A 71100-nucleotide genomic window follows, 5' to 3' on the forward strand; every position below is an offset into this window, starting at 1 on the left:
CTTGTTAGCGCCCGCCTCTGTCGGTGTGTCGCCTTCTGGAATTTGATTTTTACTTGCGTCTGCAAGCTGAATGAATAAGTGGCAGAGGTTGTGGCTGGTGCACAGGAGAGGGGTTTGAATCAGCAGCTTCCCATTGCTGCACAATGTCGTACCCCTGCTGGGGCGTACGTCCTGACCTTAGGTAGAGAGGCAGGGGCAGGTCGTGTGTTCCAATGTCGTGGTTTGTTCGCCGAGTTTGGTCATTTGGGCAAAGAATGTCGGAAGACAGTGCTGGAGTAGCTGAGCGGGGCAGGCAACATCTCTGGAGAGAAGGAATGGGTGACGTTTCTTCAGTCTGAAGATGGATCTCGACCCGAAAGGTCATGAAAACAGAAACAGAAAATTGATGCAGGAGGAGGCCATTCGAGCCAGCACCGACCGCCATTCAATATGATCTTCTCTGGTCATCCACAATCATTACCCCGTTCCTGCTTTCTACCCATAATCCCTTGTTTCCGTTAGCCCTAAGAGCTAAATCCAACTCTCTGTTGAAAACATCCAGTGAATTGGCCTCCACTGCCTTCGGTGACAGAGAATTCCACAGATTCCCCACAACTCTCTGGGTGAAAAAGTTACCCATTCCTTCTCTCCAGAGATACCGCCTGAGTTACTCCAGCATTTTGTGTCTGCCTTCGGTGTAAACCAGCATCTACAGTTCCGTCTCACACTAATGTTGGAAGAATCTGGGTGGTGGAAGAAGGTGCAAATAAACTCCAGCGAGATCCCTTGGTTAAGGAGAGGAGTGATTTTTAACGTCCAAACCACTGCGGTTTTCCATCTCAAACAGATGCAGAGTCAAGACTGCGCGTCTTGATTTGGCTTGCACGTATTTCTATTAAAAAAGCGACTTCTTATGATTTACATGATCTGTTTCTCCTCTACCCAACTAAGTCTCAGTAGTTCAGGAGGAATATTTGTAGAGCATCCCTGCTCAAGTTTGGTTTCCTCACCTTGGCTACCACACTACAGGTTCAGCCACACAGTATCCAGGCGTTTAATTGTAATTCCGGTCCAGTTAACTGGAATGGTTGAATGTCTTCATACCAACCCACTGTGGAGAGTCATCATTTACTTGGAGCCTGTGCTAGGAATGTCTCCGTGTGATGCATGTCCTCCGAGGATGCACTAGCATTGAAAGCCCGCACATCTGTCGCACGAGTGGCGGGGAGGTAGAGTTGCTGCCTTACAGCGCTTGTAGCGCCAGAGGCCCGGGTTCGATCCCGTCTACGGGTGCTGTCTGTACGGAGTTTGTACGTTCTCCCCGTAACCTGCGTGGGTTTTCTCCGAGATCTTTGGGTTCCTCCCACACTCCAAAGACGTACAGGCTTGTAGGTTAATTGGCTTGGTATTAATTTTTTTTTTAATTGTCCTAGTGTGTGTGTGTGTAGGATAGTGTTGGTGTGCGGGGATTGCTGGCCGGTGTGGACTCAATGGGCCGAAGGGCCTGCTTCCACGCTGTACTTCTAAACGAGCATTGCCTGTTGTGTGTTAGATACAAGGAACTGTTTCACCACACTTGAGAAGGCAAACATTTGGGGATGATTTGGCTGCTTTCCTTCTTAAACAACTTTTGACATTTTCAGCTGAAAATACTGACATTATGCATCCTCTAAGTGCGTACCTGTGGTGAGAAACGTAACCCCTTTGCTCTTCCCTTCCAGTGTAAAGAATAGCTCAGCAAATAATGTTATCTTGACTTGATCAAGAATCTCCTGATGAACTACAGTAACCTGAGATGAGGATACTAAGTGCTTCCATGTCACAGGTTGCTGAAGTGAATTCATGGAGCACTGGTAGAATATGCGTTATGAAGAGAGGTTAGAATGGTTTAAGGCTGTGGTACTAATAATCCCTGCTTTGATCCAAGTGCAGCTGATTCTCAGCGGCTGTGTATGTGCCTGTCTTTGTACAGTGTGCTATATTCAGCAGTGTACAATGAATCTAAAAATGACTGTTACTTTGTCCCTTTTAATAACCTAACGATTCTTGAAACCCAAAAGCTGGAATCCATTTTCGTATCAAAATACAAACCGCTAGAGTTAACAATGAAAACTCCCAAGCTGAAACGTCACCTATCCATTCTCTCTAGAGATGCTGTCTGACCCGCTGAGTTACTACAGTACTTTGTCTTCTTTTTTAAATGAAAAGTGAAATAATGATTTGATCCTTCATATTAGTAAAGTGGTGATAAATAGAGTAGGAATGGGTTGAATCTTTAAAACCTGGTGGAATGTTGACTGAGTGGTGATATGCTTTGCCTTTTTAATGTTCCTTAAATTTTACTGAGTGCCAGTGATCACTGTGATTAGTGAGAAGATAGACACAAAATGCTGGAGTAACTCAGCGGAACAGGCAGCATCTCTGGAGAGAAGGAATGGGTGACGTTTCGGGTCGAGACCCTTCGAAGGGTATTCCTATTAAATCTCTGCACCCCCCCCACCTTAAACCTACATCCTCTGGGCAAGAGACACTGTGTGTTTACCCGATCTATTCCTCTATGAGATCATCCTCATCCTCCTGCGCCCCAGCCTGCTCAACCTCTCCCTGTAGCTCAGGCCCACAATGAGGAGTAACGGTGGACATGAGTGGAAGGGTATGTGGTGGGTTTGAGCAGTGGACTATTTCAGTAGGAATGACTCATCTCACTTGAGTACTGGACAGATAATGTACAACTACCGAGGAAATCCTCGCCTACAAATATAGAGGCGTGAGAATAAGAATGTAGGTGAAGCCTTACACTGAGAATTTGCACACGTGGCCTGCAGAATGCATGAGCAATAGATGCCTTGTTAGTCCGTGAGCTGGAATGTGAACGTTAACAAGGGTCCTGGACAACTGGATCGTTTAATTCCGATCGACAGGAATCATTACACATCTGAAAGTCCTGCAAGGTCATGACGACAATGTGCCAGTGTTTTGATGTGTAGTGGCATTTGGACAAGATCAGATTATATATTTTTAAAGTTTAGTTTAGAGATACAGCGTGGAAACGGGCCGTTCGGCCCACCGAGTCCACGTCGACCAATGATCAACCATTCACCAGTTCTATCCCCCACGCTACACAGGGGACAATTTTACCGAAGCCAGTTGACCTACAAACCTGCACGCCTTTGGGATGTGGGAGAAAAACAGGAGCATCCCGTGGAAACTCACAGGGAGAACGTACAAACTCCACACAGACAGCACCAGTTGTCAGGATCGAACCCGGTTCTCTGACGCTGTAAAGCACACTGAGGTCCAAGCACATATTTGAGGCTTGTTCTTATTTTTTTAAATGGAGTAAGCCAAAATAAAACTAGGAAAACAATGCTGGAAAAGTACCCGAGAGTGAACTTTTTTTTTGTGCTTAAAATAATTCACTAATGGAATTCACGAATGAAACTAGTGGAGGTAGACCAGGGTTCGATCCTGACCTCGGGAACTGTCTGTGTGGAGTTTGCACGTTCTCCCCGTGACCGCGTGGGTTTCCTCCGGGTGCTCCGGTTTCCTCCCATGTCCCAAAGACATACTGTAGGTTTGTAGATTAATTGGCTTCTGTAAATTGCCCTCAGGTGTGTAGGGAGTGGATGTGAGAAAGTTGGAGAACGTAGAACGAGTGTGAACGGATAATCGCTGGTCGGTGTGGACTCGGTGGGCCAAAGAGCCTGTTTCCTTGCTGTACCTAAACTAAACTAAAATAATTGAATATAGCCGTTGTGTTGGATCATTTGCAGACCACTAGTTATTTGTGAATTGGCAGACTTCATTTCTCGTGAAACAGTGAGAATGGTGTTGAAACAATGAGGTGGCATCTGGACTGTACTAATCCTTTACCCCAGTCCGTTCCCAAGAACCTGATGACCACCGCCTTTTCCGTTCAAAATACGATGCGCGTTAAATTGTTTATCGCCGGGTGTTACCAGGTGTGGCGTGCTCTAATAATATGCAAGGAAATGTTACCCAAATGAACACTAGACGCAAGAGGAAAGCTTCCGTTCATCGACTTGCAACAAAAGCTCCACCAACAACACTCCACTGCCGGGATAAATTAGCTCGGTCATGTTGGCTGCCTCCAAGACACATTGAAATGCCTTGCATAGTGGTGTTAACCTGAAACCCTATGAACACTCTGCACCATTATTCAATCCTCCCATTGTGTTCGTGGACCTGTTCAGGGTTTGACTTGGAGGTAACTTTTGTCCACCAGTTACAGTTCAGGATTTTGGCCATTCAGGACCCATAAAGGAGGTAGAATGTATTGCAGACTTGAATTTAATTTTATTAATGTCAGGAGCAAGAGAATCACTTGCCTTGTGTGCAACCAAGGGACTCCTTTCTTTCGAGAACCGAGATAGAGACAGACAGTGGTGCAGCGGTAGAGTTGCTGCCCCACAGCGGCCAGAGATCCCCGTTCGATCCTGACCACGGGTGCTGCCTGTATAGAGTTTGCACGTTCTCCCTGTGACCGCGTGGGTTTTCTCCGGGTGCTCCGGTTTCTCCCAAAGACGTGCAGGTTTGTCGGTGAATCGGCCCCTCTGTAAATTCCCCCCCCAGTGTGTACGGAGTGGATGTGAGAGTGGGGTAACACAGAACTACTACAAACGGGTGATCGATGGTCGGTGTGGGCCGATGTACCTGTTTCTACGCGTATCTCCAAACTAAACTAAACATAACCAATGCCTTTGAAGTGCAGGACTTGCCCAGGTTGTGTAGAGTCTGCCTCAGAAAGTGGAAATGTACTTAGTGTGAGCAGAGGGATGCTGATACTGTAGTCCGAACATTGCACATCTACTTGTTTAATTAAATCCCCAGCTTGGGGTCTGTAGAACTAACTTGTGTATATATTTATATGGTCTTTAAGAATTATGTACATTAGAGCAAAGATGTATTTATGGGAATTAATGGGGGGGTTTTTTCCTAGGATTGAGTCACAGCGATGTGCTCTTGGACTGTCTTTCTTTGTGTATATTTTTGAATAAATTCCTCAAAGTCACTTTGTATTTTCATTTGTGTATCATATTTACAGGGTCTGGCTTTAATAATCGGTTTCGGGTTTTTTTAAAAGGCAACCTTGCCTTGTATGCAAACTTAAACTCGGATGTGAAAAGCATGTGTGTTATCCACACCACCAGTCTGAAGAAGGTTTACGACCCAAAACGTCTGAAGAAGGGTCTCGACCCGAAACGTCACCCACGCCTTCTCTCCCAAGATGCTGCCTGACCCGCTGAGTTACTCCAGCATTTTGTGTCTACCTATTCCTTTTATCCAGTGATGCTGCCTGACCCGCTGAGTTACTCCAGCACTTTGTGTCCATCACCAGCATTGAGGCAAGATTGAAGGGGTTTTGCATCTGGTGTTGCAGATGAAGGTTCTCCTATTGGGTCCAGGGATGCATTGACATCATTGCCATCTTTTCTTTCTCACTCTGAGGAAGAATAACATATTTTATCCTGACCAGAAATGTCATAGTGTCATAACAGCACAGAAATAGGCCCTTCTCACCCATGCCAACCAACATGCCCCATCTGCACTAGTTCCACCTGCCTGCATTTGGCCCATATTCCTCTAAACCGTTCCTATCCATGTACCTGTCCAAATGGTGTTTAAATGCTGATTGTACCTGCTTCAACGACCTCCTCTGGAACCTCATTCCATATACCCACCACCGCAGCGCACAGTGGAGGACCATTATATCTCAGCCAACTCCTTTCATTAAGATTTAACTAATTCCATCATTTATCGAGTCTCATGTAGACAAGGAACTGCGGCTGCTGTAATCAAGTGAGCAAAATGCAAAACGCTGGAGTAACTCAGCACTTTTACTGAATAACTGAGTTGCTCCAGCACTTTGTGTCTTCTTTGGTCAACAAGCATCTGAAGTTTCATGTGTCTGCAGCACTGGAGTAACTCAGCAGGTCAGGAAGCATCTCTGGAGGAGTTGGATAGGTGATACTTTAGGTCAGGACCCTTCTTCAGACTGAGGTCCGAGTCTGGAGAAATGTCCCAACATGCAACATCGCCTATCCATGTCCTCCAGAGATGTTGCCTGACCCACTGAGTTCCTGCAGCACTTTGTGTTTTTCGCCCCCAAGCTGTAGAGTTGCTGCCTCACAGCGCTGGAGACCTGTGTTCGATCCTGACTGGGTGCTGTCTGTGTGGAGTTTGCACGTTCTCACTGTGACCGTGTGGGGTTTCTCCAGGTGCTCCAGTTTCCTTCCACATCACCAAAGACGTGCAGATTTGTAGGTAAATTGCCCCTAGTGTGTAGGATGCGAAAATAAGATTATAGAATTGTTGGTCGGCGTGGTCGTGCAAGGTGCAAGTTACGTTTTGGAAAATATAACTTTATTAATTTATTTACAGCAATAAAACATTTCTGCAAAACTAGTTTCAACCACAATGGTTATTCAAAATACATAATTACTTCATAGAGGATTTAAACATTATCATTTTTTTTAACGTAGCAACCGAAGAAAGGCACAGCTACTTTCGCTGTTTGAAATGTGCTGGAAGGATCTGCAGATGCTGGTTTGCACCTGAAGATAGACACAAAATGCTGGAGTAACTCAACGGGTCAGGCAGCATCGACGGAGGAAAGGTGACGTTTCGCGTTTGAAGAAAGGTCTCGACCAGAAACGTCACTTTTCCTTTTCTCCAGAGATGTCTGTTGAGTTAATCCAGCACTCTGTGTCTCTCTGCTCTCTCAATGTTGAGCCTGTTACCCTTCATGTTGCTAAAGACCATCATATTTTTTGTTAAAATGCAGCAATTTCTATAGCTGACTGGGCTAAGAATACAAGATATTGAGGCAGGATTGTATGGTGGGTCTGTGAGAGTCTCTTTGGAACTGGATGGTCAACACTGACCTCCATTTTGATTATTGCCCCCACATCTTCCCATTCCTATTGTGTGCACGTGTAGATCAGTTTCAGCCAAGAGTTAATGAAGAAACATCCCTCTAACTTCAAAGATGTCGAGCTCTCTTGAGTAAATAAGTTACTTCTGAGCTCATCCCTCTGAGCTAGATCTCATCTTTAACCCTGCAACATATTTCAACATTAGGCTCAGGCCAGTTCTACCACTGAAATATCCCTTCCATCATAACTAGTCGTTTACAAAGCCTTTTCCCTGATCGGGCATCCCAAAGAACATTAAAGCAACTTAAGTACTTGATCATAGAAACATAGAAAATTGGTGCAGGAGGAGGCCATTTGGCCCTTCAAGCCAGCACCGCCATTCATTGTGATCATGGCTGATCATCCACAATCAGTAACCCGTGCCTGCCTTCTCCCCAAATCCCTTGATTCCCTGGAGCTCTATCTAACTCTCTTTTAAATTCATCCAGTGAATCGGCCTCCATTGCCCTCTGTGGCAGAGAATTCCACAAATTCACAACTCTCTGGGTGAAAAAGTTCCTTCTCACCTCAGTTTTAAATGGCCTCCCCTTTATTCTTAGACTGTGTGGCCCCTGGCTCTGGACTCCCCCAACATTGGGAACATTTTTCCAGCTTATCCAGTCCTTTTATAATTTTATACGTCTCTACAAGATCCCCTCTCATCCTTCTAAACTCCAGTGAATGTATACATCACTGATGTATTATTGTCCTGAACTGCTGCTTACAGAAACCACAAATGTTGACTAGACTAGAACTAACGTCGTTGCTTGATGCATAGAACATTGGGTGGCACGGTGGCGCAGCGGTAGAGTTGCTGCCTCACAGTGCCAGAGACCCGGGTTTGATCCTGATACTACGGGTGCACTCTGTATGGAGTTGTCCATTCTCCCTGTGACCACGTGGGTTTTCCCCAGGTGCTCCGGTTTCCTCCCACACTCCAAAGACGTGCAGGCTTGTAGATTAATTGGTTTCAGTAAAATTATAATTTGTCCCTAGTGTGTAGGGTCGTGCTGATCGGCACGGATTCTGTGGGCCTGTTTCCGCGCTGTATCTCTAAGTCTAAAGTACAACACAGGCCCTTTGGCCCACATTGTGTTGGATATGATGCCAACGTAAACCAATCTCATCTGCCTGCATGCCCATAAGTTCTAGGTGCAGAATTAGGCCATTTGGCCCATCAAGTCTACGCTGCCATTCAATCTTGGTTGATCTATCTTTCCCTCTCAACGCCATTCTCCTGCTTTCTTCCCATAACCCCAGCCACCCGTGCTAATCCTAGAATCTGTCAAACTCCTGCCTTAATAATATCCATTGACTCGGCCTCCACGGCCGCCAGTGGCGATGAATTCGACAGATTCACCGCCGATGTTGCGTTCCCAATATTTGGACGGACAACTTGATCCTAATAACTGGTGTGGTTGGTGAAAGGAAATTGAATTCTCTGCCGATGGCAATCTGACTCTACCAAATGGGACCGGCTTCGATGAACACGTTGGGGTTGAATTTTCCCAATTCCTGGAATTCCCACTTCAGGAACATGTGTAGACAGGAACCTGAATGGAGACACGCAAAGTCCAACTGCTGGAAGTACTGTGTGCAATGTACGTCGGAGTGAAAACTACTTCACTGTCTTATTTAGCAGTTCGGAGGTAAGACAGAGAAGATCCTTCTAGTTCAATTTGTTGCTTGTTAACTTCCTTTTCCTTGCTTCCACCATGTCATAAAAAGGATCCCTTGTAATACTGGCTCTGAAATATAACAACAGTGCAATTATTTTAATTTGCATTACAGTAATGTAAGGTAGTGTATTGTGTGCAGTTGTGTGCAGGTTAGTTCCTGGGATGGCGGGACTGACATATGATGAAAGACTGGTAGACACAAAATGCTGGAGTAACTCAGCGGGTCAGGCAGCATCTCTGGATGAGGAGGAATAGGTGACGTTTCGGGTCGAGAACCTTCTTCAGACTGATGTCAGGGGAGGGGGTGGGACAAAGAGGATGTAGTAGGAGACAGGAAGACTAGTGGGGAACTGGGAAGGGGGAGGGGTAAGAGTGGGACAGAGGAACTATCTGAAGTTAGAGAAGTCAATGTTCATACCGCTGGAGTGTATGATGAAAGAATGGGTCGACTGGGTTAGTATTCACTGGAATTTAGAAGGATGAGAGGGGATCTTATAGACAATAGGTGCAGGAGGAGGCCATTCGGCCCTTCGAGCCAGCGCCGCCATTCAATGTGATCATGGCTGATCATTCTCAATCAGTACCCCGTTCCTGCCTTCTCCCCATACCCCCTGACTCCGCTATCCTTAAGAGCTCTATCTAGCTCTCTCTTGAATGTATTCAGAGAATTGGCCTCCACTGCCCTCTGAGGCAGAGAATTCCACAGATTCACAACTCTCTGACTGAAAAGGTTTTTCCTCATCTCTGTTCTAAATGGCCTACCCCTTATTCTCAAACTGTGGCCCCTGGTTCTGGATTCCCCCAATCTTATAGAAACATATACAATTCTTAAAGGATTGGACAGGCTAGATGCAGGAAAAATGTTCCCGATGTTGGGGGGAGTCCAGAACCAGGGGGTCACACAGTTTAAGAATAAGGGGTAGGCCATTTGGGACTGAGATGAGAAGAAACTTTTTCATCCAGAGATTTGTGAATTTGTGGAATTCTCTGCCACAGAAGGCAGTGGGGGCCAATTCACTGGATGTTTTCAAGAGAGAGTTAGATTTAGCTCTTCGGGCTAACGGAATCAAGGGATATGGGGAGAACGCAGGAACGGGGTACTGATTTTAGATGATCATATTGAATGGTGGTGCTGGCTCGATGGGCCGAATGGCCTACTCCTGCACCTATTTTTCTGTTTCTATACATTTACAGTATTTTTAACTGGAGAAATAGGAACTGCCATCATTGTTAGTTTAGAGATACAGCGTGGACAGGTTGATTAGCTTCTTTAAATTGTCCCTAATGTGTAGGCTAGAACTAGAGGTACTGGGCTATAGAGAAAGGTTGAGCAGGCTGGGACTCCTTGGAGCTCAGGAGAATGAGGGGTGGTCTTGTCGAGGCGTATAAAATCATGAGACGAATAGATCAGGTAGATGCATAGAGTCTCTTGCCCAGAGTAGGGAATCGAGGACCAGAGGACATACGGTTTAAGGTGAAGGGGAAAAGATTGAGTAGGAATATGAGGGGTAACTTTTTCACACAAAGGGTGGTGGGTGTATGGAACAAGCTGCCAGAGGAGGTAGTTGAGGCAGGGACTATCCCAACGTTTAAGAAACAGACAGGAATATGGATAGGACAGGTTTGGAGGGATATGGACCAAAAGCAGGCAGGTGGGACTGGTGCAGCTGGGACAGGTTGGCAGGTAGGCAGTGGAGACCAAGTCTCTGAATGCATTCAAGAGAGAGCTAGATAGAGCTCTTAAGGATAGCGGAGTCAGGGGTATGGGGAGAAGGCAGGAACGGGGTACTGATTGAGAATGATCAGCCATGATCACATTGAATGGTGGTGCTGGCTCGAAGGGCCGAATGGCCTACTCCTGCACCTATTGTCTATTGGCAAGTTGGGCCGAAGGGCCTGTTTCCACACTGCATCTCTAAACTAAACTAAATCTGGCTCAGTTTTACTCAGAAGAAGGGTCTCGACCCGAAACGTCGCCCATTCCTTCTCTCCAGAGATGCTGCCCGTCCCGCTGAGTTACTCCAAGCTTCTTGTGTCTTATCTTCAGTTTTACCTGATTGATGTGATCCATGCATCTCTTTCTTCTTTGGAAGGTGCAGATATTCTGTAGAATTGGTGGTTCCCCTCGACCACCCGTCCATCCGTGTCCGTTTTGCAGGCTTTGATGGTGTGGCCTTTGCTGTTGGGTGAATACAAATCAAAGCAATTCTGCAGAATAAAAAAAAACAAGTGGATCAACCATCCATTCTCTGCAAAACACAAGTAATTTTTCCAGTGTCCGCATCCATTTGACCATTTGTACATTTTGGGTGGCACGGTGGCACAGCGGTAGAGTTGCTGCCTCACAGCGCCAGAGACCCGGGTTCGATCCTGACTACGGGTGCTGTCTGTACGGAGTTTGTACGTCACCAACTCTATGCCATTGTTTAGTTTAGTTTAGAGTCACAGCGCAGAAACAGGCCCTTTCGGCCCACCGGGTCCGCGCCGACCAGCGATCCCCGCACATTAACACCCATCCTACACAGACTAGGGACAATTTTTACATTTACCAAGCCAAATAACCTACAAACCAGTACGTCTTTGGAGTGTGGGAGGAAACCGAAGATCTCGGAGAAAACCCACGCAGGTCACGGGGAGAACGTGCAAACTCCGTACAGACAGCACCCGTAGCTGGGATCGAACCCGGGTCTCCGGCGCTGCATTTGCTGTAAAGCAGCAACTTTACCGCTGCGCCACTGTGCCGCCCGAAAGCTGGGCTAGGCTGTAATGGGAGAGTCACAAACTCATGTTGGGAAGTACCCTGTGGGTTGAAGCAAAGGGGTAAAACGGACCAAACTAGAGAGAGTGGATGTGGAGAGGATGTTTCCACTAGTGGGAGAGTCTAGGACCAGAGGGCACGGCCTCAGATTCAAAAGGACGTGCAGTACCTTTAGAATGGAGATGAGGAGGAAATTCTGTAGTCAGAGGATGGTGAATCTGTGGCATTCACTGCAGGCCAAGTTATTGAGTTTGATGGGTTCTCGATTAGTACGGGAGTCAAAGGCTACGGTGCGAAGGCAGGAGAATGGAGTTAAACCACATACCAATTTTCGGGACTCTTCCGTCACTTTGACACTCAGGTTTTCCAACGGAATAATTCCTCTGGGTTCCTTGTCCTGTGAAACAAAAGAGCTTCTTTGTTATATAGGCCTCTTTTTAAAAAATATTGTTTGCTTTAGAGTAGCATTTAATTTAGTTTATTGTAACAGGTACCGAGGAACAATGCTTTAGAGTAGCATTTATTGTAACAGGTACTGAGGTACAGTGAAAAGCTTCCTTGTTGCGTGCCATCCAGTCAGCGGAAAGGCTACGCATGATTACAATCAAGCCGTCCACAGTGTACAGATACAGGACAATAGACAATAGGTGCAGGAGGAGGCCATTCGGCCCTTCGAGCCAGCACCGCCATTCAATGAGATCATGGCTGATCATTCTCAATCAGTACTGACTCCGCTATCCTTAAGAGCTCTATCCAGCTCTCTCTTGAATGCATTCAGAGAATTGGCCTCCACTGCCTTCTGAGGCAGAGAATTCCACAGATTCACAACTCTCTGACTGAAAAAGTTTTTCCTTGTCTCAGTTCTAAATGGCCGACCCCATATTCTTAAACTGTGGCCCCTTGTTCTGGACTCCCCCAACGTTGGGAACATGTTTCCTGCCTCTAACGTGTCCAACCCCTTAATAATCGTATAAGTTTCAACATGATCTCTGGAGGGAAGGAATGGGCGACGTTTCGGGTCGAGACCCTCCTTGCCACTGAAGAAGTGCCTCGACCCGAAACATCACCGAAACATCACGGCTGATCATTCTCAATCAGTACCCCGTTCCTGCCTTCTCCCCACACCCCCTGACTCCGCTATCCTTAAGAGCTCCATCCAACTCTCTCTTGAATGCATTCAGAGAATTGGCCTCCACTGCCTTCTGAGGCAGAGAATTCCACAGATTCACAAAAGTTTTTCCTCATCTCAGTTTCAAATGGCCTACCCCTTATTCTTAAAATGTGGCCCCTTGTTCTGGACCTCCCCCAATATTGGGAACATGTTTCCTGCCTCTAACGTGTCCAATCCCTTAATAATCTTATACGTTTCTGTAAGATCTCCTGGGATAAAGGGAATAATGTTTAGTGCAAGGGGAACGTCCGATTAAAGACAGTCCGAGGGTCTCCAATGAGGCAGATGGTGGTCTTAGTTTTTAGATTTGGAGATACAGCGTGGAAACGGGCCCTTCGGCCCACCGAGTCCACACCGACCAATGAGTACCCGTTCACCAGTCTATCCTACACACCAGGGACAATTTACCGAAGCCAATTGACCTACAAATCCACACGCCTTTGGAGTGAGGGAGGAGACCGGGGCACCTGGAGAAAACCCACGCTCTCACCGGGAGAACGTGCAAACTCCACACTGATGGCAGATGGTGCCTGGGTCTCTGGCGCTGTGAGGTAGCAGCTCTACCCGCTGTGAGCGTTACCGTGCCGACCCTCGCCCTCGAAGCTCTTTTGCTCTGTCAGGCCCGTTGATGTCGTGCCTAGGGTCGCCAACTTCCTCGCTCCCAAACACGGGGCCAAGGGGTGACGTCACCGCCCCGCGCCCCCACGTGACCTCACCCAGCCAGCGGCCCACGTGCTCCCGCTCCGCCATTGGTGGAGCAGGAGCACGTGGGCCGCTGGCTGGATGAGGTCACGTGGGGCGGTGACGTCGCCCTTTGTCCCTTATTTGGGAGTGAGGAAGTTGGCAACCCTACTAATACGGGGACAAGGGCGGTCCCGGACGGGACAAACCGATATAGCCCAAGATACGGGACGTCCCGGCTAATACGGGACAGTTGGCAACCCTGGTCCTGCCCACCAGGGGGCGGGTACAGCCACCATGAACTTACACACTGTGCCGCCCAAAATGCTTCTAATTCGAGCTGCGGATTTGGGGGGTAAGGGGGAGGGGAGGGGAGGGGGAGGGGGAGGGGGGAGGGGGAGGGGGAGGGGGAAGGGGAGGGGAGGGGAGGGGAGGAGAGGGGAGGAGGAGGAGAGGAGGAGGAGGAGGAGGAGGGGGGGGGGAAGTTTCAAAACATTCAGAAGTTCACCTTTCATTATCTTGTATAATAGGACAAAAGCAACTTACTGTCGTATGCTCGAAATAATACAAGCAATTGTCGGTCAAAATGAACCACCGCCGTTTCCATGTTTTCACCCGCCCGCCTGAAAAGAGAGCAGGGAATGGGAGGTCACACAGAGGAAAGGCCGATACATCCTGAGGAGTAACTCAGAGGGACTGGCAGCATCTCTGCAGATGGGTGACGTTTCGAGCAGAGAGCCTTCGGCCTCTCTGTCCTCATTGTTCAGAGCAACAGGCCCTTCCGGCCCACCGGGTCCGCGCCGACCGGCGATCCCCGCACACTAACACTATCCTACACACACTAGGGACATTTTTTTTTAATATACTATAACATTTACCAAGCCAATTAGCCTACCAAACCTCTACGTCTTTGGAGTGTGGGAGGAAACCGAAGATCTCGGGGAAAACTCACGGGGAGAAGGTACAAACTCCGTACAGACAGCGCCCGTGGTCGGGATCGAACCCGGGTCTCCGGCGCTGCATTCGCTGTAAGGCAGCAACTCTACCGCTGTGCCACCATAGATAGGCATCTTTTTGTTCTATATCTCTCTCCATCACTGTCTATGTCTCTCGTTTCCCTTTCTCCTGAGTCCGTCTGAAAAAGGGTCTTAACCTGAAACGTCACCTATTCCCTTTCTCCAGAGATGCTGTCTTGACCCACTGACTTACTCCAGCTTTTTTGCGTCTATCTACACGATCGTAGACACTAAAAACCCAGAGAACTAGGTTCTGACTGTCTACACTACCAGGCCACGTTCTCCGGAGATGCTGCCTGACCCACTGAGTCTGAATCAGAGGGCGGTGAATCTGTGGAATTCTTTGCCACAGACGGCTGTGGAGGCCAAGTCAGTGATATTTTTAAGGCGGAGATAGATGGATTCTTGATTAGTGCGGGTGTCAGGGGTTATGTGGAGAAGGCAGGAGAATGGGGTTAAGAGGGAGAGATAGATCAGCCACGATTGAACGGCGGAGTAGACTTGATGGGCCGAATGGCCTAATTCTGCTCCTGTCACTTGTGAACATGAGTTGCTTTTTTCTTTGTCTCCCCCCCCCCTCCCATGACATCAGTCTCGACCCGAAACGTCACCCATTCCTTCCCTCCTAGATGCTGCCCGACCCGCTGAGTTACTCCAGCATTTTGTGATACCTTCGTATGAGTTACTCCAGCACTTTGTGTCTTTTTTGTTGTTGTTGTTGTTGTGAACCGGCATCTGCAGTTCCTTGTGCCTCCTCACACTTACCCAGTTTGGAGAGCCAACCTTCTCGGTCGGGGTTGAAGAACGTGTGCGTCAGGTCATTCCCATCATCTTCAGGGATCTTGAAGGGTTCATTCTTAATGCTCTCGTACAGGTTCTGTGTGGAGGAATGCAGAGAACGTTCTATAGCCCCAAAGTTCAATTTGATTTGAAATTCCACCCAGAAATTTCTCGTCTCTGTCGGTAGAGTTGCTGCCTCACGGCGCCAGAGACCCGGGTTTGATCCTGACTACAACAGACAATAGGTGCAGGAGGAGGCCATTCGGCCCTTCGAGCCAGCACCGCCATTCAATGCGATCATGGCTGATCATTCTCAATCAGTACCCCGTTCCTGCCCTCTCCCCATATCCCCTTGGGCGCTGTCTGTCCGGAGTTTGTACGTTCTCCCCGTGACCCGCGTGGGTTTTCCCCGGATGCTCCGTTTTCCCCCCACGCTCCTAAGACGTACAGTCAGGGGGTATGGGGAGAAGGCAAGGACGGGGTACTGATTGAGACTGATCAGCCATGATCACATTGAATGGCGGTGCTGGCTTGAAGGGCCAAATGGCCTACTCCTGCACCTATTGTCTATTGTCCATTGTTTGTAGGTTAATTGGCTTCGGTAAAGATTGTACGTTGTCCGCAGTGTGTGTAGGATAGTGCTGGTGTACAGGGCTGTTGTTGGTCGGCGTGGACTCGGTGGGCCGAGCTGTATCTCTAGAACCAGGGGCCACAGTTTAAGAATAAGGGATCGGCCATTTAGAACGGAGATGAGGAAAAACTTTTTCACTCAGAGAGTTGTGAATCTGTGGAATTCTCTGCCTCAGAAGGCAGTGGAGGCCAATTCTCTGAATGCATTCAAGAGAGAGCTGGATATAGCTCTTGGGGCTAACGGAATCAAGGGATATGGGGAGAAAGCAGGAACGGTTGATCGGTAGGGTCGCCAACTGTCCCGTATTCTGGGCTAAATTGGTTTGACCCGCCCTTGTCCCGTATTAGTAGGGTTGCCAACTTCCTCACTCCCAAATAAGGGACAAAGGGTGACGTCACCGCCCCGCGCCCCCACGTGACCTCACCCAGCCAGCGGTCACGTGCTCCCGCTCCACCAATGGCGGCCGCCATTGGTGGAGCGGGAGCATGTGGCCGCTGGCTGGGCGAGGTCACGTGGGGCGCGGAGGGCGGTGACGTCACCCTTTGTCCCGTATTTGGGAGCGAGGAAGTTGGCAACCCTAACGATCAGCCACAATCACATTGAACGGTGGCTCGAAGGGGCCGGATGGCCGACTCCTGCACCTGTTTCGATGTTTCTATGTGCGAGGGGCGCGAGCCGCTGACCAGGGAGCGCCCACCTTGAGTAGCTCCTGCGGGAGGTCGCCGCCATTGTTGATCCCGCGGTTCATGGCCACGAAGCGCTCCAGCGCCGGCTTTTCCTTCACGTTCGGGTTGTGTAGGCTTGTGTTCAACATGATGACGGCAAACGACAGGACGTAACAGGTGTCTGGCGTGAAATCACACTCCCTCGGTCACAATCCATTTACTAAAACTCTCGTTTGTTTGTTTGTTTGTTTGTTTGTTCCTGAACTACAGCCAAAACGGTACACGATAGTGCGACAATTTTAGGCCCACCTTACTCACCGTCGTCCCTTTGGTGCTAATGGAAGAAGTTCTCATTGAAATGGGTGTCATATTTTTTAAGTTATTCTCCGGGCGCTCCTGATTCCTCCCACACTCAAGACGTGCAGGTTTGTGGGTCAATTGGCTTTGGTACAATTGTAAATTGTCCCCTGTGTGTGTGTGTGTGTGTGTGTGTGTGTGTGTAGGATAGTGCTAGTGTGTGGGGACCACTGCTCGGAGTGGGCTGAAGGGCCTGTTTACCCGCTGTATCTTTGAACTGAAGAAGGGTCTCGACCCGAAAACGTCACCCATTCCTTCTCTCCCAAGATGCTGCCCGTCCCGCTGAGTTACTCCAGCATTTTGCGTCTGCCTTCGTCTCTTTAAACTAAACGTCAGTGAAAACTGACTAAGCATTTAAATCCTAACCCAGAGTTTGTTTTAATTTGACATTTGTGTTTGTGGACAACCATGGTACAATAAACCTCTCGGTGCTAAGGATTAGACTTCAGAGATACCGCCCAGTAACAGATACATCTCTAAACGAAGTTAAAATTAAAAGCACGAGTTGCCACCGTGAGATACGCACCCGTTGACTGAAACACGCCCTGGTTGCACTGACAGTAATGCGCGGCAAACGCTTCCATCATACGGTCAATCTTCTGCGCTTCCCCCGGTAAACGGAAACTCCACAGGAACTGCCTGAGGCAGGACAACATGACAACGTCAGTGTCTGCACTCTAACACACACACACACACACACGCACACACAGGTGCACGCACGCACACACACACACGCACACACACACACACGCACACACAGGTGCACGCACGCACACATGCACACACAGATATACACACAGGTGCACACACACACAGGTGCACGTATGCACACATGCACACACACACACACATAGGTACACACACACACACACCGGTACACGCACACATACGTGCACACACACACACACAGGTACACGCACACACACACACACACAGGTGCACGCAAGCACACAGGTGCATATACACACACACAGATATACACACAGGTGCACACAGGTGCACACTCACACACAGGTGCACGCACGCACACACACAGGTACACACACACACACGCACACATGCACACACACACACATAGGTACACACACACACATAGGTACACACACACACACCGGTACACGCACACACACAGGTGTACGCACACACAGGTGCATATACACACACAGGTGCACGCACACACACACACACACACACAGGTACACACACACACATAGGCATGCACACACAGACCCACAGGCCAAACCAATATCAGGCCATTGGATGCAACCGCCACCCATGATGCTGGATCGTTGCCTCTCCCGGCCCGCCAGCCTCCGAGAGAGGGAGAGTGCTGTCATACGAGGTACAGTGACATTCATTTTTTACTACCGTTCAGTAAAAGTTTTACTATACATAGGGACAATCATACTTAAGTACAGGAGTGTGGGATTAGTGGATTACACTGAGCCAGTGCACTAGAGCTACCAGTCCAGCGTTTAATTTAGGTTAGAAATACAGCACAGAGACAGGCCCTTCGGCCCACCGAGTCCGTGCCGACCAACGATCCCCGCACACTAACACTATCCTACACACACTAGGGACAATTTACAATTTCACCAAAGCCAATTAGCCTACAAATCTGTACGTCTTTGGAGTGTGGGAGGAAACCGGAGCACCCGGAGAAAACCCACGCAGGTCACGGGGAGAACGTACAAACTCCGCACAGACAGCACCCGTAGTCGGGATCGAACCCGGGTCTCTGGCGCCGTGAGGCAGCAACTCTACCGCTGCGCCACCGCGCCGCCCTTGGTTTGCATTAATACCATTAATCTTACCCTAATACTACTAGTAATAATATTATTCTTACACCACATGCGTTGCACTTTGGTACAGTTATGATGGTGCTGATGTACCGTCTAATTACAAGGCTGTATAGCTGAAATTCAGCGAGATAGAGAGAGAAGGTTGGAGCTGGAGCTGGAGGTGGAGGTGGGAACGTCAGTAGAAGGATTGAGTGGGTTGCGTTGTGGAGGGCAAGCAGGGCACTGATCGGCGGTACATGAAACGTTCTCACCTTAGCGCTTGCACCAGGCTCAGGTCAGAGAACACGTGCTGTTCCACGAAGGATTGGAGAATCCTGATGTTTAATGTTTCTCTGAAGAGAAGAGAGTGAAGGAAGCAAAGTTTCAGAGACGTGTTCACGACCAAGCCGACTGGACCCACTGCTTTAGAAATTCCCACTGCGTTTTATGGATGAAAGCCAACTTTATACCTTCCATATAGCAATCACTCAAATGCACTGGCACGGTATTGGCTCGGCTAAAGCGGTCTGCATTATTGGGGGAGAGGGGTATTCAGGTAAAAACAGATACTGTTGGACAGATGTGCGGCACGGTGGCGCAGCGGTAGAGTTGCTGCCTCACAGCGCCGGAGACCCGGGTTCGATCCCGACTACGATCCCGACTGTCTGTACGGAGTTTGTACGTTCTCCCCGTGACCCACGTGGGTTTTCTCCGGGTGCTCCGGTTTCCTCCCACACTCCAAAGACGTGCAGGTTTGTAGGTTAATCGGCTTGGTATAAGTGTACATTGTCCCCAGTGTGCGTAGGGTAGTGTTAGTGTGCGGGGATCGCTGGCCGGCACGGTACTATCACAATGCTTAGGAATCATTTCGACAGATGACAGGTACATGGATATGACAGGTTTAGAGGGATATGGGCCAAATGCAGGCGGTTGCGACTAGTGTAGATGGGACATGTTGGTCAGCAGGGGCAAGTTGGGCCGAAGGGCCTGTTTCCACACTGTATCTCTAAAACTATAAAACTAATTCATAGGAAGACACAAAATGCTGGAGTAACTCAGCGGGTCAGGCAGCATCTCTGGAGAGAAGTTTCGGGTGACATTTCGGGTCGAGATCCTTCTTCGAGACATTTGTCCCGCCCCCTCCCCTGACATCAGTCTGAAGAAGGGTCTCGACCCGAAACGTCACGCATTCCTTCTCTCCAGAGATGCTGCCTGACCCGCTGAGTTACTCCAGCATTTTGTGCCTGCCTTCGATTTTAACCAGCATCTGCAGGTTTTTTCCTACATAAAAAGTAATTAATGTTTTACCATATGCCCTTACACGACCAAACTGCTCATCACACATTCCTACTGTAGGTTATCAGAGACATAGAGTCATAGAATCACACAGCGTGGAAACAGACTCTATGTTATCTCAGTTTTGCATCCTGCAGACTAGGGGCAATTTACAGAACCCAATCCTTGGAGTGTGGGAGAATACTGGAGCACCCGGAGAAAACACGCAGGGGGTTTTAAGCTCACGGGGAGAACGTACAAACTCCGTACAGACAGCACCCGTAGTCAGGATCGAACCTGGGTCTCCGGCGCTGTGAGGCAGCAACTCTACCGCCGCGCCACCGTGCCGCTCCTCAATGGCCTCTGATATTCCTCACGCTGGAATTGTACAGCTGACTAGTCAAGAGCCAAGAGTGTTTTAGTGTCGTGTGTCCCGGATAGAACAAAGAAACTCTTACTTGCGCAACAGAATATGGTGAAAGACGGGGGCAACTGGGCTTGCAGTTTTGGTCTCCAAATTTGAGGAAGGATATTCTTGCTGTTGAGGGCAGAGTAGGTTTACTAGGTTAATTCCCGGAATGGCGGGACTGTCATATGTTGAAAGACTGGAGCGACTAGGCTTGTATTCACTGGAATTTAGAAGGATGAGAGGGGGATCTTATTGAAACATATAAGATTATTAAGTGATTGGACACGCTAGAGGCAGGAAACATGTACCCCGATGTTGGGGGAGTTCGGAACCAGGGGCCACAGTTTAAGAATAAGGGGTAGGCCATTTAGAACGGAGATGAGGAAAAACTTTTAAAATCAGAGTTGTGAATCTGTGGAATTCTCTGCCTCAGAAGGCAGTGGAGGCCGATTTCCTGGATGCTTTCAAGAGAGAGTTAGATAGAGCTCTTAATGATTGCGGAGTCAGGGGGTATGGGGGGAGGGCAGGAACGGGGTACTGATTGTGGATGATCAGCCATGATCACAGTGAATGGCGGTGTAAGAAAATAACTGCAGATGCTGGTACAAATCGAAGATATTTATTTCACAAAATGCTGGAGTAACTCAGCGGGTCAGGCAGCATCTCAGTAGAGAAGGAATGGGTGACGTTTCGGGTCGAGACCCTTCTTCAGACTGATGTCAGGGGAGGGGGTGGGACAAAGATGATGTAGTAGGAGACAGGAAGACTAGTGGGGAACTGGGAAGGGGGAGGGGTAAGAGTGGGACAGAGGAACTATCTGAAGTTAGAGAAGTCAATGTTCATACCGCTGGGAAATTGTGGCGTTGGCTCGAAGGGCCGAATGGCCGACTCCTGCACCTATTGTCTATTGTAAACATAGTACTAGTCGCAAGAAGTCCATCGGACTTACCTCTCTCCAAGGTAGTCCCCGATGGGGGTTTTGTGTAGTCCTTCCCCCTTGTACAGAAACTTGGCAATATCCTCTTCATTCTGACCCAACACCTTGTTCTGTATCAGATAATCTATACCCTGACAAGAAATAAAATCAGTCATTGACAAAGGTCCAATGTCTTTTTTAGTTTAGTTTAGAGATTACGCGGAAACAGGCCCTTCGGCCCACCGGGTCCGCGCCGACCAGCGGTCCCCGCGCACTAACACCACCCGACACACACTCGGGACAATTTTACATTTATACCAAGCCAATAAGCCTGCAAACCTGTAAGTCTTTGGAGTGTGGGAGGAACCGAAGATTCCGGAGAAAACCCACGCAGGTCACGGGAGAACGTACAAACTCCGTACAGACAGCACCTGTAGTCGGGATCGAACCCGGGTCTCCGGCGCTGTGAGGCAGCAACTCTACCGCTGCGCCACCGTGCCAAACCCAAAACGTTGAATGTAATGTTTAGTTTAGAGAGACAATAGACAATAGGTGCAGGAGGAGGCCATTCGGCCCTTCGAGCCAGCACCGCCATTCAATGGGATCATGGCTGATCATTCTCAATCAGTACCCCATTCCTGCCTTCTCCCCATACCCCCTGACTCCGCTATCCTTAAGAGCTCTATCTAGCTCTCTCTTGAATACATTCAGAGAATTGGCCTCCACGGCCTTCTGAGGCAGAGAATTCCACAGATTCACAACTCTCTGACTGAAAAAGCTTTTCCTCATCTCAGTTCTAAATGGCCTACCCCTTATTCTTAAAATGTGGCCCCTTGTTCTGGACTCCCCCAACATTGGGAACATGTTTCCTGCCTCCAACGCGTCCAATCCCTTAATAATCTTATACCCCCTGACTCCGCTATCCTTAAGAGCTCTATCTAGCTCTCTCTTGAAAGCATCCAGATAATTGGCCTCCACTGCCTTCTGAGGCAGAGTTACAGTGTGGAATCAGGCCCTTCGGCCCACTGAGTCTACGCCGACCAGCGATCCCCGCGCACTAACACTATCCTACACACACTGGGGACAATTTACAATTATACCAAGCCAATTAACCTACAAACCTGGAGGAAAGGAATACGTGATGTTTCGAGATGCTGCCTGACCCGCTGAGTTACTCCAGCACTTTGTGTCTTTCTTCGGTTGAAACCAGCATCTGCAGTTCCCTCCTGCACAATTATATTCGATGAGGTCATGGATCCTTTGTATATCGTTTAGGGTTGGAACAGTGACGGCTGGAAAAAGCTCGGCTGGTGCGGTGAAGTTGTTCCACGTTTACAAATGGTGCGTTTCAGTCATCGTGCTGAGACACTTCCTGACCCCTTTTTTAAAGTATTGTTTAGAGAAACAGTGGGGAAACAGGCCCTTCGGCCCACCATGTCCACGCTGAACAGACTGGGACCCTTCTTCAGACTATGTTCCAAGAAAGGTCCCGACTTGAAACGTCACCTATCCACGTTCTCCACAGATGCCGCCTGACCGCGGCGCGGACTCGGTGGGCCGAAGGGCCTGTTTCCACGCTGTATCTCTAAATCTAAATCTAAACCCGCACAGTTACTCCAGCACTCTGTGTCTTTTTCTTGTAAACCAGCGTCTGCAGTTCCCTGTGTCTTCACTAACTCCGGTGGGTCTCTCTCCACCGATGCCGCCTGACCTGCAGAGTTACTCCGGCACTTTGTGTCTTTTTTCCCCTGCCTCACCCTTTCCCTTGCCTTCTCCTTCACTCCAGAACGTCCTCTCCAAACCTCCTCATCTTTCCTCCAGTCTGATCACTATCTTGGGTCTTGCAAACTCATCTTACAGTGGTGTACAAAATCATGAGAGGAGTAGATCGGGTAGACGCACACAGTCTCTTGCCCAGAGTAGGGGAATCGAGGACCAGAGGACATAGGTTCAAGGTGAAGGGGGAAACATTTTATTAGGAATCTGAGGGGTAACTTTTTCACACAAAGGGTGGTGGGTGTACGGAACGAGCTGCCAGAGGAGGTAGTTGAGGCTGGGACTATCCCAAGGTTTAAGAAACAGTTAGACAGGTACATGGATAGGACAGGTTTGGATGGATATGGACCAAACGCGGGCAGGTGGGACTCATGTAGCTTGGACATGTTGTGGGCAAGTTGGGCCGAAGGGCCTGTTTCCACGCTGTATCACTCTATGACTCTGTGATTCTAAAATACCTTACCAGGAAATAGTTGATGATCTTGAATGTCGCAGTCTATTCTAAGTATTTTGATGTCCTTCTTAACACCTCAGTCGATTTTAGATGGTACAACTTGATAAACCTAACAGCATAACTAGGTCACACAAGCCCACAAGCCTCACTTGTTCTATTAGTTCATGGTTGATCCGTGACTCAACACCATTGATGTCATATGCCATGATGTATAGGAAGAAACTGCATATGCCGGTTTAAACCCAAGATAGACGCAAAGTGCCGGTGTGACTCAACGGGGACAGGATGCATCTCTGGAGAGGAGGAATGGGTGACGTTTCGGGTTCGAGACATAGAAACATAGAAAACAGGTGCAGGAGTAGGCCATTCGGCCCTTCGAGCCTGTACGCACCGCCATTCAATATGATCATGGCTGATCATCGAGCTCAGTAGCCCGTACCTGCCTTCTCTCCATACCCCCTGATCCCTTTAGCCACAAGGGCCACATCTAACTCCCTCTTAAATATAGCCAATGAACTGGCCTCAACTGCCTTCTGTGGCAGAGAATTCCACAGACTGACTCACCACTCTCTGTGTGAAGAAATGTTTTCTCATCTAGACCCTTCATCAAACTCTGCGAATTTGCCTAGGCTGCCCCTTCACCAACTTGTGTAGGAAGCAACAGCAGATGCTGGTTTAAACCGAATACCGACACAAAAAGCTGGAGTAACTCAGCCGGGACAGGCAGCATTTCTGGAGGGAAGGAATGGGTGACGTTTCAAGGTGGAGACCCTTCTTCAGACTGAGTCGGGGGAGCGGGAGGCACAGAGATACAGAGATGTGAGGTGTGAGAGCATCTCTCTTTGCTTCGTTGCCACCTTCCCCTCGCTAACAATGATCTATTCTACATGTTCCCTGTCCTCCGTCCCCCTTGTCTCGTACCCACAGCTTACATAGTCAGAGTGGAACCCGGCCGGGTCTGTGGCTCTGTGAGGCAGCAGCTCTACCGCTGTGCAGGGTGAGAAAGTCCAATAATCTAGGAAGGTTTGAAGGGTCTTGAGGAAGCAGAGGGCTTGGCGTCCCAAATAGGGCCTCTTCATTTCCCTCCACCTACATCCCTCCCTCAAAGAGGTCCTCCTGCAGTTGTACCGGGCCCTGGTGAGACCGCACCTGGAGTACTGTGTGCAGTTTTGGTCTCCAAATTTGAGGAAGGATATTCTTGCTATTGAGGGCGTGCAGCGTAGGTTCACTAGGTTAATTCCCGGAATGGCGGGACTGTCGTATGTTGAAAGGCTGGAGCAATTAGGCTTGTATACATTGGAATTTAGAAGGATGAGGGGGGATCTTATTGAAACATATAAGATAATTAGGGGATTGGACAAATTAGAGGCAGGAAACATGTTCCCAATGTTGGGGGAGTCCAGAACAAGGGGCCACAGTTTAAGAATAAGGGGTAGGCCATTTAGAACGGAGATGAGGAAGAACTTTTTCAGTCAGAGAGTGGTGAAGGTGTGGAATTCTCTGCCTCAGAAGGCAGTGGAGGCCAGTTCGTTGGATGCTTTCAAGAGAGAGCTGGATAGAGCTCTTAAGGATAGCGGAGTGAGGGGGTATGGGGAGAAGGCAGGAACGGGGTACTGATTGAGAGTGATCAGCCATAATCGCATTGAATGGCGGTGCTGGCTCGAAGGGCTGAATGGCCTACTCCTGCACCTATTGTCTATTGTCTACTGTCTATTGTCTTATCTGACGCCCTCTTACTCCACCCATCTGCCCATCCAAACCCCTCTCAGCAGTATCCACCCATCACTTGCCAGGCTCCGTCCCACCTCCCCCGCCTTTCCTTTCCAGCTTTCTCCCCCTACAATCAGTCCCAGGGGCCCCAACCCGGAACGTCGGCTGCCCTCGTCCTCCAGAGATGCTGCCCGACCTGTGCTGAGTTACTCCGGCACTTGGTGGTCTTGGCAGAGACGTTGAGATCTTTACATGCAACAGTTGCTGAGGAAACAGCGGTGGCTTCCTCCACCGTCGAGGCCCTCGTCGTGTTGCTTTCGTGAAGCTGCACTCTGCAAACGCATCTCATGCCGTTTCCTGTCTTCATAACTGAGCCATAGATGAACCTGCCTGTGCACAAAGACCCGAGCTCTATCTGCAAGCCAGTTACACTTTCCCTACCAAAGAACGTTTGCGCAGTTTGGATTGGAGGCCAATTCACTGGATGTTTTCAAAGAGAGAGTTAGATTTAGCTCTTCGGGCTAACGGAATCAAGGGGTATGGGGAGAAAGTAAGAACGGGGTACTGTTGGCGGCATGGTGGCGCAGCGGTAGAGTTGCTGCCTTACAGCGAATGCAGCGCCGGAGACTCAGGTTCGATCCTGACTACGGGCGCTGTCTGTACGGAGTTTGTACGTTCTCCCCGTGACCTGCGTGGGTTTTCTCCGAGATCTTCGGTTTCAGCCCACACTCCAAAGACGTCCAGGTATGTAGGTTAATTGACTGGGTAAAATGTAAAAATTGTCCCTAGTGGGTGTAGGATAGTGTTAATGTGCGGGGATCGCTGGGCGGCGCGGACTCGGTGGGCCGAAGGGCCTGTTTCCACACTGTATCTCTAAATCTAAATCTAAAAACGTAAAACATAGAAACATAGAAAATAGCTGCAGGAGCAGGCCATTCGGCCCTTCGAGCCAGCACCGCCATTCAATATGATCATGGCTTATCATCCACAATCAGTACCCCGTTCCTGCTTTCTCCCCATACACCTTGATTCCGTTAGCCCTAAGAGCTAAATATAACTCTCTCTTGAAAACATCCAGCGAATTGGCCTCCAATCCAAACCTGCACGTCTTGTAGGTTAATTGGCTTAGTAAATGTACAAATTGTCCCTAGTGTGGTCATGTGTGGGGATTGCTGGTCAGAGCCCACCGGGTCCGCGCCGACCAGCGATCCCCGCACATTAACATTATCCTACACCCACCAGGGACAATTTTTTACATTTACCAAGCCAATTAACCTACAAACCTGCACGTCTTTGGAGTGTGGGAGGAAACCGAAGATCTCTGAGAAAACCCACGCAGGTCACGGGGAGAACGTGCAAACTCCGTAAAGACGACGGCCGTAGTCGGGATGGAACCCGGGTCCCTGGCGCTGTGAGGCAGCAACTCTACCGCTGCGCCACCGTGCCGCCCTTGTGGAGAGGTGGGTGGGGGCAGTTCAAAGCCCAGCCAGTGGAAGGTGGAAGGTGGATGCTGGTAACGGAGCTTCTGATTGCCAGATGGGTGGACAAAGGCCAGATGGAAAGAAGATAAAAGAGTGCGAGACAAGGAGAGGAGCGTTACTCTTGCCGGAGAGAGGTGATGTAGGCGGACGAGAGGGTTGGTACCTTTTTCGGATCCATGTTGAATTTCTTCCTGCCCGCGGCCATCAGTTTGTTCCTCTCTGCGACTTTGCTGGAGGGAGGCAAAGGGAAACTTGAATAACTTTTAGTTTAGAGATACAACACGGAAACAGGCCCTTCGGCCCACCGAGTCCTCGCTGACCATCGATCACCTGTCCACACCAATTCTATGTTGAGAGTTAGATGCGGCTCTTAGGGTTAACGGAATCAAGGGATATGGGGGGAAAGAGGGAACGGGGTACTGATTTTGGATGATCAGCCATGACCATATTGAATGGCAGTGAAGGGCCGAATGGCCTCCTCCTGCACCTATGTTTCTATGTTATCCCACAGGAATTACCACATTCGGACACCATGTCTCACCCACTCCTTACGCACTAGGGGGGCTTAATATTTATAGAGATAATTGACCTACAAAGCCTCACGTCTTTGGGATGTGGGAGGAAACCAGAGCACCCGGAAGAAACCCACACGGTCACAGGGAGAACAGGTGCATTTCCTCCCCCCACCCCCCCCCCCCCTCCCTTCCCCCATCCTAGTTGGCCGACCAGTACCACTGTCCGTATCCTTGTATCCTCTCGCCATCCCCTCCTCCCCAGCCAACAACGAACCATGATGGACTCCTGAAGATAGAAACAAAAAGTTGGAGTAACTCAGCGGGACAGGCAGCATCTCTGGAGAAACGGGTCGGGTCGAGACCCTTCTTCAGGCAAATGGTCTCGACCTGAAACGTCACCCATTCCTTTTCTGCAGAGATGCTGCCTGATCCACTGAGTTACTCCAGCATTTTGTGTCTATCTCTGAGAGAACATGCAAACTCCACACAGACAGCATCCGTAGGTTATAACCCTGAGTGTGTAGGGAGTGGATGAGAAAGTAGGAGAACATGGAACCAGCGTGAGCCAATGATCGGAGGTTGGTGTGGACTCGGTGGGCCACAAACGTGGGCAGGTGGGACAAGTGTAGATGGGGCAGCTTGGCCGGCGTGGACAAGTTGGGCCGAAGGGCCTGTTTCCACGTTGCATGACTCCATGGTCAAACTGTCTTAGACTCACCTCTCCCCTGCTTGATCGAAGTTTTCCAGCTCCATAATGACCTGAGCAATCTCCATCTTCAGCTTCTGAAGAGGAAAAAACGAGCAGGTCACGGGGAGAACATACAAACCCCGTACAGATAAGCACCTGTAGTCGGGATCGAACCCGGGTCTCCGGCGCTGCATTCGCTGTAAGGCAGCAACTCTACCGCTGTGCCACCGTGACCGCCCATGCTGTGCTGTTCTATGATCCATGTACGTACCTGGATATCCTCCAGTAGCTCCTCCTTATGTAGACGTATAACTTGGACCTCTTCCTGCTCCTCAGACGTGAGTTCTGACCCTGAGGGGGAAGAGAGTGGAAGAGTTGCGTTTGATGCCCAGAGCATCACACAAGTCCGCCTGTGTAGGAGTTCCAGTCCACTCGACCCAAAACATCACCTATTCCTTGTCTCTAGAGTCTAGAAACAGGCCCTTTCGGCCCACCGGGTCCGCGCCGACCAGCGATCCCCGCACACTAACACTATCCTACACACACTGGGGACAATTTTTACATTTACCAAGCCAGCTAACCTACAAACCTGCACGTCTTTGGAGTGTGGGAGGAAACCGAAGATCTCGGAGAAAACCCCACGCAGGTCACGGGGAGAACGTACAAACTCCATACAGACAGCACCCGTGGTCGGGATCGAACCCGGGTCTCTGGTGCTGCATTCGCTGTAAGGCGGCAACTCTACCGCCGCGCCACCGTGACCGCACTCAGATAAGACACGAAACGCTGGAGTAACTCAGCTTTATAAACCAACAGCAGTAGGTTTGCAGATAGAAAATATATTTAGTTTACTCTAGTTTATTGTCACGTGTACCGAGCGAAGTACAGTGAAAAGCTTTTGTTGCGCGCTAACCAGTCAGCGGGAAGACAAGGTCTTTGAACATCTCTCCCAGTTCTGCCGACTTTGAAATAATTTCTCGTCTCTTCCAACTTTCCTCTCCTTCAACCCCACCACAATCAGTCTGAAGAAGGGTCTCGACCCGAAACGTCACCCATTCCTTCTCTCCCGAGATGCTGCCTGACCTGCTGAGTTACTCCAGCATTTTGTGTCGACCTTTGGTTTTGTGTTTACTGCTTTCTGTCCTGTGGCAGCGCTCACGACCCATGAGTTTGAGTTTATTTCGTTGTCACGTGTACAGAGGTACAGTGAAAAGCTTTTGTTGCGTGCTAACCAGTCAGCGGAAAGACAATATGTGATTACAACCGAGCTATTTACAGTGAAAAGATACATGATAAGGGAATAACGTAAATTATTTTGGGCTAAATTGGTTTGTCACGTACGGGACCACCCTTGACCCGTATTAGGCCCTAGGGGCACTGTAGGCCCAGACACTGTTGGTCCGGACAGTGTAGGCCCGGACACTGTTGGTCCGGACAGTGTAGGCCCGGACAGTGTAGGTCCGGACACTGTAGGCCCGGAGAGTGCCGGTTCAGACAGTGTAGGCCCGGACAGTGTAGGCCCGGACAGTGTAGGCCCGGACAGTGTAGGCCCGGACACTGTAGGCCCGGACAGTGTAGGTCCGGACAGTGTAGGCCCGGACAGTATAGGCCCGGACAGTGTAGGCCCGGACACTGTAGGCCCGGACACTGTAGGCCCGGACAGTGTAGGTCCGGACAGTGTAGGCCCGGACAATGTAGGCCCGGACAGAGTAGGTCTGGACAGTGTAGGCCCGGACAGTGTAGGCCCGGACAGTGTAGGCCCGGACAGTGTAGGCCCGGACAGTGTAGGCCCGGACAGTATAGGCCCGGACAGTGTAGGCCCGGACAGACACTGTAGGTCCGGACACTGTAGGTCCGGACAGTGTTGCATAGCAACCCGCCTCCCGGCCCGGGCGGCCGCCATTGGTGGAGCGGGAGCACGTGGCCGCTGGCTGGTTGAGGTCACGTGGGGGCGCGAGGCGGCGACGTCACCCTTTGTCCCGTATTGGGGAGTGAGGATGTTGGCAACGTACGAACCGGCTGCTTCCTGCAAGGCAGACAGCCAAGTTTGGGCTGAGAATGGGGAATTATAGTGATCACACACAGGGGTTAGTTCCTTCTCATGACAGCAGCATCTGCTTCCTCCTTCCACAGACTCTAAGCACCAGGCAATGCTCAACTGAGTCAGAACATGGAGGCGGTGAGTAATTCAGACCCCGGATCTGAGGAAGGATGTGCTGGAGCTGGAGAGGGTCCAGAGGAGGTTTACCAGAACGATCCCGGGGATGATTGAGTTAACGTACAATAATGATCGTTAGACAGCACTGGGCCTGTACTCGCTGGAGTTCAGAACGATGAGGGGGGGACCTCATTGAAACGTACCGAATAGTGAGCGGCCTGGATAGAGTGGATGTGGAGAGGATGTTTCCACTGGTGGGAGAGTCTAGGACCAGAGGGCACAGCCTCAGAATAAAAGGACGTACCTTTAGAAAAGAGATGAGGAGGAATTTATTTAACCATAGGGTGGTGAATCTGTGGAATTGCCACAGACGGCTGTGGAGGCCAAGTCAATGGATATTTTAAAACAGGGATTGGCAGATTCATAAGTGATAGGAGCAGAATTAGGCCATTCGGCCCATCAAGTCTACTTCGCCATTCAATCATGGCTGATTTGTCTTTCCTTAAATGGCCCTACCCCTTATTCTTAAACTGTGGCCCCTGGTTCTGGACTCCCCCAACATCGGGAACATGTTTCCTGCCTCTAGCCGTGTCCAATCCCTTAATAATCTTATATGTTTCAATAAGGTCTCCTCTCATCCTTCTAAATTCCAGTGTGTACAAGTCACAACGGCATGGTGGCGCAGCGGGTGGAGCTGCTGCCTCACTGCGTCAGAAGCCTGGGTTTGATCCTGACCGCGGGTGCTGTCTGTGTGGAGTTTGCACGTTCTCCCTGTGACCGCGTGGGTTTTCTCCAGGTGCTCCAGTTCACAGTCTCTGGAATAAAAGGATGGGTGACGTTTCATCAGAAAGTCCGATCTGAAACATCACCCATCCTTTTTCACCAGAGACTCAGCCTGGCCCGCTGAGATACTCCAGCACTTTGTGTCCATCTCAAAACAGCAGTCTTACTCACAATGAGGTTAAAAGAGAGAGCTAGATAGAGCTCTTAAGGATAGCGGAGTCATTGGGTATGGGGAGAAGGCAGGAACGGGGTACTGATTGAGAATGATCAGCCATGATCACATTGAATGGTGGTGCTGGCTCGAGGGGCCGAATGGCCTCCTCCAGCACCGAATGGCCTATTGTCTATTGTCTAAGATATGATCCGTGTAGGAAGAAACTTCAGTTGCCGGCTTACCCCAAAGATCGACACAGAGTGCTGGAGTAACTCAGCGGGTCAGGCAGCATCTCTGGAGAACATGGATAGGTGACGTTTCACAGAGTGCTGGAGTAACTCAGCGGGTCAGGCAGCATCTCTGGAGAACATGGATAGGTGACGTTTTGTGACTTCCTGTATCTGTACACTGTGGACGGCTTGATTGTAATCATGTACAGTCTTTCCACCGACTGGGTAGCACGCAGCAAAACCGCTTTCCACTGCACCATGGTTACGTGCGACAATAAATAAATGAACGAAACTAAACTACTCGCCTCACAAAACGCTGAAAACAATTTAATTGTGGCAAATGTGGGAGGATGCTGAAGACAGTGACCGTCAGATTGTCATCCAACTGAACTTTTAAAACCTCATCGAGATCATCTTCGTACGAGAGAGCTGTTCTGGTAGCCACTTACAAGGCGCACATTTGCTAGCGTGACGACACTGTGGTCAAAGGCCGAGCCATTTGCAAAACCACTTCCTGCCCGGCACCGAGATCTGTAGAGTACTCGATACTAAAAAAGACACAGAGTGCTGTGGCAACTCAGCGGGTCAGGCAGTATCTCTGGAGAACGTGGATGGGTGACGTTTCACAGAGTGCTGGAGTAACTCAGCGGGTCAGGCAGCATCTGTGGAGAACGTGGATAGGTGACGTTTCACAGAGTGCTGGAGTAACTCAGCGGGTCAGGCAGCATCTCTGGAGAACGTGGATAGGCGACGTTTCACAGAGTGCTGGAGTAACTCAGCGGGTCAGGCAGCATCTCTGGAGAACGTGGATAGGTGACGTTTCACAGAGTGCTGGAGTAACTCAGCGGGTCAGGCAGCATCTCTGGAGAACGTGGATAGGTGACGTTTCAGGTCAGGATGCATCTCAGGAGAGAAGGAATGGGTGACGTTTCGGGTCGAGACCCTTGAAGGGTCTCGACCCGAAACGTCACCCATTTCTTCTCTCCTGAGATGCTGCCTGACCTGCTGAGTTACTCCAGCATTTTGTGAAATAAATACCTTCGATTTGTACCAGCGTCTGCAGTTATTTTCTGACACTACATTTCAGGTCAAGACCTTTCTTCACACTAAGAAGGTCCTCCCTTTAGGTCCTAAGTCCTAACCCAAAACGTCTCCTCTCCATGTTCTCCAGAGATCTCTCCTGACCCGTCGAGTTACTCCATCACTTTGCATCTTTTTTTTTGTAAACCCCCACGCTGGTTTAAAATCGAAGGCGGACACAAAATGCCGGAGCAACTCAGCGGGACAGGCAGCATCTCTGGAGAGAAGGAACGGGTGACGTTTCGGGTCGGGACTGAAGAAGGGTCTTGACCCATTCCTTCTCTCCACAGATGCTGCCTGTCCCGCTGAGTTACTCCAGCATTTTGTGTCGACCTTCAGCACGGAGGTCCTCCTCTGTATCTATCTGCTTATAGAAGTGCAAAGTGTTTCTGTGTCAGTGCAATGGGGACAGGGCTGGCTGCTCGATGTAACAGAGTAATGGGCCAAACTTCACTGCAAAAGTCCCCAGGTGGTTTTAAGGTGCAGAAAACAAACAAGCAATCAGGCAGAGAGCACGAATATCAATAGCAAAATCAAACGCTCGTCGAAGATCTGCTTCTCACTCGCAAGACGATCTGCCTTCTGACAAGCTCAGCGTTTCTTGCCCAACCCCCCCCCCCAATTGCCCTTGAGAAGTATAACATACAACAGTACAGGGGGTGGCGCGGTGGTGCAGCGGGTAGAGCTGCTGCCTCACGGCGCCGGAGACCCGGGTTCGATCCCGACTACGGCGTGCAGCGTCGGTTCACTAGGTTCATTCCCGGAATGGCGGGACTGCCGTATGTTGAAAGGCTGGAGCAATTAGGCTTGTATACACTGGAATATAGAAGGATGAGGGGGGGATCTTATTGAAACATATAAGATAATTAGGGGATTGGACACATTAGAGGCAGGAAACATGTTCCCAATGTTGGGGGAGTCCAGAACAAGGGGCCACAGTTTAAGAATAAGGGGTAGGCCATTTAGAACGGAGATGAGGAAGAACTTTTTCAGTCAGAGAGTGGTGAAGGTGTGGAATTCTCTGCCTCAGATGGCAGTGGAGGCCAGTTCGTTGGATGCTTTCAAGAGAGAGCTGGATAGAGCTCTTAAGGATAGCGGAGTGAGGGGGTATGGGGAGAAGGCAGGAACGGGGTACTGATTGAGAGTGATCAGCCATGATCGCATTGAATGGCGGTGCTGGCTCGAAGGGCTGAATGGCCTACTCCTGCACCTATTGTCTATTGTCTATTGTCTATTGATCTGGCACTCTGGTGTCAGGACAACAGCCTCCTCTTGAATGTCACAAAAACTAAGGAGCTGATTGTGGACTTTAGAAGTGCTCAACATCCGAGGACGTACACGCCACTGGAGATAAATGGGATCACTGTGGACAGGGTGAGCAGCTTTAAATACCTGGGAGTCCACATCACAGAGGATCTGACATGGACAACACACATTGCCGCACTGGTGAGTAAGGCTAAGCAGCGCCTTTACCACCTTAGACAGTTGACGAAATTCAGAGTCTCTCTGAGGATCCTTCATTGCTTCTACTCTGGGGCTGTAGAAAGCATCTTGTCCGGAAACATCACAGTCTGGTTTGGGAACAGCTCTGCCCAGGACAGGGAGGCCCTGCGGAGAGTAGTGCGTTCGGCTGAACACTCCGTGGGAACTACACTCGCCCCCCCTGCAGGACCTATACATCAGGAGGTGCAGATCCAGAGCCAGCAACATTATGGGGGACCCCTGCCACCCCAGCAACGGACTGTTCCAGCTGCTACGGTCAGGCAAACGCCTCCGCTGTCACGCTGTGAAAACGGAGAGGATGAGACGGAGTTTCTTCCCACAGGCCATCAGGACTGTTAACTCTCATATCACCAGGGACTAATTTAATTTACTGTATTAATTTATTTTTTGTGTTAAATTTTTTTCTTCTCTATTGTGTTTTGTAGTTTAGCACAATCCGCAGGCATTGCCACTTTCATTTCACTGCACATCTTGTATATGTATGGGACAAATAAACCTGACTTTACTTGACTTGCATGGAGTTTGCACGTTCTCCCCGTGACCTGCGTGGGTTTTCTCCGGGATCTCGAGTTTCTTCCCACACTCCAAAGACGTGCAGGTTTGTAGGTTAATTGGCTTGGTGTAATTGTTCGTTGTCCCCAGTGTGTGTAGGACCTGTTAGCGTGCTGTATCTCTAAACTAAACTAAACTACAGCACAGGAACGTGAGTTCATAAGTTATTTCTTATACATTCACAAAATGCTGGAGTAACTCAGCGGGTCAGGCAGAATCTCAGGAGAGAAGGAATGGGTGACGTTTCGGGTCGAGACCCTTCTTCAGACTGATGTCGGGGGCGGGACAAAGGAAGGATATAGGTGGAGACAGGAAGATAGTGGGAAGGGGGAGGGGAAGAGAGGGACAGAGGAACTATCTAAAGTTGGAGAAGTCAATGTTCATACCGCTGGGCTGCAAGCTGCCCAAGCGAAATATGAGGTGCTGTTCCTCCAATTTCTGGTGGGCCTCACTATGGCACTGGAGGAGGCCCATGACAGAAAGGTCAGACTGGGAGTGGGAGGGGGAGTTGAAGTGCTCAGCCACCGGGAGATCAGGTTGGTTAAGGCGGACTGAGCGAAGGTGTTGAGCGAAACGATCGCCGAGCCTGCGTTTGGTTTCGCCGATGTAAAGAAGTTGACATCTAGAGCAGCGGATACAATAGATGAGGTTGGAGGAGGGGCAGGTGAACCTCTGTGTCACCTGGAAAGACTGTTTGGGTCCTTGGATGGAGTTGAGGGGGGAGGTAAAGGGACAGGTGTTGCATCTCCTGCGGTTGTAGGGGAAAGTGCCCGGGGATGGGGTGGTTTGGGTAGGAAGGGACGAGTGGACCAGGGAGTTATGGAGGGAACGGTCTCTGCGGAACGCAGAAAGGGGAGGGGATGGGAAGATGTGGCCAGTGGTGGGGTCCCGTTGTAGGTGACGGAAATGTTGGTGGATGATTTGTTGGATACGCTGGCTGGTGGGGTGGAAGGTGAGAACGAGGGGGATTCTGTTCTTGTTTTTCACAGTTATTTCTTATAGTATAGTTTAGAGAAACAGGCCCTTCGGCCCACCGAGGCCATGTCGGCCAACAAACCTCGCACACTAACACCATCCTACACACACTGGGGAGAATTAGTGGGCTTCACATTTCCTTGATCATCACTACTTATTGCATATCTTTCATCCATTTGTTCTACATCTCTCTATATCACCATCTATATCTCTCGTTTCCCTCTCCGCTGACTCTCACTCTGAAGAAGGGTCTCGACCCGAAACGTCGCCCATTCCTTCTCTCCAGAGACGCTGCCTGCCCCGCCGAGTTACTCCAGCATTTTGTGTCGACCTTCAATGATATAGGCTTGTATTCACTGGAGTTTAGAAGGATGAGGGGGGATCTTATAGAAACATATAACATTATAAAAGGACTGGACAAGCTAGATGCAGGAAAAATGTTCCCGATGTTGGGGGAGTCCAGAACCAGGGGCCGCAGTCTTAGAATAAAGGGGAGGCCATTTTAAATTGAGGTGAGAAGGAACCTTTTCACCCAGAGAGTTGTGAATTTGTGGAATTCTCTGCCACAGAGGGCAGTGGAGGCCAAATCACTGGATGGATTTAAGAGAGAGTTAGATGGAGCTCTAGGGGCTAGTGGAATTCAGGGATATGGGGAGAAGGCAGGCACGGGTTACTGATTGTGGACGATCAGCCATGATCACAATGAATGGCGGTGCTGGCTCGAAGGGCCGAATGGCCTCCTCCTGCACCTATTTTCTATGTTTCTATATAAGACAGATTGATATCAACCAGGAAAGGCTTGACAATGCCGTCGAATCCAACTGGCAGAGTTGGGTCATCTTCAACCTGAACAGTTAAGTCTGCTTCTCTCCCCACAGAGGTTGCCTGACCACTGAGTAATTGTTCCACAATTAAACCCCCTCTCGTAAACTGTAAAAATACATTTCGCACATCGTAACCACAAGGACAGCAGCGCTTCAAGAAGACAGATTTTCACTCACAAAGATCGGGGGGGAAACTCTGTGATCTTCTGAATGAGAAACAGAATACAGCGAAGATAGGGGGCCTTCAGCCCATCATTCCTGTGCTAGCCCTGGGTAGTTCCACAGAACTGGCAAAATGTGCAGCAAAGCCAACTGCTGAAACACCAATTGCCACTTTTGATTGTTGTAGAAAGAAGATTCCTGTGCTAGCTCTCTAGTTTAATTTAGTTTCATTTAATTTCATTTAATTTACTTTAGTTAAGTTTAATTTAATTTAGTTTCGTTTGGTTTAGTTTAGTGATCCAGCGCGGAAACAGGCCTTTCAGCCCACCAAGTCCGCGACGACCAGCGATCCCCGCACACTAACACTATCCTACACACACCGGGGACAATTTACAATTACACCGAGCCAATTAGCCTACAAATCCTGCACATCTTTGGAGTGTGGGAGGAAACCGGAGCACTCTGGGAAAACCCACGCGGGTCACAGGGAGAACGTACAAACTCCGTACAGATAAGCATCCGATAGTCACGATCGAACCCGGGTCTGTGGCACTGCAGATGCGGCAATCCTGAACAAAACACAAAGTGCTGGAGTAACTCAGCGGGTCAGGCAGCATCTCTGGAGATAAAGGATAGGTGACGTTTCGGGACGGAATGTGTGAGGAAGGGTCCCAACCCGAAACGTCACCCATCCTTTTTTTTCCAGAGATGCTGCCTGACCCACTGAGTTACTCTGGCACTTTGTGTCTATCTCCAGGTGGGCCAAAGGGTCTGTTTCCATGCAAATCTTTCTATCAGTCAAAACACTTTCATCAAGAGGCAACGAGGTCTAACACCTGGAGAATGTTGGAGGAAGGAACTAACTAACACCTGGAGAATGTTGGAGGAAGGAACTGCAGGCGCTGGTTTAAACTGAAGGTGGACACAAAAAGCTGGAGTAACTCAGCGGGACAGGCAGCACCTCTGGAGAGAGGGAATGGGTGACGTTTCAGGTCGAGACCTGGAGAAAGTTAACATGTTTCTTACTGGTTGAGGTATTAACGAGTTATCATCTGCCCCGTAGCCAACAATAGACCTCTGTGGGCTCCACATTGCTCCTTGATCATCGTTGCTTTCTGCGTATCTTTCATTCATTTGTCCCAATTCCCGTCTATATCTCTCGTTCCCCTCCCCCTTGACTCTCAGTCTGAAGAAGGGTCTCAACTCGAAACTTCACCCATTCCCTCTCTCCAGAGATGCAGCCTGACCCGCTGAGTTACTCCAGCATTTTGTGTCTGTCTTCGGTTTAAACCAGCACCGGCAGTTCCTCTCTCCACACAAGGTCATAAGTGATAGCTGCAGAATTGGGCCATTCGGCCCATAAAGTCTACTCCGCTAACCTATCTCTCCCTCCCAACCCCATTCTCCTGCCTTCTCCCCATAACCCCTGACACCGCACTAATGAAGAATCTGTCTAACTCTGCCGTAAAAATATCCACTGACTTGGCCTCCAACGCCTTCTGAGGCAAAGAATTCCACAGATTCACCACCCTCTGACTAAAGAAATTCCTCCTCATCTCTGTCCTAAAGGAACGTCCTTTAATTCTGAGGCTGTGCCCTCTGGTCCTAGACTCTCCCACTAGTGGAAACGTCCTCTCCACGTCCACTCTGTCTTTCACGATTCTTCAAGGTACTTCTTACCTTCTTGGTGTTCTTCCATGGCTGTCCGAGCCTCTTCACACAATGATTCACGTGCGGTGTGGCGGTGTGGCAGGGGGGCAGAGGGGTTACTGTGCCGCACTGCGCTCTCTGAAAGGCAGCAGGCAGGCAGAGCTCAAATAACCTGCTCTCAGCGTCAGTAGATGATACAACACTGGCCGTCACAATCAGCTCACAGCCACTTCCTCTCAGCTGCCAGAGACTAGCCCTCCCTCTCTCTCTCCCTTCCACCACCTCCCTCCCTCCCCTTCTCCCTCCCTCCCTCTCTCTCTACCTCCCTCCCTCCCTCTCCCTTTCCCTCCCTCTGTCTCCCTTCCAGCACCTCCTCCCCCATCCCTCCTCTCCCTCCCTCTTTCCCTCCCTCTCTCTCCCTCCCACCACCTCCTCCCTCCCCCCTCCCCCCCTCCCTCCCTCCCTCTCTCCCTCTCTCTTTCCCTCCCTCCCTCCCTCTCTCCCACTCTTTCCCTCCCCCTCTCTCTCCCTTCCACCACCTCCCTCCCTCTCTCCCTCTCTCCATCCCTCCTCTCTCTCCCTTCCACCACCTCCCTCCCTCTCCCTCTCCCTCTCTCCCTCCCTCCCTCCCACCCTCCCACTTCTGCCATTTCACAGGTTACCATAAGTCCTCAAATTAATCCAATTGCCAAAATTCAGAGGGACCTAGACTATTATTGGTTGCTTGTTTGTTTTAATGTATGTGTGTGTGTGATGTATATATGTGTGTGTGGGCATGTGTGCATGAATGTGTGTATGTGCACACTGGACTTTTTCTCGTTTATTATATTGCTTACAGTATACTATCTTCACACATTCTGTTGTGGTGCAGCAAGTCAGAGTTTCAATGTTCTATCTGGGGCACACGACAATAAAACTCTCTTGCCTCTTGCTTGTATACAGGTCACTGCAGGTAGAATCAAAGTGCGAGGAGGACTTTATTATGAGGATTTTAGATGCATAGAAACACAGAAAAATAGGTGCAGGAGTAGGCCATTCAGCCCTTCGAGCCAGTACCACCATTCAATATGATCATGGCCGATCAGCTAAAATCAGTACCCCGTTCCTGCTTTCTCCCCATACCCCTTGATTCCTTTACCCTTAAGAGCTAAATCTAACTCTCTCTTGAAAACATCCAGTGAATTGGCCTCCGCTGCCTTCTGTAGCGGAGAATTCCACAGATCCACAACTCTCTGGGTGAAAAAGTTTTTCCTCAAAACATCAATTGCAACACAATTATATTGGGCCTTTGTGAGGATATGTCTTTTTGTTCTACTTTCCCACCCCATTCTCACCACAATTTAAAACTTCTACCTCTATTCTTAGAACTGCATTTCTAAGGTAACAGTGAACCGAGAACAATCAATCATTTATTGCATATTTATTCGTTTTTTTTAATGGGCTTGTGAAGTTACAGCAAGTAAGAGTTGGTGTGGGAATAGGGCTGCCAACCGTCCCGTATTAGCCGGGACATCCCGAATTTTGGGCTAAATTAGTTTGTCCCGTACGGGACCGCCCTTGCCCCGTATTAGTAGGGTTGCCAACTTCCTCACTCCCAAATAAGGGACAAAGGGTGACGTCACCGCCCCGCGCCCCATGTGACCTCACCCAGCCAACGGCCACGTTCTCCCGCTCCAGCAATGGCAGCCGCCCGGGCTTTAGGCGAACACACTCGGCCCTGCTCCCCGAACACACTCTGTTAGCCTTCACTGTCCCGGCCTACAGCGACCCCTGGGCTACAGTGTCTGGGCCTGCAGGGACTAATACGGAACAAAGGGCGGTCCCGTACGGGACAAACTAATTTAGCCCAAAATACGGGATGTCTCGGCTAATACGGGACAGTTGGCAACCCTAACCCCAGCCCTTTCTGCTTCTGGAGCAGATTTTTTGTATGCTTAGTACTTCCCTTTTGAGTGGCGATCTCAGCGTTGCTGGAAGCCAGTTTCTCTTACCACCGCTAATCCTGCTCACTTCACATAATTAGGAAGTGTGCCATTCGCCACTTATGTGAAAAGGGAAGAAATGTCCTTTAAAAACTCCTTGTGAAAAACCTTCAGAAATGAAAGATGCTTATCTCTAACGGGCACCACTTGTTCGTTCCATGACCACCACTTTTAAATCAGGGGGAGCTAAAGATAACTCTGTCTCTTATTATTTCAGTCTCAAGGATAAACCCATTTGGACTGTTTTTCTGTTGCAAACTAGTCTCTCATTTCCCTTTTCGTTTCACCGTTTAATACGTTGCAAAGTTTATTTTGTCTGGGGTTATGGGGAGAAGGCAGGAGAATGGGGTTGAGAGGAAAAGATAGATCAGCCATGTTTGAACGGCGGAGTAGACTTGATGGGCCGAGTTGAGCTGCTGCCTCACAGCGCCAGAGACCCAGGTTCGATCCTGACCTCGGTTACTGTCTGTGCGGAGTTTGCACCTTCTCCTTGTGACCGCGTGGGTTTCTCCGGGTGCTCCGGTTTAACATATAACATATAACAACTACAGCATGGAAACAGGCCTGTCCGGCCCTACCAGTCCACGCCGACCATTCTCCCTGACCTAGTCTCATCTACCTGCACTCAGACCATAACCCTCCAATCCCCTCCTATCCATATACCTATCCAATTTACTCTTAAATAATAAAATCGAGCCAGCCTCCACCACTTCCACCGGAAGTCCATTCCATACAGCCACAACCCTCTGAGTAAAGAAGTTCCCCCTCATGTTACCCGTAAACCTTTGTCCCTCAATTCTGAAGCTATATCCCCTTGTTGGAATCTTCCCCACTCTCAAAGGGAAAAGCCTACCCACGTCAACTCTGTCCGTCCCTCTCAAAATTAAAAAAACCTCTATCAAGTCCCCCCTCAACCTTCTACGCTCCAAAGAATAAAGACCCAACCTGTTCAACCTCTCTCTGTAGCCTAAGTGCTGAAACCCAGGCAACATTCTAGTAAATCTCCTCTGTACCCTCTCCATTTTGTCGACATCCTTCCTATTATTTGGCGACCAGAACTGCACACCATACTCCAGATTCGGCCTCACCAATGCCCTGTCCAATTTCAACATTACATCCCAACTTCTATACTCGATGCTCTGATTTATAAAGGCAAGCATACCAAACGCCTTCTTCACCACCCTATCCACATGAGATTCCACCTTCAGGGAACAATGCACAGTTATTCCCAGATCCCTCTGTTCCACTGCATTCCTCAATTCCCTACCATTTACCCTGTACGTCCTATTTTGATTTGTCCTACCAAAATGCAGCACCTCACACTTATCAGCATTAAACTCCATCTGCCATCTTTCAGCCCACCCTTCCAAAAGGCCCAAGTCTCTCTGTAGACTTTGAAAATCTACCTCACTATCAACTACTCCACCTATCTTAGTATCATCTGCATATTTACTAATCCAATTTGCCACACCATCATCCAGATCATTAATGTAAATGACAAACAACAGTGGACCCAACACAGATCCTTGGGGCACTCCACTAGACACTGGCCTCCAACCTGACATACAATTGTCAACCGTTACCCTCTGGTATCTCCCATTCAGCCATTGTTGAATCCATCTTGCAACCTCACTATTAATACCCAACGATTTAACCTTCTTAATCAACCTTCCATGTGGAACCTTGTCAAATGCCTTACTGAAGTCCATATAGACAACATCCACAGCCTTGCCCTTATCAATTTCCCTGGTAACCTCTTCAAAAAATTCAAGAAGATTAGTCAAACATGACCTTCCAGGCACAAATCCATGTTGACTGTTTCTAATCAGGCCTTGATTATCCAAATAATTATATATATTGTCCCTAAGTATCTTTTCCATTAATTTTCCCACCACAGACGTCAAACTAATAGGTCTATAATTGCTAGGTTTACTTTTAGAACCTTTTTTAAACAACGGCACAACATGCGCAATGCGTCAATCTTCAGGCACCATCCCTGTTTCTAATGACGTTTGAAATATTTCCGTCATAGCCCCTGCTATTTCTGCACTAACTTCCCTCAATGTCCTAGGGAATATCCTATCAGGACCTGGAGACTTATCCACTTTTATATTCCTCCCTCATCCCAAAGACGTGCAGGTTTGTAGGTTAATTGGCTTTGGTAAAATTGTAAATTGTCCCTAGTGTGTGTAGGATAGTGTTAATGTGCAGAGATCTCTGGTCAGCACGGACTCAGTGGACCGAAGGGCATGTTTCCATCTCTAAAGACTAAGAGGCTAAAGTCTGAAGATATGGACCAAACACAGGCAAATGAGATTAGCTCAGATGGGATGCGTTGGTCGGCATGGACATGTTGGGGTGAATGGCCTATTTCCATGCTGTACACTTCTTTGACTCCAATCCATCGCCAGAGAGTGTTGAGATTCCAAAATATGAAATGTTCGATAGTTAGATTTAGTTCTTAGGGCTAAAGGAATCAAGGGATATGCGGAAAAAAAGCAGGAACAGAGTACTGATTTTGGATAATCAGCCATGATCATATTGAATGGCGGTGCTGGCTCGAAGGGCCGAATTGCCTACGCCTGCATCTATTTTCTATGTTTCCACGTGTACATTTATTCAAAGTATTACGGTATCTCCGCCAGGCTATATTGGAAGGAAAGAGGAAACTGAAGAGTAGGAACTGCACGATAGAGAAAAAAATAACTGTTTTCTCTCTGTGACAGAAATAGTTTGGTGAGAAATTGTCCAAGTTTCCCCCATGGACTCCCCTCCCCCCCCCCCCCCCCCCTCACCCCCAGCTGTTTTGCAAGGTTGAGGCATCAAGGAGACACAGACTCATCTCCTGGGTAGCCTAGATCACAATCGTAGGAGCATTGAAGGCTCCAGGTTCAGGTAACCCACTCCCCCTCTGTTCCTCTCCCCACTCCTGCTCCCACCAATCTAATCTCTCTCGTCTTTCATTCACCTCTTCCATCTCCCCGGACTTTGCTGGCTTCACCTTGCACGAAACGTCATTCCCTTACCATGTACCTGTACACTGTAAGTGGATCGATTGTCATCATGTATTGTCTTTCCGCTGACTGGTTAGGGTGCAACAAAAGCTTTTCACTGTGCCTCGGCACACGTGACAATAAACTAAAATGATGTTGGTCGGAGTGGGCCAGTCAGGCCAAAGTGCCTGTTTTCACGCTGTATTTTTGTGAGTTGTGAATCCGTGGAATTCCTCATCTCAGTCCTAAATGGCCTACCCTTATTCTTAAACGGTGTGACCCCCCTGGTTTTGGACTCCCCCCAACATTGGGAACATTTTTCGTGCATCTAGCCTGTCCATCCTTTAAGAATTTTATATGTTTCTATAAGATCCCCTCTCGTCCTTCCAAATTCCAGTGAATACAAGCCCAGTCGACCCATTCTGTCATCGTTTTGTGGATGTTAATATAATGTGTTTAGGTTCACAGACCAGCAATTTCCAGGATTAAGATTAATTTCTTGGATGTGTGGGAAGGAACTGCAGATGCTGGTTTACACCGAAAATCGACACAAAGTGCTGGAGTAACTCAGCGGGACAGGCAGCATCTCTGGAGAGAAGGAATGGGTGACGTCTCGGGTCGAGACCCTTCTTCAGACTGAGAGTCAGGGGAGAGGGAGACACAGAGGTAAGGAAAGGTAAGGTGTGAAAACGAGACATGAAAAGAGATGTTGGTCAAGGAAAAAGTAGAATAGCGAATTGGCTTGGTATAAAATGTAAAATTGTCCCTGGTGTGTGCAGGACAGTGTTAGTGTGCGGGGATCTCTGGTCAGTGCGGACAGGGTGGGCCGAACGGCCAGTTCCGCACTGTATCTCTAAACTAAACCAAACCATGTTGTACCATTTAATGGCTGAACTCAATGGTGAGAACATTTTATAGGGTGGCGGTAGAGTTGCTGCCTCACAGCGCCAGAGACCCGGGTTCGATCCTGACTACGGGTGCTGTCTGCGTGGAGTTTGCACGTTCTCCCTGGGACCGCGTGGGTTTCCTCTGGGTGCTCCGGTTTCATCCCACATCCCAAAGACGAGCGGGTTTGTAGGTTGATCGGCCCCTCGGTAAATTGTCCCTAGTGTGTCGGACATAGAACTAATGTGAACGGGGGATCGCTGGTCGGCGCGGACACGGTGGGCCGAAGGGCCTGTTTCCATGCTGTATCTCTAAACTAAACTCAGACTAAAATATCCGATTCAAACACTGATCAGCAAAACTGGAATGAAGTAAGAATGTTAGTCATAAGACTGATATTATTTCTCCCTGATATTAGCTGCCCTTAAGTTACATAAACCAACCTGTGGTTTGCATTGATTTTTACATGCTGGTCGTAACCTGCATTTATGTAGCACCTTTTTGGCATGGTAAAATGTTTCAAGGGAGCGTGGCGAAATGTCCTGAGTTTCTTTTAAAGGAGTGTAGTAAATATTCACAATGTATTTCAAGGGAGTGTGGGGAAATGATCTCCAAGGGAATGTGGCAAAATATCCTCCCAAAGAGTGAGGAGAAATGTTCTCTTAGGGACCGTGGTAAAATGTCCTCCACCAAGGGACCGTGGTAAAATGCCCTCCACCAAGGGAGCATGGTAAAATGTTCTCCTTCAAGGGACCGTGGTGAAATGTCCTCCACCAAGGGACCGTGGTCAAATGTCCTCCACCAAGGGACCGTGGTGAAATGTCCTCTACCAAGGGAGTGTGGTGAAATGTTCTTAAGGGAGCGTGGCAAAATGTGCAGAGTCCCATCACGTTGCATTGAGGTAGAGGCAGATGGAAGGAGTCTTGGCTCTGGGCCGCCCGCAGTTGTTGCCGCTACAGCTCCAGGGTGGTGACCGAGTTCTGCAAGGTGCTCTTCTCCCTCATGACATGGAAGTAGTGGCCGTCGATGTGGCCAAAGTCCACGGCGAAGAGGCCGAAGAGGATGAGCAGGAGGATGCCGGCCACCCACTCGCTAATGGCCGCCGCCGTCCTCTGCTCCCAGAGATGCAGCACCACCACTGCATCCGCCGTCAAGGAAACTGCCGCGGCACCATTGCCCACCACCCCCACATCCCAACCCCAACCCCCATCCCACACCCCCCATCAAATTCCCCACCCGCCCAGTCCCAATCCCATCCCCCCATCTCCATCCCATTCCCCATCCCATTCCCCATCCCCCACATCACATCCCCAACCCCCATCCCACACACCCCCATCAAATTCCCCACCCGCCCAGCCCAGTCCCAATCCCATCCCCATCTCCATCCCATTCCCCACATCACATCCCCAACCCCCATCCCACCTCCATCGCCCATCCCACACCCCCATCAAATTCCCCACCCGCCCAGCCCAGTCCCAATCCCAACCCCATCCCATTCCCCATCCCCCACATCACATCCCCAACCCCCATCCCACCTCCATCGCCCATCCCACACCCCCCATCAAATTCCCCACCCGCCCATCCCATTCCCCCCATCTCCATCCCATTCCCAATCCCATCCCCCATCCCATTCCCCCATCTCCATCCCATTCCATCTCATTCCCCATCCCATCCCCATCCCCCACCCCATTCCCCCACATCCCATCCCCAACCTCCATCGTCCACCCCACACCCCCCATCAAATTCCCCACCCGCCCATCCCATTCCCAATTCCATCCCCCCCATTCCATTCCCCCATCCCATCCCACATCCAATGGTAAAATATCCTGCAAGGAAGCCTCCATACGTTCTTAAGGTCATAAGTGAGAGGAGCAGAGTTTTGGCCATTCGGCCCATCAAGTCTACTCCGCCATTCAATCATGGCTGATCTATCTCTCCCTCCAAACCCCATTCTCCTGCCTTCTCCCCACAACCTCTGACAACCGCACTAATCAAATGCACTTTAAGTGATGGCCTCTTTCCTTTTGCATATCTTTCATTCATTTGTACTTTCATCTCTCTACCATCACCGTCTACGTCTCTCGTTTCCCTTTACCCCTGACTCTCAGTCTCGCCCCGAAACATCACCCATTCCTTCCCTCCAGAGGCGCTGCCCGACCCGCTGAGTTACTCCAGCTTTTCTTGGTGTCTATCATCGGTTCAAACCGGCACCTGCAGTTCCTTCCTGCGCTTCTCCGCGGCCTTTCCCGCTCGGGACTCCGGCCAAAGGATACAGAGAACGAGACAAACTGTGCACAGCAGGGTGCAGATGATCCTCACAGGCCCGACCCAGCCTCCCCCGTGCCTGGGCTTGACCCTGTAGGTCAGTACCACCTGCAGCCAGAAGTACACGTTGCCGATGAAGAACGAGAGGAAAGCTCCAAGCAGATGGACGTATATCTGGTTGACAGTCTGCGGAGACATTGGACAGAGAGGTTAGTGTTGCCCTGACAGGCACAAGAAGCCGGAGTAACTCAGCGGGTCAGGCAGCATCTGTGGAGAACGTGGATAGGTGACGTTTCACAAAGTGCTGGAGTAACTCAGCGGGTCAGGCAGCATCTGTGGAGAACGTGGATAGGTGACGTTTCACAGAGTGCTGGAGTAACTCAGCGGGTCAGGCAGCATCTGTGGAGAACGTGGATAGGTGATGTTTCACAGAGTGCTGGAGTAACTCAGCGGGTCAAGCAGCATCTGTGGAGAACGTGGATAGGTGACGTTTCACAGAGTGCTGGAGTAACTCAGCGGGTCAGGCAGCATCTCTGGAGAATGTGGATAGGTGACGTTTCACAGAGTGCTGGAGTAACTCAGCGGGACAGGCAGCATCTCTGGAGAGAAGGAATGGGTGACGTTTCACAGAGTGCTGGAGTAACTCAGCGGGACAGGCAGCATCTCTGGAGAGAAGGAATGGGTGACGTTTCGGGTCGAGACCCTTCTTCAGAGTTGCCCAGGGTGTTCCTTGCTGAAACAGGCCCTTGGCTCCATCATACTAACCCTGATAAGACGTTGTGACAGTCCCTGCCTCAATACCTCCTCCGGCAGCTCGTTCCATACACCAACCACCCATTTGGTAAGGGTCTCGACCCGAAAAGTCACCCATTTCTTCTCTCCAGAGATGCTGCCTGACCCGCTGAGTTACTCCAGCTTTTTGCGTCAATCTTCGGTTTAAACCAGCATCTGCAGTCCCCTCCTACACATTTAGTTCGGTTTAGTTTATTGTCACGTGTACCGAGGTACAGTGAAAAGCTTTTTTTGCGTGCTAACCACTCAGCGGAAAGACAATACACGATTACAATCAAGCCGTTTACAGTGTACAGATACATGATAAGGGAATAACATTTAGTGCAAGGTAAAGCCAGCAAAGTCTGATCAAGGATAGTCCGAGGGTCACCAAAGAGGTCAATAGTAGTTCAGCACTGTTCTCTGGTTGTGGTATGATGGTTCAGTTGCCTGATAACAGCCGGGAAGAAACTGTCCCTGAATCTGGAGATGTGCGTTTTCACACTTCTGTACCTCTTGCCCGAAGGGAGAGGGGAGAAGAGGAAGTGGCCGGGGTGAGACTGGTCCTTGATTATGCTGCTGGCCTTGCCAAGACAGCGTGAGGTGTAGACGGAGTCAAGGGAAGTGAGAACGGTTTGTGTGATGGTCTGGGCTACATCTACAACCCTAGAAAATAGGAGGGAGAGATAGATCAGCCATGATTGAAGGGCGGAGTAGACTTGATGGGCCTAATTCTGCTCCTATCACTTATGACCTGATGAACTTACCTGGAAATTTCCCACCAGGGAGCCGCCCACGCCACAAAGACAACCGGCCACCAAGCTGAGGATGTTGAGGGAGGACTGGTACCCATAGTCCACCACCTGCTGGTACCTGATGATGCAAACCCAGATCACTGCAAGAGAAAGACCGGCTCAAACATCAACAAGTAGCAGGGTTGCCAACTGTCCCGTATTAGCCGTATACATCCCATATTTTGGGCTAAATTGGTTTGTCCCGTACGGGACCTTCCTTGTCCTGTATTAGGCCCGGTGGGTGCTGTAGGCCCGGATGCTGTAGGCCCGGACAGTGTAGGCCCGGACAGTGAAGTGCCGGACGCTGTAGGCCCGGACAGTGAGGGCCCGGATGCTGTAGGCCCGGACAGTGTAGGCCCGGACAGTGTAGGCCAGGGGGGTGCTGTAGGCCTGGATGCTGTAGGCTCGGACAGTGTAGGCCCGGACAGTGTAGGCCCGGACAGTGTAGACCCGGACGCTGTAGGCCCAGACAGTGTAGGCCCTGACAGTGTAGGCCCGGGCAGTGTAGGCCTGGACATCGTAAGCCCGAACAATATAGGCCTAGGGGCCGCTGTAGGCCCAGACACTGTAGGCTAACGGAGTGTGTTCGGGGAGCGGGGCCAAGTGTGTTCGCCTAACGGAGGTTGCATAGCAACCCGCCTCCCGGCCAGGGCGGCCACCATTGGTGGAGCGGGAGCACGTGGCCGCTGGCTGGGTGAGGTCACGTGGGGCGCGGGTTGGTAACGTCACTTTGTCCCGTATTTTGGAGTGAGATAGTTGGCAACCCTAACAAGTAGTCTTCCCCAGAGTTACATGCTTGTTCAACATGGAACTTCAGTTCAGTTTATTGTCCCGTGTACCAAGGTATTGATCACATAATGGGCAGTTCCGGTCACCCCATTACAGGAATAATGTTTAGTTTAGTTTAATGTACCGAGGTACAGTGAAAAGCTTTTTGTTGCATGATATCCAGTCAGTGGAAAGACAATACATGATTACAATCGAGCCATTTGCAGTGTACAGATACATGATAAGGGAATAATGTTTAGTGCAAGGTAAAGCCAGCAAAGTCCGATCAAGGATAGTCCGAGGGTCACCAAAGAGGTAGATAGTAGTTCAGCACTGCTCTCTGGTTGTGGTAGGATGGTTCAGTTGCCTGATAGAAGTTGATCTGCAGAAGTTGGTGAGAGTTGTTGGGGACACGCTGAACTTCCTAAGTCTTCTAAGGAAGTTGCGGCGGTGGTGTGCTTTCTTGGTCATTGCTTCAAGATGGGGGGGTGCAGGAGCAGTTGTTGGGGTAGTTATGCTGTGGTACCTGAGCAATGGAGAGAGGTTGTGCACGTCGTGTTCAGCTTTGGTCACCCAGTTACAGCTGAGATATCGTTAAGCTTGAAAGGGTGCAGAAAAGATTAGGCGCAGGCTCAGACTTTATTCCTTGGAGCGCAAACGGATAAAGGGTGATTTTATCGAGGTGTATATGATCATGAGGGGAATAGATCAGGTAAATGCACAGTCTTTTACCCAGAGTAGGGGAATCATGAACCAGAGGACATAGGTTTAAGGTGAGGAGATTTAGATTTAGAGATACAGCGCGGAAACAGGCCCCTCGGCCCGCGCCGCCCAGCGATCCCCGCACATTAACACTATCCTACACACACTAGGGACAATTTTTACATTTACCCAGTCAATTAACCTACATACCTGCATGTCTTTGGAGTGTGGGAGGAAACCGAAGATCTCGGAGAAAACCCACGCAGGTCACGGGGAGAACGTACAAACTCCGTACAGACGGCGCCCATAGTCAGGATCGAACCTGAGTCTCCGGCGCTGCATTCGCTGTAAGGCAGCAACTCTACCGCTGCGCCACCGTGCCGCTGCCAGAGGAGGTAGTAGAGGCAGGTACTATCACATTTAAAAAACATTTGGACAGGTACTTAGATCAGTTAGGTTTAGAGAGGTATGGGCCAAACGTTTGCAGGTAGGTGGAGCATGTTGGTTAGCATGGGCAAGTTGGGCCAAAGGGCCTGTTTCCACGATGTCTGGCTCTATATCTCTGGTTGTCTATAGTGGGGAGATGCACTGAGGTGTAAGGACCTCAATGCATGAATTACTTTTAGTTTTATTGTTTTGGTTTGGAGATACATCGTGGAAACAAGTCCTTGCTCTAATTGCGAGGCCAAAAATCACCAGAGCCGAACCTTGCCCATTATTGGACGTCGTTCAGGCATTCCTTTCCACCGGACCATTCTGAACCCGAGGAGAAAGATACTCAAGGTGACTCACCCAGGAAGGCCCCGATGTTCATGACTTGGGCGAAGATACAGCTCTGAGGAGGCTCAGCACCACACACACTGAGGAGAGGACATGCGTTAGAAGATGGACACTAAACGCTGGAGTAACTCAGCGCGATAGGCAGCATCTCTGGAGAGAAGGAATGGGTGACGTCTCGGGTCGAGAAACGTCCGAAGAAGGGTCTCGACCCGAAACGTCGCCCATTCCCTCTCTCCAGAGTTGCAGCCGGTCCTGCTGAGTTACTCCAACATTTTGTGTCTAAATTACAATTAAAACACAAAGTACTTGTGGTGTTACCTCCAGGGTAAGCTCTCAACTAAGAAAACTAAGCCCAATGTCAAAGTATTATCTAACTATCTAACTAAATATACCTACTGTACTTACAATAAATAACTCCATATTAAAACAAACAGCTACCTACATATTAACTTCCTGTCCCAAGGTACAGTGGAAAGCTTTTTTTGTTGCGTGGAAAGATTATACATGATTACAATCAAGCTGTCTACAGATGCAGGATAAAGGGAATAACGCAAGATAAAGTCCAGTAAACTCTGATTAAAGTTAGTCTGAAGGTCTCCAATGAGGTAGATGGGAGGTCAGGACCGCTCTCTAGTTGGTGAGAGTTGGTCTGTGGATGGTTCAGTTGCATGATAACAGCTGGGAAGAAACTGTCCCTGGATCTGGGCTGTGTGTTGTCACACTTCTGTACCTCTTGCCTGATGGGAGATGGGAGATGCCCCTTCAGCGATCACCCCATACACTAGCACTATCTGACACAGTAGGGACAGTATCCAGAAGCCAAATAACCTACAAACCTGCACGTCTTTGGAGTGTGGGAGGAAACCGAAGCACCCGGAGAAAACCCACGCAGGTCACGGGGAGAACATACAAACTCGGTACAGACAAACACCCGTAGTCGGGATCGAACCCAGGTCTCTGGCGCAGTAAGGCAGCAACTCTACCACTGTGCCACTGTGCCGCCCAAAGATACTAGAGGAGCAAGATGAACGACTCCGTTGAAATCGCCTATACTGAGGTGTAGTACGCAAAGGAGCGTAACGGCCGCCATTTTAGCAATCAAAACCCGCCTTTCGCTCCGCCTCTCGCAGTGTAATCAGTGTTTTGGGGGAACAGTGTGTGTGATGATACCATAAAAATGCAGAATATATCTCATCTATCAATTCACAGATTTTTGTTATTTTTCTTTTTAAATGTTTCTGCAAGTTTCTGCCTACTAAAATGGCACCGTAACGTACTACGGTTTTTAGGGTCGAGTGGTCTATCTTGCTCCTCTAGTATCTTTGGTGCCGTCCTAGCTGAGGATCTTGGATTGCTCACCTGATGTAGGGGAACTCCACAGTGATGTTGACTGACTTGTTGACCACTGCCATCGCAAACCTGCAGGAGGTCGACCAACAATGACTTTGGGGCACCATGGAATGGCTAACCGCGATGTAACAAGGTGAAGCAATACAAAAATAACCTCACAAAACAATGTTCACAAGTTATAGGAATAGAATTAGGCCATTCGGCCCATCTTATAGAAACATCTATCTATATCTATATACTAAAACTCTCGTTTGTTATCTTGTTTGTGACTGAACTTCAGCCAAAATGGTACACGATAGCGCGACAATTTTAGGCCCACCTTACTCATCAGTGATAATGCAAGTAGTTTTATTGAAATCGGTGTTATATTTTGAAAGTTATTCACATTTTAAAGTTTAAAAGGAGGGAGGGAGAGGGGAGGAGGGAGGAGAGAGGTAGGAGAGAGGGAAGGGGGGAGAAGGGAGAGGGGAGGGGGGGTTGAGGAGGCAGGGGAGGGGGGGAGGACAGGGTGGTGCACCAATGCAGGAGAGATTTGGGCCCAACGGGTCCACTTGGTCTAGTATATTACTAAAACTCTGTGTGTGTTTGTGTGTTTGTGTGTATGTGTCAACCTTTTTTAGTTCGCGCAGCCAAAACGGTACACCATAGCACCACAATTTTTGGCCTACGTTACTCACCATTATTCTGCCCATAATTCTCATTGAAATTGAAACTACATTTTTAAAGCTAGAGACATTTTAAAGTTTAACAATTCACTTTCTAATTCATTTCCTGAAAGTCCTCAGCGTATGACGTCACAATGGGCGACGTTCGACTTCATTTGCTCCTCACTCGCCAAAACAAGATGGCCGCCGCTAGCGGGCCCGCCCGGGCTCAGTAGTTCCCTCGCCCCTCACCTCTCGCCCAGCCCCGGCCCCTCGCACCTCTTCCCTCGCACGGCCCCGGCCCCGGGGGAGACTCGCATGTTGACAGTCAGCGCTGAACGCACTGGTAAGTGGCTTTCGCCGCCAATGGCTCCACGGAGTGGAGTGGGCGTGGTGCCTGAGTGGGTGGAGGGGGAGAGTGAGGGTAGGGGGGAATGGGGGAGGCAGGAGGAGAGAGTGGGGGTGAGGGGTGGAGGGGGAGAGTGGGGGTGGGGGGGTCGGGGAGAGTGGGGTGTGGGGATGAGGGGGTGGGGGGAAAGGTGGTAGTGGGGGTGGGGGGAAGAGACAGTGGGGGGCAGGAGAGAGCGGGGGTGGGGAGGAGAGAGTGGGAGTGGGGTAGAGTGGGGGTTGGGGGGAGGGGAGGGAGGTAGGGGCGAGTGGGGTTGAGGGGAGGGGGGAATAGGGGTGGGGAGGGGGAAGGGGGTAGAGGCAGTGCTGGGGGAGTGGGGGTGGGGGCAGGGGAGGAGCAAGTGGGGGTGGGGTAGGGGGGATGGAGTGGGTCAGTGGGGGGAGGAGGGGGGGATATGGGGGAGTGGGGGTAGGGGCAGGGGAGGGGCAAGTGGGGGTGGGGTAGGGGGGGTGGAGTGAGTCAGTGGGGGGAGGAGGGGGGATAAGGGGGATTGAGTGGGGGGGGGGATTGAGGGTGCTACACCAATACAGGAGAGGCTTTGGGTCCACGGCTCCTCAGTCACACTCTCTCCCCTTCCCTGTTCCCCCTCTACGAGGAATGGACCCAACGGGTCCAATTGGTCTAGTATAAAATTATAAAAGGACTGGACAAGCTAGATGCAGGAATAATGTTCCCAATGTTGGGGGAGTCCAGAACCAGGGGCCACAGTCTTAGAATAAAGGGGTGGCCATTCAAAACTGAGGTGAGAAGAAACTTTTTCACCCAGAGAGTTGTGAATTTGTGGAATTCTCTGCCACAGAGGGCAGTGGAGCCCAAATCACTGGATGGATTTAAGAGAGAGTTAGATAGAGGTCTCGGGGCTAGTGGAATCAAGTGATATGGGGAGAAGGCAGGCATGGGTTATTGATTGGGGACGATCAGCCATGATCACAATGGCTCCTCCTGCACCTATTTTCTATGTTTCTATGAGTCTACTCTGCCATCATGGCTGATCTCTGCCTCCTAACCCCATTTTCCTGCCTTCTTCCCATAACCCTTGACACCCGTTCTAATCAAGAATTTGTCTACCCCTGCCTTAAAAATATCCACTGACTTGGCCTCCACAGCCTTCTGTGTCAATGAGTTCCACAGATTAACTACCCCCTGACTAAAGAAGATCCTCCTCACCTCTGGTCCTAGACTCTCCCACCAATGGAAACATCCTATATCATATCATATCATATATATACAGCCGGAAACAGGCCTTTTCGGCCCACCAAGTCCGTGCCGCCCAGCGATCCCCGTACATTAACACTATCCTACACCCACTAGGGACAATTTTTACATTTACCCAGCCAATTAACCTACATACCTGTACGTCTTTGGAGTGTGGGAGGAAACCGAAGATCTCGGAGAAAACCCACGCAGGTCACGGGGAGAACGTACAAACTCCTTACAGTGCAGCACCCGTAGTCAGGATCGAACCCGAGTCTCCGGCGCTGCATTCGCTGTAAAGCAGCAACTCTACCGCTGCGCTACCGTGCCGCATCCACTCCACATCCACTCTTATCTATGCCTTTCATTATTCTGTAAGTTTAAATGAGGTTCACCCTCAACCTTCTAAACTCCAGCGAGTACAGGCCCAGTGCTGTCAAACGCTCCCACTCATTCCTGGGATCATTCTTGTAAACCTCCTCTGGCCCCTCTCCAGAGCCAGCACATCCTTCCTCAGGTATTTGGGCCCAAATTTGCTCGCAGTACTCCAAATGCAGCCTGATCAGCACTCTACACTGACAAACTGCATCACTGAAATAAAATCTTGGCTTCAATCAAATTTCCTCAAACTCAACTGCAACAAATCTGAAATCATCATCATTGGTCCAAAAACGCTCACCAAATCCACCCAAAACTTCATCCTCAACATTGATGGTCTCCCAGTATCCACCTCACCTCACATCCGGAATCTTGGAATCATCTTTGATCAAACCCTCTCCTTCGACAAACACATCAAACACATCACAAAGACAGCCTTCTTCCACCTCAAAAACATTGCCCGTCTCCGTCCATCCCTCTCCTCCACAGCTGCAGAAACCCTCATCCACGCCTTCATCACCTCCCGTCTGGACTACTGCAACAGCCTCCTCTATGGCGCACCCTCAAAAATCATCAGTAAACTTCAATACATTCAAAACTCCGCTGCCCGTCTACTCACCCACACCCCGACCCGTGACCATATCACCCCCGTCCTTTACAAACTCCACTGGCTCCCCATCCCCCAGAGAATCCAGTACAAAATCCTCCTCATGACCTACAAAGCCCTCCATAACCTGGCCCCATCCTACCTGACTGACCTCCTCCACAGGCACACTACCACCTGCACCCTCTGCTCTGCTGCTGCCAATCTCCTATCCCCCCCCCCCATCCGGACCAAACTCAGATCCTGGGGGGACAGGGCTTTCTCCATCGCTGCTCCCACCCTATGGAACTCACTACCCCAAACCGTCAGAGACTCCTCCTCACTCACCACATTCAAAACATCACTGAAGTCTCACCTGTTCAGTACTGCCTTCAACCACTGAAGGTCACCTCACCTTCTGTCTCCTTTCTCTGTTCGTTTACTTATTTATCTATTTATTCACCTCTATGTTCTATAAATCCCTGTAAAGCGTCTTTGAGTGTATGAAAAGCGCTATATAAATGTAATGCATTATTATTATTATTATTATTATAGAGCCTCAGCATTACATCTCTGATTTTGTATTCCAGTTCTCATGACATAAATGCTATCATTGAATTTGACTTCCTTACTGTTCAAGTGTGGGGTCAATGATCGAGGAACTACATCACTTATCAGACATTGATGATGACTGTGAACAACCATCTTAAATCCAAAGGTTGCAAGCAATCTTTGATAATAATTAAACCTTTCCCAGATAAAATGTTCGAACAGACCTGAATATATCTAGAAAACAGGTCTTCCAAAATGAGGGACAACCTGTTTTAAAAGAGATTAAATGTATCACGGACTCAAGATCGCTGTAAAATCACATGGAAACGGCCATGATCAGGATTGTAGACTAAAGACAGAGATTTTGTTTTCTCTCTAAGAGGGTCACGACACTCTGGAGCTCTCTCCCTCAAAGGGCAGTGAAAGTTGAGTCTTTGACTATTTTTAAGGAGGAGGGAGAATGTCTTTTTGAGAAGAGGATTTGCACTCCCATTGAGTCTGATATTGGTGGCTGTTTCCTTAGAGAGATTGGACTTAGGTTGTCCTGTAAAATAGTTGGTAATCCACCCAGCAGGCCGAGATGGACAATGAATATACACCCTGCGTGCAACACAGCAGTTTAATAATTCATTCTCAGATATTTCACAAAGTGTCGGGCTACCAGCTGTTTCATAGTTCACATCGTGGATCGTGTCCTTGTCGACTTATCTAACTTATCTTTAGCGCATGTAAAACATATCGGTGTTCAGGAGAATTATTAACCAAGCCACACAAGGAAATGTTAGGATGCAGGACGAAAATCACAGTCAAAGATCTTTAAGGGGGTCGGATGGGTAAAGAGATATAGGGAAGGAACTGAAGAGATTGGGGCTTAGACACCCAAGGCAGGTCTATGAGAGTTGAAGTCAGCGGATGGGCTAGGGAGAGGCTGCAGCAGAAGGGAAGAAATGTCAAATTTAGTTTTGTTTAGTTTAGAGATACAGGGCAGAAACAGGGGCATCCATGCCAACCAGCTATGCCCGCACACTAACACTATCCTACACACACTGGGGACAATTTTCAATTTTTCTGAAACCAATTAACCTACAAACCTGCACGTCTTTGGAGTGTGGGAGGAAACCGGAGCACCCGGAGAAAACCCACGCAGGTTTAGATTTAGATTTAGAGATACAGCGCAGAAACAGGCCCTTCGGCCCACCGGGTCCGCGCCACCCAGCGATCCCCGCACATTAACACTATCCTACACACACGAGGGACAATCTTTTACATTTGCCCAGCCAATTAACCTACAAACCTGCACGTCTTTGGAGTGTGGGAGGAAACCGGAGCACCCGGAGAAAACCCACGCAGGTCACGGGGAGAACGTACAAACTCCGTACCGATCGACCCTGGGTCTCTGGCGCTGTAAGGCAGCAACTCCACCGTTCTCCGGAGATGTTGACTGACCTGCTGCGTGACTCCAGCACTGTGTGTGTGTGTTTTGATGGTGGGGAAGTGGTGAGGTGGTGAGGTGCTGCCGTGCGCCGGGGCAGCAGGGCGAAGGCCGCGGACGCCAACAGCATCAACTAGCTCATCAGGAAGGCCGGCTCCGTCCTGGGGGGCGGAGTTGGATTCATGGGATTCATCCCAGTTCTCTGACCAGTCTGACTGCCTCCAACTACATTTTATCTCTGTTTGCTCTGTTGTTACCTTCTCCCAACTAACAAAGATCTATTCCGCATGTGCTTTGAACCTCATCCCCTTTGTCCTGTTTTCACACCTCACGCTTCCTTATCTACACACTTCCTGATCTACAGTATGTACTTTCCACACCCCTGACATCAGTCTGAAGAAGGGTCTCGACCCGAAACGTCACCCAAACGTCACCCATTCCTTCTCTCTCCAGAGACGCTGCCTGTTCCGCTCATATTTCGCTTGGTCAGCTTGCAGCCCAGCGGTATGAACATTGACTTCTCTAACTTTAGATAGTTCCTCTGTCCATCTCTTCCCCTCCCCGTTCCCAGTTCTCCCACTGTCTTCCTGTCTCCACCTATATCCTTAATTTGTCCCGCCACCCCCTGACATCAGTCTGAAGAAGGGTCCTGAGCCGAAACGTCACCTATTCCTTCTCTCCTAGATGCTGCCTGACCTGCTGAGTTACTCCAGCATTTTGTGATACCCTCGATTTGTACCAGCATCTGCAGTTATTTGCCTACACATGCCTGTCCCGCTGAGTTACTCCAGCATTTTGAGTCTCCCTGCGGGATAAATAAAGTCGTATCGTATCGCATCGCATGGTACGGCGTAGAGGCACGAAGGTGCAGATACTTACACGGCCCAGATACCTCCTGTGGCGATGCAGGCCAACATGATCGGGAGCAGCGCCCACACCCACATCCTGCAGCAGCTGCAACAGATTGCAAAGCCCCCGTTATTCTGAATAAAGCACAACACCGTCACACCAACAACCCTCCCACCACACCATCCCCATTAGCCATAGCACCATCCCACAACAACCTTCCCACTGCACCATCCCCATTAGCCATAGCAACCTGCGACCACAGGTTATCGGAAAGATACTGTCAAGCTTGAAAGGGTTCAGAGAAGGTATACGAAGATGTTGCCTGGACTAGAGGGCCTTAACATCAAGGAGCTCGCAGTCTCGGGTTGAGACCGAGGTCGGGAGCTCTAAGCTGCACGAGGATCGACAAGCCCCAACCTGGGGTAGATCGCCCGGCGTGGGGGAACTGAGATCCCCCCCTCCGATGCAGGAGCTTGATCACCCTGACGAGGAGGGTCTACCGCTGGCTATGGGAGTCAAGATCGTCCTGTCAACAGAAGGTTAGAGGCCCCCGACCGCGGGAGGACAAAGAAGGGAGAGACTGAACTTTGTTTCGCCTTCCATCTCAGTGAGGAATGTGGAGGAGTCATTGTGGTGGATGTTCATGTTAGAATGTTTTTTTGTGTGTCCTGTTGCTTTATATTGTTATGACTGTATGGCAAATGAAGTTCCTCGTATGTTGCAAAACATACTTGGCTAATAAAGCATGATTGTGATTGATTGTGTGATTGTGAGCTACAGGGAGAGGTTGAGCAGGCTGGGTCTCTATTCCTTGGAGCACAGGAGGATGAGGGGTGATCTTATAGTGGTGTATAAGATCATGAGAGGAACAGATCGGTTAGAGTCTCTTGCCCAGAGTAGGTGAATCGAGGACCAGAGGACATAGGTTCAAGGTGAAGGGGAAAATATTTAATAGGAATCTGGGGAGTAACGTTTAAACACAAAGGGTGGTGGGTGTATGGAACAAGCTGCCAGAGGACGTAGTTGAGGCTGGGATTATCCCAGCATCTAAGAAACAGACAGGTACATGGATAGGACAGGTTTAGAGCGATATGGACCAAACACAGACTGGTGGGACTAGTGAAGCTGGGACATGTTGGCCGGTGTGGGCAAGTTAGACCAAAGGGCCTGTTTCCACGCTGTATCACTCTATGATTCTATGACTCTATGAACATTGTATTCTTTCCCTCGGATGCCTATCCTCACTAGATCGCACATTGCTAGATGCAGGAAAAATGTTCCCAATGTTGGAGGAGTCCAGAACCAGGTGCCACAGTCTAAGAATAAAGGGGAGGCCATTTAAAACTGAGGTGAGAAAAAACTTTTTCACCCAGAGAGTTGTGAATCTGTGGAATTCCCTGCCACAGAGGGCAATGGAGACCAATTCACTGAATGAATTTAAGAGAGTTAGATAGAGCTCTAGGGGCTAGTGGAATCAAGGGATATGGGGAGAAGGCAGGCACGGGTTACTGATTGTGGATGATCAGCCATGATGACAATGAATGGCGGTGCTGGCTCGAAGGGCCGAATGGCCTCCTCCAGCACCTATTTTTTATTGCTGACTGAACTCACTGGACCAAGAAGGTGTGCCAACTCTGCCCATTATATGATGCTCAGAGTTTACGTTCAGGATTAAAACTATTAATAATCAACCAGATATTTGCCTGACCAAAACTTCTATATTTATCCCCGGACACAGCTTGCTAAATTTGGAATCGCACTCCTGCGGAAAATAGCACATTTCTCCAACAGATTTACCTATGTGGCAGGAAATTTCCGTCAGTAACTGTTTCTTTCCAAACCAAAGGTTCACATCAATTCCCCCTCCCTTTATTAAAATAAACATGCCCTGTTAAAACATATCCTTGCTAAGTAAACCTGACTGGGAAATCGCAGCGCCAGAGTCCCAGGTTCGATCCTGACCTCGGGTGCTGTCTGTCTGTGTGGAGTTTGCACGTTCTCCCCGTGACCGCGGGGGATTTCCTCCGGGTGCTCCGGTTTCCTCCCTCATCCCAAAGATGTGCAGGTTTACGGGTTAATTGGCTTCTGTAAAACTGCCGCCCCAGTGTGTAGGGAAAGTGGGACAACATAGAACGGGTGAATGGGTGATCGATGGTCAGCGCGGAAGGACCTGTTTCCGCGCTGTATCTTTCCATCAATCAATTCAACCCATCTCCAGCCCTTGAGAAGGTCTTCTTGAGCCAAGAGTTGTCTCCAACGTTGCCACTCTCAGGGTGGCACTGGGTTGAAGGGTTTGGACCCAGGGATGATGAAAGAATGGATGCTGTATCTTTAGAGATACAGAGATACAGCATGGAAACAGGCCCTTCGGCCCACCGAGTCCCCGCCGACCAGCGATCCCCGCACACTAACACTTAGAGTTGGGGGCCAAGAGTTTCACAGAGGAGAGAGGCTTGATTGCATTTATGTCCGTTATTATTAGTATTGGGATACGGCATGAAAACAGGCCCTTCGGCCCATCGAGTCCACGCCGACCATCGATCACAATCACACTTTATTAGCCAAGTATGTTTTGCAACATGCGAAGAATTTCATTTGCCGTACAGCCATAACAATAAAAAGCAACAGGACACACAAAATACATTTTAACATGAACATCCACCACAGTGACTGTCCCACATTCCTCACTGTGATGGAAGGCGATTAAAAAGTTCAATCTCTCCCTTCTTTGTCCTCCAGCGGTCGGGGGCCTCGAACCTTCCGTTGACGGGACGATCTTGACTCCCGTAGCCGGCGGCAGGCCTTCCTCGTCAGACTCATTCTACGTTATCCCACTTTTGCATCCGCTCTCAACACAGAACATAGACCTAAGTCTTGGGGGCAATTTACAGGCGGCCGATTAACCCATAAACCCGCAGGTCTTTGGAGTGTGGGAGGAAACTGGAGCACCTGGAGAAAACCCACGCAGGTCACGGGGAGAACGTACAAACTCCGTACAGACAGCACCCGTGGTCAGGATCGAACCTGGGTCTACAGCACCGTGAGGCAGCAACTCTACCACTGCGCCACCGTGCCGCCTAAACTAAATAAACTAAATCCTAATGTATGAGATGGCCACAAAACCAAATATGACAGCACTGGATTAGTGCTTACAGGCCAATATTATTTGCTTGACTTTATTCATAGGTTTTAATGATATACAGAAAGCAAATAAAACTGAGAGGCACTTAGATGGAATGATAAATAAACTAACCCAGCATAGGTACAAGTCTCTTATTGTCTGAGAAAACCGCACAGAAAATACAGTTTGAAGAATTTACATTAACGTCTGGTAAATCCAGCATAAACACCTTGGGTAGTGATTTTCAAAGGGACTGAAAAGATTAGTTTTAGTGCAGTTTAGAGATTCAACAGGGAAATAGACCCTTCGGCCTATCGAGACCACACCGAGCATTGATCACCCATTCACACGTCCCACATTATTCACATTATCGTGTATCTGTACACTGTGGACGGCTCGATTGTAATCATGTATAATCTTTCCGCTGACCGGTTAGCACGCAACAAAAAGCTTCTCACTGTACCTCGGTACACGTGACCATAAACTAAGCTAAACTATCCCACTTTCTCAGCTACTCTTTGCACATTAGGGGCCATTTATAATAGCCAATTAGTTTACAGATCTATGACACTTCTTCGGAATGTGGAAGGAAACCCGGAACACCTGGAGGAAACCCACGCGGTTACAGGGAGAACGTGCAAACTCCACACAGGTTGGGATCGAACCCGGGTCTCTGGCGTTGTGAGCATCGGCTCTGCCCGCTGCGCCACTGTGCCGTCCATAAAGATATCAGTTAATTCTGTGGCTGTAAATTGTTGCCAAAATCCAGGATTTTTCCTTATTCATAAGGAAATGTAGGAACAGAATCTATTTGATCAGTCTGAAGAAGGGTCCCGACCTGAAACGTCACCCATTCCTTCTCTCCCGAGATGCTGCCTGTCCCGCTGAGTTACTCCAGCATTTTGTGTCCAGCTTCGAGTTAGACCAGCATTTGCAGGGGTTTTTTCCTACTCTACTGAACAGAATCTATTATTTTTTTGTAATGTAGATTTGAAGTTACATTCCTGAGTTCGCACAGAAGAAAAAATTCATTCCAAGAAAGAATTTCAGTAAGGCACGACTGTTTACAACTCTTATTGCTATGCTATTTGTTAAACAGACAATGCCCAATAATTTGAAAAATGATTTTCAAGAGAGAGTCAAGAGTGTTTTTTGTTGTTACGTGTCCCAGATAGAACAATGAAATTCTCACTTGCAGCAACAAGTGAGCAGATCTTACTTACCAATAATCCGTCTTCCCCCTGGAATGTCTTTACCAGATTAAACTCCACAAATCTCATCGGTTGCCTCATTTAAAGAGGCACATTCAGCCACCCCAAAGCCTAACGCCGTCTTTGGTGAAGGTCGGGACGAGGATTCACTGCGATTTCTTTGTTCCCCCCCCCAGTCTCTCTCATTGCCCCTTTGCCGCTGAATGAGCCCGGACGGGCTGGAGCGGACGTCTCGGCTACTCTACGCAGGGCTGTTGGCTCCCCCCCCCCCCCCCCGACCCCTCTTCCTCCCCCCCACCTCAGTAACTCAGCGACTAACTCTCTCCCCTGAATGGGTCTCCTTGTCACCCCTCTTAAATCACATTTCCTGTTTGATTTGCAGCCCACATCATTTGTAAAGTCGTTCACCCACCTCCTTCCAGCCAGCTTCTGACTTCCAGAATGAATGAAGTCAATCTCTCGGGTGTACTTTACCCTACACGTGTGCAGGGTGAGTTTCCTTTGGAAAGGGGTTGAACAGGCACAGGTAGCTACCGTATTTACCAGTGTATAGCCCATCTACATATATAAGGCAGCTACGAAGAAACTGGAAGAGGAAAGAACTGCAGATGCTGGTTTACACCGAAGACAGACACACAAAATGTTGGAGTAACTCAGCAGGGACAGGCAGCAATCTCTGGAGAGAAGGAATGGGTGACGTTTCGGGTCGGGACCCTTCTTCAGAAGAGTCTGAAGAAGGGTCTCGACCAGAAACGTCGCCCTTTCCTTCTATCTGGGGATGCTGCCCGTCCCGCTGAGTTACTCCACCATTTTGTGTCTCGCTACAAAGAAGGATCTCTCTCATCAGGAACCATTTTGAATTGGGATATATTTTTTCATTGTGATTAAGTTGTCATTGATCAGCACGGTGGCGCAGCGATAGAGTTGCTGCCTCACAGCACCAGAGACCCGGGTTTGATCCTGACTACCGGGGCTGTCTCTACGTAGTTTGTACGTTCTCCCCCTGACCTGCGTGCGTGTACTCCGGTTTCCTCCCACACTCCAAAGACGTACAGATTTGTAGGTCAATTGGCTTAAATAAAAATGGTAATTTGCTGCTGGTGTGCATAGGCTAGTGCAATTGTGCTGGGTGATCGCAGGTCAGTGTGGACTCGGTGGCCGAAGGGCCTGCTGTATCTCTAAAGTAAAGTCTGAAGTAAAATGATCCTCCTAAATAGGTCATTGTTTCAGATTTTGGATGTGATAGGACACACCTGGAGTATTGCGTGCGATCTAGTCACCACTCTACAGGTAGGATGTGCTGGAGAGGCACTGCAGAGATTTCCCAAGATGTTGTCTAGATTGGATGACTTTTGTTATGGGGAGAGATTGGATAAGATGGGACACAAAGTGCTGGAGTAACAGCTAGTCAGGCAGCATCTCTGGAGAACATGGATGGGTGATGTTTTGGGTCGAGAACCTTCGTCTGAGTTTCTCCGATCCTTCTACGAGTCCCCCATTTCCGTTATCTCCCCCCTTTCTCTTCCCCATTGCTTTCCACCCTCCAACTTTACATTTCATTCCTCCTCTTATCTCCCTCTCTCATACCAGTTTGTCTCCTTTTCACCACCAGCCCCTTTGTCACTTACTCCACCCATCTGCCCATCGCCCCCCTCACCTGCGTCCACCTATCACTTGACTGGCCTTGTCACGCCACCACCTCTCTTTTCCAGCTTTCTCCCCCCATCCCTCCACTCAGCCTGAAGAAGGGTCCTGACCCAAATGTCATCTGTCCACTTCCCCCCACAGATGCTGCCTGACCTGCTGGGTTCCTTATCTCTAGCCTTTGTACAACTACCTGCCTATCATGGATGATGTTTCATAGAAACGTAGGTGCAGAAGTACGCCATTCGGCCCTTCGAGCCCGCACTACCATTCAATATGATCATGGCTGATCATCCAAAATCAGTACCCCGTTCCTGCTTTTCCCCCATATCCCTTGATTCTGTTAACCCAAAGAGCTAGATCTAACTTTTTCTTGAATACATCCAGTGAATCGGCCTCCAATGCCTTCTGTGGCAGAGAAATCCACAGATTCACAACTCTCTGGGTGAAAACTTTTTTTCAGGTCAGGACCCTGCTTCCAGCATCTGCAGTTCCTTATTTCTACATTTTGAGGATGAAAGGTCCTGACCCAAACGTTACCTATTCCTTTTCTCCAAAGCAGCTGCCTGGACCACTGAGTTACTCTGGCACTTTGTGCCTTTTTCTGTAAACCAGCGTCTGCAGTTCCTTGCATCTCGCCCAGCTCCTTTGCTGAAGATTCCTGCTTCTTGTGTGGCCACGTGCAGAACCATCTGCCCTCCTGTCTGCAGTCTGTTGGTCTTGTGGGAGGAGGGAGGAGTGGTCAGTCTGGGCCGAGGGAAGGGTTGGGGGGAGAGGCGGGAGAACTTCACTCCCCTCTCCGACAGCCCACCGTCTACCCCTCTTGCACAACTGCAGACCACAAGTCCAGCTTGCCCAGTCCAGTGCCAGATGTGAGTGAATGCCTTGTAGAAATAAACTCCAGCCTTCGAAAGGACAAAGTCAGGAGTAAAAGGAAAAGGATCTGGTGCATACCATCTGGTGGAAATTAACAGGGAAGAGTATTAGCTCCTCTGGAAGAAGTCTCTCCATCCAGTAAACAGCCCCATTACAAAGAAGTCCTTTGAAGACACACCACCAAGGGTTTTTGTGCGAAAATAAACAAGAACATCCTGGTTGGCTTTTCCACGTACAAACTGAACATGTTAAACTGGCACTCCGGAGATCATGTGTAGGAAAGAACTGCAGATGTTGGCTTAAATCAAAGATAGACACACAAAATGCTGGAGTAACTCAGCGGGACAGGCAGCATCTCTGGAGAGAAGGAATGGGTGACGTTTCTGGGCGACACCCTTCTTCAGACAAATGGTCTCGACCCGATATGTCACCCATTCCTTTTCTGCAGAGATGCTGCCTGACCCACTGAGTTACTCCAGCATTTTGTGTCCATCTTCGAGAGAACATGCAAACTCCACTCAGACAGCATCCGAGGTGTAGGTTAATTGACCTCTGTAATATTACCCTGAGTGTGTAGGGAGTGGATGAGAAAGTAGGATGACATGGAACCAGCGTGAGCAGGTGATCGATGGTCATGGTGGACTCGGTGGGCCATGAGGGAACATTTCATGGACAGTTTGGAATATCAGACACTGTTTGGACTTCAGTCCCACTGAGTTAGTCATCTCTGAACGGGAGAATTGATGGGAAGTGGGCAGAGTTTCCCAGAACTAATAGATCTCACTCAAGGTGTTGAATTTGCAGAGTTTAATCAGGATGGATAGCGTTCTTATCGAGTCCACGTCACAAGATTAGAAACTGTTCAGCCAGAGCTGGATACACTTCTCGGCATCTGAGTACAATGATATCTTGTGCGTGGTGGTGCAAAGATTGGCGGAAACAGGGCCGCGACGTGAACGCTCTTTCCTTGACCCCTGGATAATGTTGACAGCTCTTAAAAGATTAGCAAAGGGGAAAGTTGTGAATGCCGGTAATATAAAATTTATAGATTATCCAGTTGTTGCATGGAGATTACATTTTCAGAGTTTGGTCCTGTACAGTCCCCGTCATGGTTCACATGAGGGGCCGAGCGGCCTAAATGCCCTTGAGGTAGTGGGTTCAAGTCCAGCTCCAAGATACACCAGGTTGATACACCACAGTACTAAAGGAGTTCTGCACTGTTAGAGGTACTGATAGTCAGATGGGGTATTAAATGTAAACCCAGTCTGTCTCTTTAGACCTTAGAGATACAGTGCAGAAACAGGCCCTTCGGCCCACCAGGTCCTTGCCGACCCATACTCTATAACTATGCTACACACTAGGAACAATTTACAATTTTTTTACTCAAGCCAATTAATCTAAAAATCTATAGGGAGGAGTTGCAGATGCTGGATTTAACTGAAGACTGACAGATCTGGCTGATCTGTCTCTCCCTCTCAACCCCATTCTCCTGCCTCCTCCCCATAACATCCGATGCCCTTACTAAACAAAAACCAGTCAATCTCCGCTTTAGAAATAACCATTGGCTTGGCTTCCACAGCCGTCTGTGGCAATGAATTTGTGTAGGAAGGAAATGTTGGTTTAAATGCTGGAGTAACTCAGCGGGTCAGGCAGCATCTCTGGAGAAAAGGAACGGGACACGTTTCGGGTCGAGACATTTTCACACCTCTAGTTTCCCTCTCCCCCTGATTCTCGGTCTGAAGAAGGGTCTCGACCTGAAACGTCACCCGTTCCTTCTCTCCAGAGATGCTGCCTGACCCGCTGAGCTATTCCAGATTTTTGTGTCTGTCTTCGGTTTAAACCAGCATCTGCAGTTCCTCCCTACACATAAGGTCATAAGTGATAAGAGCAGAATTAGGCCACTCGCCCTACAGGTCTACTCCAGCTTTTTGTGTCTATATATTTTAACAATAAAGATTGCTATAGACACAAAATGCTGGAGTAACTCAGCGGGACAGACAGCATCTCTGGAGCGAAGGAATGGGTGACTTTTCAGCTCGAGACCCTTCTCCAGACACAATAAGGTTTGTTATAATCGGTCTCTCTTGCCAGATAGATGGGAGCAGCATGTGTTCGATGCTCCTGCCTCCTGTATGCACCACGTCCTTGTTTGGTAGCTGCTGGCAAACTGCCTGCTCGAAGGCGGGCAACTTTGAAGCAGGCAGGGCATGTGGCGACAAGGGGAACCTCCTTGCTTGGTGTGGAGCTAACTTCGGGTGAGAGCGATGAACAAGTTGAGTAGGAAAGAACTGCAGACGCTGGTTTAAACCGAAGATAGACACAAAATGCAGGAGTGACTCAGCGGGGACAGGCAGCATCAGCAAGAGAGAAGGAATGGGCGACGTTTCGGGTTGACACCCTTCTTCAGGCTGAAAGTCACGGGAAAGGGAAACGAGAGATATAGACGATGACGTGGAGAGATGTAGAACAACTGAATGGGGAAAAAATGGATGCAAAAAAATAACAATGATAAAGGAAACAGGCCATTGCTAGCTGTTTGCTAGGTGCGAACGAAAAGCTGATGTGACTTGGGTGGGGGAGGGTTGGAGAGAGAATGCAGGGGTTACTTGAAGTTAGAGAAGTCAATATTCATACCACTGGGGTGTAAGCTGCCCAAGCAAAATATGAGGTGCTGTTCCTCCGATTTGCACTGGGCCTCACTCTGACAATGGAGGAGGCCTAAGACAAAAAGGTCAGTGTGGGAATGAGAAAAGGAATTAAAGTGTTTGGCAACCGGGAGATCAGGTAAGTTCAGGCGGACTGAGCGAAGGTGAGTTTAATTTACGTCAGACTGTTCTTCAGACTATTCAGACCAGAGTCTGAAGAAGGGTCTCGACCCAAAACGTCACCCAGAGATGCTGCCTGTCCCGCTGAGTTACTCCAGCACTTTGTGCCTATCTTCGATGAACGAGTTGATGTCTCTTGTACTCCCTCTTCCAACCCCCACAGACATTAGAACCCACGCTCCCACTGCGGTCTGGTCACTAACCATTTTAACTCCCCTTCCTCTCTGTGGGTTCTGTCTGTACGGAGTTTGTACGTTCTCCCCGTGACCGTGTTGGTTTTCTCCAGGTGCTCCGGTTTCCTCCCATACTTCAAAGACAAACACTTCAAAGGTCTGCATATTAATTGGTTTGTGTAAGTTGTCAGTAATGTATAGGATAGAAATAGTGGACTCGGTGGGCCAAAGGGCCTGTTTCCACGTTGTATCTCAAAAACAAAAACAAAACTGTTTTAACTAAAAGAGAGATAAATAACTTACCCTGCGAGGCTCCTGGTACAGAGCTGTGGCTGAGACGATCACTGCCTCAGGAGTGACCAAACGCCAGCTGCAAATGTGGAACGGATTTCCAAGAGAAGAGTTTCACAGAGTTTATTTTGTGCTTCATCCTTGGCGTGTCGAATAAACTTTGACCTATTTTCAGAAGGGACAAAAAATGACCCCAAATGGTCAACTGCTTGATACACTAGCCTTTATTGCACAGGACTGGGGGGAAAACAACCCTTTTTGCAATTTGGTTAATAGACTAACTTTTGTACTTCTTTCTTTTAAATTTCAGGTTTGCAGCACATTTTTCTTGAATCGTCCAGCACTTCATGCGGCATACAGTTCAACCATGATCACGATGAGAGTGATAACAGGCCCAGGAGGTTCCCATTATTCTGCTCTGGCATCCAAGAATGCGTAGGAAGGAACTGCAGATGCCGGTTTACACCGATGATAGACGCAAAATGTTGGAGTAACTCAGCGGGACAGGCAGCGTCACTGGAGAGAAGGAACGGGTGATGTTTCGGCTCAAGACCCTTCTTCAGGCTGAGAGTCGAGGGAGAGATAAACTGGAGACACCAAAAGGTGGACTAACTCAGCGGGACAGGCAGCGTCACTGGAGAGAAGGAACGGGTGACATTTCGGCTGGAGACCCTTCTTCAGGCTGAGAGTCTAGGGAGAGATAAACTGGAGACACCAAAAGGTGGAGTAACTCAGCGGGACAGGCAGCGTCTCTGGAGAGAGGTTTCACCCGAAACTTCACACATTCGTTCTCTCCAGAGACGCTGCCTTTTTCCAGGAATGTTTGCTACGATTATACGCTGTTCATAAAGATCTATTTCGTTTGATGGGAGTTGTTTCAAGTGACTACCAGTTAATTTCCAAGTTCGGCCGCAAAGTGAATCATTTCCGAACGCAATCAGAAATTTTAGGGACACAGGAAACTGCAGATGCCGGAATCCTGAGCAAAACACAAAGTGCTGGAGGAACTCATTGGGTCAGTCAGCATCTGTGGAGGGGAATGGCCAGAGAATGATTTGTGTCTAAACCTTACAGCCACCGTCATTGTAGTGTTAGGTGATTGCAATGAAGCTCGAATTTACACATATATATATATATTTTTTGGGCCAGGTGATGTTTCATGTTGTAAAACAAACAGTCTGCCAGTGGGTGGGTGGGTGAGGAAAGTCGCCTAGCAACGCAAGGCAGGCTTCAGTGTGCGGCCTCCACTTCCGCCACACCCGAACCTGCTGCCAAGCGGAAACGAGCGCTGATCGACGGGCGGACGGCCAATCGCGAGGCGGAACGGTGACGCAACGCGCGGATGCGGACCAATCGGCGGGAGGGGGCGGGGAATGGCCGGCCAGCGCGTTTGTGTGACGCGTGGAGCCGGGATTGTCTCCGCCGTTTAAAGGTAAGCGCGCCGGCGGGAGTTTTTAATACACATATATATATATATATTTATATTAAAATTAACGTTGCACCGGTAACACTGCCAGGGGAAGGGGCTGGCGTTTAAAATAAAAGCGATTCAGCGGCTGAGAATGGAGTGCACGCCCCTGTCCTTTGTTTACTACCTGAGTGGGGAATGTCCAGCTGCACAAACCTGGGGGAGGTCTCCCCCCTCCCCCCTCCCTCTCACAACCCCCCCTTCCTCTCACTACCCCCCCTCCATCTCACTACCCCCCCCCTCCCTCTCACAACCCCCCCTCCCTCTCACACCCCCCTTCCTCTCACTACCCCCTCCCTCTCACTACCCCCCTACCTCCCTCTCACTACCCCCCCTCCCTCTCACTACCCCCCCTCCCTCTCACTACCCCCCCCCTCCCTCTCACTACCCCCTACCTCCCTCTCACTACCCCCTACCTCTCACTACCCCCCCTACCTCCTTCTCACTCCCCCCTCCACCTCCTTCTCACTCCCCCCTCCCTCTCACTACCCCCCTCCCTCTCACTACCCCCCCCCCTCCCTCTCACACCCCCCTACCTCCTTCTCACTCTCCCCTCCACCTCCTTCTCACTCACCCCCCCTCCCTCTCACTACCCCCCCTCCCTCTCACTACCCCCCCTCCCTCTCACACCCCCTACCTCCCTCTCACACCCCCCTACCTCCCTCTCACTCCCCCCTCCCTCTCACACCCCCTACCTCCCTCTCACTCCCCCCTCCCTCTCACACCCCCTACCTCCCTCTCACACCCCCCCTTCCTCTCACTACCCCCCTACCTCCCTCTCACTACCCCCCCTCCCTCTCACTACCCCCCTCCCTCTCACTACCCCCCCTCCCTCTCACTACCCCCCCTCCCTCTCACACCCCCTACCTCCCTCTCACTCCCCCCTCCCTCTCACACCCCCTACCTCCTTCTCACTCCCCCCTCCACCTCCCTCTCACTACCCCCCTCCCTCTCACTACCCCCTCCCTCTCACACCCCCTACCTCCTTCTCACTCCCCCCTCCCTCTCACTACCCCCCCCCTCCCTCTCACACCCCCCTACCTCCTTCTCACTCCCCCCTCCACCTCCTTCTCACTCCCCCCTCCCTCTCACCCCCCTCCCTCTCACACCCCCTACCTCCCTCTCACTCCCCCCTCCCTCTCACTACCCCCCCCTTCCTCTCACTACCCCCCCTCCCTCTCACTACCCCCCTACCTCCCTCTCACTCCCCCCTCCCTCTCACACCCCCCTCCCTCTCACTACCCCCCCTCCCTCTCACTCCCCCCTCCCTCTCACTACCCCCCCTTCCTCTCACTACCCCCCCTCCCTCTCACTACCCCCCCTCCCTCTCACACCCCCCTACCTCCTTCTCACTCCCCCCTCCACCTCCTTCTCAATCCCCCCTCCCTCTCACACCCCCCTACCTCTCACTACCCCCCTCCCTCTCACACCCCCCTCCCTCTCACACCCCCCTCCCTCTCACTACCCCCCTCCCTCTCACTACCCCCTCCCTCTCACTACCCCACCCCTCTCACACCCCCTACCTCTCACACCCCCTACCTCCCTCTCACTCCCCCCTCCCTCTCACTACCCCCCCTCCCTCTCACTACCCCCCTCCCTCTCACTCCCCCCCTCCCTCCCCCCACTCCCTCTCCCCCCACTCCCTCTCCCCCCCTCCCTCACCCCCCCTCCCTCTCAACCCCCTCCCTCTCACCCTCCCTCCTTCTCACCCCCCCTCCCTCTCACTCCTCCCTCTCTCCCTCCCTCTCACTCCCCCTCCCTCTCACCCCCCCTCCCACCCCCCTCTCACCCCCCCTCCCACCCCCCTCTCACCTCCCTCCCTCCTTCTCACCCCCTCTATCCCTCCCTCTCTCCCCCCTCCCTCTCTCCCCCCCTCCCTCTCTCCCCCCTCCCTCCCTCTCTCCCCCCTTCCTCCCTCTCTCCCCCCTCCCTCCCTCTCTCCCCCCCTCTCTCCCCCTCCCTCCCTCTCTCCCCCCTCCCTCCCTCTCTCCCCCCTCCCTCCCTCTCCCCCCCTCCCTCCCTCTCCCCCCCTCCCTCCCTCTCCCCCCCTCCCTCCCTCTCCCCCCCCTCCCTCCCTCTCCCCCCCTCCCTCCCTCTCCCCCCCTCCCTCCCTCTCCCCCCCTCCCTCCCTCTCCCCCCTCTCCCTCCCTCTCCCCCCCTCCCTCCCTCTCCCCCCCCCCCTCTCACCTCCCTCCCTCCTTCTCACCCCCTCTATCCCTCCCTCTCTCCCCCCCTCCCTCTCTCCCCCCCTCCCTCTCTCCCCCCTCCCTCCCTCTCTCCCCCCTTCCTCCCTCTCTCCCCCCTCCCTCCCTCTCTCCCCCCCTCTCTCCCCCTCCCTCCCTCTCTCCCCCCTCCCTCCCTCTCTCCCCCCTCCCTCCCTCTCCCCCCCTCCCTCCCTCTCCCCCCCCCTCCCTCCCTCTCCCCCCCCTCCC

General features: G+C 50.0%; 4 protein-coding genes across 4 annotated transcripts in view; 2 read left to right on the forward strand and 2 right to left on the reverse strand.

The window, feature by feature from the left end:
* The window catches only part of LOC144611611 (ADP-ribosylation factor-binding protein GGA1-like), a 43299-nt gene extending 38321 nt beyond the window's left edge, over positions 1-4978 (forward strand). The window contains exon 17 of the mRNA XM_078430818.1: positions 1-4978. This exon is cut by the window's left edge and continues 479 nt beyond it. The gene's annotated coding sequence lies outside the window, so the exon portion shown is untranslated.
* A 1473-nt stretch (positions 4979-6451) lies between these two features.
* LOC144611580 (cytohesin-1-like) lies at positions 6452-37910 on the reverse strand. Its single transcript, XM_078430751.1, has 13 exons — positions 37759-37910; positions 27929-28008; positions 27688-27752; positions 26618-26684; positions 21067-21185; positions 18706-18786; positions 17179-17291; positions 16328-16476; positions 14985-15096; positions 13750-13826; positions 11677-11748; positions 10647-10801; positions 6452-8662 (listed from the first exon to the last, which is right to left on the reverse strand). Exons 1-13 carry the CDS (start codon positions 37775-37777, stop codon positions 8584-8586), a joined length of 1188 nt encoding a protein of 395 aa, XP_078286877.1. The 5' UTR covers positions 37778-37910; the 3' UTR covers positions 6452-8583.
* Positions 37911-44541: 6631 nt separating this feature from the next.
* Positions 44542-57154, reverse strand: tmem150b (transmembrane protein 150B). Its single transcript, XM_078430658.1, has 6 exons — positions 57090-57154; positions 51028-51087; positions 49681-49748; positions 47392-47519; positions 45862-46039; positions 44542-44726 (listed from the first exon to the last, which is right to left on the reverse strand). Exons 1-6 carry the CDS (start codon positions 57152-57154, stop codon positions 44542-44544), a joined length of 684 nt encoding a protein of 227 aa, XP_078286784.1.
* An 11415-nt stretch (positions 57155-68569) lies between these two features.
* The window catches only part of LOC144611366 (uncharacterized), an 18062-nt gene continuing 15531 nt past the window's right edge, over positions 68570-71100 (forward strand). Inside the window, exon 1 of the mRNA XM_078430436.1 lies at positions 68570-68632. The gene's annotated coding sequence lies outside the window, so the exon portion shown is untranslated. The remainder of the gene's footprint in view (positions 68633-71100) is intronic.

This window comes from Rhinoraja longicauda, chromosome 40 (genome assembly GCF_053455715.1).
Source record: "Rhinoraja longicauda isolate Sanriku21f chromosome 40, sRhiLon1.1, whole genome shotgun sequence".
NCBI classification, from domain to species: domain Eukaryota; kingdom Metazoa; phylum Chordata; class Chondrichthyes; order Rajiformes; family Arhynchobatidae; genus Rhinoraja; species Rhinoraja longicauda.

Excerpts from the sequence above, each read along its gene's own strand:
- LOC144611580 (XM_078430751.1), bottom strand. Across the intron at positions 17,292-18,705 it reads AGCCTGGTGCAAGCGCTAAG|GCAGTTCCTGTGGAGTTTCC; the intron begins GTGAGAACGTTT and ends GTCCTGCCTCAG. Across the intron at positions 11,749-13,749 it reads ATTATTTCGAGCATACGACA|GACAAGGAACCCAGAGGAAT; the intron begins GTAAGTTGCTTT and ends TTTGTTTCACAG.
- tmem150b (XM_078430658.1), bottom strand. The coding sequence starts at position 57,154 with ATGTGGGTGTGGGCGCTGCTCCCGATCATGTTGGCCTGCATCGCCACA. Across the intron at positions 49,749-51,027 it reads GTGGAGTTCCCCTACATCAG|TGTGTGTGGTGCTGAGCCTC; the intron begins GTGAGCAATCCA and ends TCCTCTCCTCAG. Across the intron at positions 44,727-45,861 it reads CACAGTTTGTCTCGTTCTCT|TGGTGGTGCTGCATCTCTGG; the intron begins GTATCCTTTGGC and ends CGGCGGATGCAG.